General features: G+C 27.9%; 1 protein-coding gene across 1 annotated transcript; it reads left to right on the plus strand.

Moving 5' to 3' along the window:
* The first annotated feature begins 20,940 nt into the window (after positions 1 to 20,940).
* Positions 20,941 to 51,572, plus strand: LOC129959700 (monocarboxylate transporter 10-like). Its single transcript, XM_056072590.1, has 5 exons — positions 20,941 to 21,430; positions 38,120 to 38,453; positions 40,737 to 41,019; positions 45,420 to 45,801; positions 49,172 to 51,572. Exons 1-5 carry the CDS (start codon positions 20,941 to 20,943, stop codon positions 49,738 to 49,740), a joined length of 2,058 nt encoding a protein of 685 aa, XP_055928565.1. The 3' UTR covers positions 49,741 to 51,572.
* The last annotated feature ends 20,517 nt before the right edge of the window (positions 51,573 to 72,089 follow it).

Consider the following 72,089-nt stretch of genomic DNA (forward strand, 5'->3'; position numbering starts at 1 on the left):
GCAGCAATAGAAACCGACATTTATTTCATCGAAAATAAGACTAATTTTCATTTAGAACACGAAACGAGGTTTTAACAGTTTAATATCAGGAAACATATCATTATCGACCGTCTTCATAAGCCACTATACTAAGTAAAAGCTAATTTAATTTAGTACAAATGATATGAGCATCTTATTGTCTTAATTTTGTTATCAGTCTTTTTTCCGATTTCTGTCTTCAAATGGCTAGAAAAATGATTAAATTAGCCATTCTTTTCTAGTAATGGTATATTAATAAATCAATAGGAATGAGATTGATTTAAGAAAAAAAATTTAGGAAAATAGCTTATTAGATAAAATTAATATGTCCTATTAATTAAATTAGTTAATATTTAATTAGTATATTATAACACTTCATATGACTTGAGATAAGAAACTGATATACAAGATTTTTGTTTCATAAAAAATTTACCAAAAGCTTATAACAAATTTTTTTCAGCTTAAGATATTAACACTCTACTATCTTTAAATAAGTTTTTTTAACTTGTAAAGAGATAGCAGCTCTAACGAAAGGTATTAAAATAGTTTACAACGGATATTTACAAATTAATTTGTTGATAGGTATATTTCGTACTGCTTTAGAAAAGATAAACCCTAATTTTATCATGTTAGAAAAAGAGTATGTTTGTTAAATTCATGTATGGAATTCAATTATTTCTAATTACGCTTCATTCATTAACTTAATTTAATCGCTTGTGTTTCATATATTTGTTTAACAAAGCTTCTTTGCTTTCTTAAAATATAATGTTTCAAAATAAATTTTATTTGAACTACGATAACGGCAAAACATCCTCTTAAATTTCTAACTTTCCATACAAACTTTATTTAAGTTGTATTGTTATCAAAATTTATTTCACTTTTAGAAAGAATGTGAGAGTATCAGTGGTATGATTAATTTATTTCTCTCTTTTTTTTTCTTTCTTTTTCACACGAAAAAGGGAATTTTCAGAGTTCCCAACATCATAATGGAGAAAAGATATTTAAACCACGTTTATCCAAATTTATGAACTATCAAACAAAGAAATGACATTACGACTCGTTATCAATTAATTTGCCAATAAAAATTTTTTATATGAAGATCTCGTAAAGTAACATAAATATTTGACTAATAAAAAGGGAAACTCAATTTTAATTCGAACTTCAAAAATCAATTTTTACTTTCTTGTATACGAAATATGGAGTAATTTTTTTTAAAAAAAAGTCGAGATTTTGACGAATGTCCACATTTCAGATCTCCCTGAACCCGAAAAACACATTTTTGGAACATATTTGTCTATCTACTAACAAAATAACTCAAAAATGCCTTGAGCTAGAAGGATGAAATTTGGTATATGGAATTATGACTAAATTTATGGGTATCTATTGAATTTTGAAAGAAATACATTCACAGGAAGTTGTCTAACTTTCTGGCTGTTTGAGTACACGTGAACTTGATAATTACAAAACGCAAAGAGCTATATGTAGATATTTAACATGTAGATAATTTAACCAATTTACTAACATTTCTACAAATTTACTAACATTTACTAACATTTTTAAAAATTTATTAACATTTCTACAAATTTACTAACATTTCTACAAATTTACTAACATTTACTAACATTTTTAAAAATTTATTAACATTTCTACAAATTTACTAACATTTACTAACATTTTTAAAAATTTATTAACATTTCTACAAATTTACTAACATTTACTAACATTTTTAAAAATTTATTAACATCTCTACAAATTTACTAACATTTACTAACATTTTTAAAAATTTATTAACATTTCTACAAATTTACTAACAATTCTACTAACATGTAGATATTTAACAAATTTTGAACTATATCCGTCAAAGAATTTATCATCTGTCAATCTGCAATTTCGCATACATGTAAATGAAATGACTTAAATCAGTGAAATTCGACATGTAAACCTTGCGATTAAAATTGTAGTTTTGTGTCAAATTTTGACGTGAATCCCTAGAAAAAAAGCGTCTAAAACAAATTTTCTCACGATAGTTTCAGTAAAAATGCTAGCTTCAAGCCACATATCTATGTTTCTTAATTATCGTTCACAAATGCAATGCAAGGTATTTGTGAAGTCTTATCCAAGGTCCCCTGATTATTACTGAAAATGTAAAAAATATCATTAAAATCCAGAGTAAAATCATTAATATTTGGCTAATTTTTACATTAGACAGCAACACTGACATTAAAAGCCAAATCTCTTAACCTCAAACGCATTCTTAAAATAGACATGCCTTTTTACATATTTCTAATTTTGCACTAATTAATTATATTTTATAAATCCCATAGAGATAATAGTAATTTTTATCTTCCTTTATGAACTAAAAATATGCCTATTTTTTCTCTCGTTTCATTATATTTCACAGTTACACTTGTCAATTCATACACAAGAGTTGCTAATAGTTAAATACAGTTAAATAGAAATTTCTTCTATGAGTACAGTGCACATTCAAGAGAAATTTCTTGAGTTCTCATTTATTAACTCCTCGCCATTTCTATTAGTATTAAAGGCACGTACATGCAATATTCTTGAGCAGGGTCAGCCCTAAGTACGTGAAAATGCAACTTCCCAGAATGATATGAATAAAAAACGAATCTTTTGTTTAGGAGAATGTATCATCAGGATGTTTAGGAAAACAATTTTTGTGTTTCTGGTTAGTCACTGTCAGATCGCAAAAACGTGATTCCATATAATTTCATAATTAGTTCATAAAGAATTTCAATTATTTGTCATAAAATAGGAATTTGCAAAAATTCAATCACTAAACCAGGCTTTAAAATATTTAAAATTTATTACGATCTCCTTATGGAAGTGCTTTATTAATGTTTTCTGAATTATAAATGAGGAGTAAAGGATAAAATATTTACATTTATTGATTGTCTTAAATATTTTTTTTTCATCTTAACTTTCAATTAATTGATACGGTTAAAGTTTTGATTATTAAAATAAAAATCTTCAAACTAAATCATTGAAAATGTTTTCAACTGTTTGGCAGGTGGTCAATATTATTTAAAACAAAAATAATCCATCAATTTTTTTTTTATTACTGGGCTGGTTGAAAAGAAAGTATCATAGAAAAATAGTAATTGTGGAATGGAAAAAAAAGGAATTGATAAAAATTACCAATGATTTAAAAAAGATGAAAATAAATCAAATGATTTTGGAATGCAGCAGAAGCAGAATAAGACTCATAATAAACAGTTCAGACACTCCATTAACAATTCCGCAAAGAAGGACAGATAAAAACTGTAATTTTTCTTATTGTAATTAATAAGGATTGCAAGAAAAAACTTAGGAAACTGTAGGAAATTTAATCATGTCTACAGACTAATATATAATTATTTTTATGGAATTTTATATCGGTTAGGAATCTTAAATCAACTAGCATTTGAGTTAAATGTTCTAAAAAATAAATTTCGAAACATAATTTTAACTTTATATCCAAAGAATTCCAGCGAAGATATTTGCTGTACATTGTTACTAGCCAATGAATAATATTTTAGATTGCTAAAATTAAATGATTTACAGTACAGAATGAATACAGGATTTAGTACATAGACTCAAATTAAGAATTTTCTGTACTTATAAATTTGAAGAAGAAGAGACAGAATTTTTAGAAATGTTTTATAATATCATTCTCGATTGCTTCTGTCTAAATATTTGACAAGTTATTTTTCATTGGAAAATGAAAACACGATTAAGATTTTAAATTTTAAATAATAAATATTTAATTCTCCATACTGTGTTATTCATATAGATTCACAATAAACGAAAGTTTATCATTTTGACATTTGTAATAAATTTCGAGTGATAGGAAATTTTACGAGGGCAGCAAAGCAGTTCAGATAATTGACAAATTTATTTGTTGTCTTAAGCTTCTATTGTTAATATGTGCCCATAAATCGTACAACTTTGCATTCATAATTTTACTGTCAAGTATCTGATTTGTATTCAGACTGAATAAGGTTAAAATGAAATCTATTTAAATAACTTTTCATCTTCTCCTGTAGAAAGGTTTAGCACTCAAAACCATTAACATTTTATCCAGTGTTGGTAGGTTAAACTCATTAACATAAAATTAAGCGACTTACAAATGCCTATGATTTTCTCATTATGGTTCGGAAGTGCTATTTGATGTTTTCTTTAACCCTTTCTAGGGCCGTGGGAAGTATGCTTCCCACCAAACTTATCAATCTTTGTATGAAATTATGTATGTTGGCATAAGTTCTGACAATTTTTTTTACAAAGACAGAAACTTAGATGCTTCAGTTCTTTATCTTACACAAAATGATGTGTCTTAATTTTTTACTTAATTATTAATTAACCAAATTAATTAATTACTCAAATTAAATTTATATAATAAGCTAAATGAATCCCTTTTCTTATTCTAATTTCAAGCCTAAAAATATTTTAACATAATATGACTAGAAAAAATGGCCCTTTAAAGGGTTAAATAAAAATTTCCATAATTGTTATAGTAAAAATCCTACACATTTAATATTTTGCATAAGAGTTAAACTGTATTCTAATAACGATTTATGAATTTTTTAGGATTATATTTCTATTATTGCAAATTTTATGAGCCAAGAAAATTTGTGAGCACAAGAGATACGGGGAACTTAAACATTAGTCCCATAAAATGAAGTCTCAGATATAATTTCAAAAATATATTTTTATGCATATGATTAGTTCATGAAGAGTTATTCTTTGAAGATTTTGAATCATTGCATGAATATTTGGATAACAATGTCTGGATAGCAAAATCAATGAAAATTCTCCACCATAGATATTGCCATTTTTCACATACAACTTGACACAATGTTTTAAAAGGATGAAATGAACCGATATTAAAATAGGTGATGCAATCATTCTTTCTTATTGAAAAACAATCAAAAATTCCTTCTTTTCAACAATATTTTTCATCCAATTTAAATTTATAATGTCACATTTGTAAAAAAAATTATGTGGTGTATTTTCCTTAGCCACTGTTTTAGGTTCAAAAAATAAAAGAAAAACTTGAATTTTTAAAATTTTCGTGAAAGGCTACCACAAAGCTTGGTCGATTACACAAAATTAAATTAAATTAAATTTTTAATCTGAATTTTATTAAATTTAGAGCTTTAGACCTTTCTAAAATTAATTTATCATTAATTACTTGTATTTCTCGTAATCTTTGAATTAATTTGTATGGATTTTAGAGTTTTTCTATGAATCATAAAAACTACTTTTTTTCATGGATACCATTGATTTCATGCTTTATTATATAACTATAATACTAATTAAGAGAAATAATCGCTTTCCATTTTCCATTTCTGCAAGTTCTTTTGTTTATGGTCCTATGTGAGCTTAGTGTTTAGGAAATGCAAAGAAAAAAAACTACTACAAAATGCCATATCAGATATATCCTTTTGCAAAAAATTGCACGAATCTTTTTTTAATAGTACGTCATCCGTCTTACACATCAGACATATAGAAAGCGTGTCAATTTTCTGTCAACTACTTCTGTCGAGTAGGAAATGATTTTCTTCGAAACTAATAGACGGGGGAGGGTAGAGAGGATATTCTAAGCCATTTGAACTGTCTTTAGAAGAATAGATTTCTTGGAGTTCTGTACAGTATCCCAAAACATAGTTGAAATTGCCCAAAGGTTGAAATATCCCATTTCTGCTGCTAACAGGAATTTACAGCCTTAAAGGAACATAGATATTTTTTAACACATTATTTAAAGAACTGTAGGCTTTCTAAAATATTGTGGTAAAATTATTTTGAAACACGCTTGTGCAATACTTTGCATAATTCAACACGTTTTAAGAATTAAATTTATCTACACACACACACACACACACACACACACACACACACACACACACACACACACACACACACACACACACACACACACACACACACACACACACATCTTTCGAATGACACAAAAGACAGAATCAGTAATCAGTGTAGATTCATTTTTATACCTTAAACTTCAAAATTTTAAAACGTAAGAAATATTAAATTAATAAAAATTATTTGAGCTATTTTAATTATTTGTTTTACAATCATTAATAAAGCCTTTTTTTTTTCATCACAGATTGCCTCAATCGTGAATGGTAAATCAAATATCTTGACGAACATTTTTGTTTAAGTTTCTTTTATAGTATTTTTCTGAATGCTGAGATTTAAGTTGTAAGTTATAAAAGTAAAGACTTTGTATCATAGAACTTGATAATATCGAATTATGATGTTTACTATAGTTATTGTGATGATTGCTCTCTATAAATTGAAATTAAACTGCTCAAAAACTTTTGCATTTCAACTAAAGATTTTTTTAAAAATAAATTGTCTATTACAATCTTCTTTGAAATCCATTTTTCTTACATCTCTCTTAATCTGTTTTAGTATCAAAAGATTACTTATTCGATCTCAAAGCAGAAGTATATATGCAGTATATTAAATATGACGATAAAGCAAGCATCGTGTTGAAGTAATGCTGAAATGCCAAAAAAATTATGCTGCCAAAATTTGTCATATCAAAGTATAAAATGAAAATAGGAATCCCAACAATTTAAAATTCCCCTATATTATGTAATTTACCTTAACAAAACAGACATTTATTTAATGCTGTTTTGTTTGTACGGTATAATTAGGTAGTCTTCTATATATTTGCTTATCTTTGATTAATATCAAAGAAGATAAGAATGCGATGCCATTTAGATATTTAGTGTGTAGCTAATTATTCCATTCATGAGCAAAGCGAAAATAACCTTAACAAAACATATATATATTTACTGATGTTTTATTTGTACTGTATAAACAAATGTATGTTTACAGAGGTTTTATTTATACTGTATAAACATATGTATATTTACTGATGTTTTATTTGTATTGTATAATTAGGTGGTCTTCAAAAGATTTGCTTATCTTTGACTAATATCAAATAAAAGTTTAAATCAGAATGCGATACCATTTAGACATTTAGTGTGTAACTATTTATTCCATTCATGAACAAAGTGAAAAAAACCTTAATAAAACCAATATTTATTTATTGATGTTTTATTTGTACTGTATAATTAAGTGGGTTTACAAATGCTTGTTGTGTCTAACTAATATCAAATCAAATTTTAGATCAAAATGCGATGCTATTTAGATATTTAGTGTGTAATTATTTATTCCATTCATGAGCAAAGCGAAAATAAGCTTAACAAAATAGATATTTGTTTATTGCTGTTTTATTTGTACTGTATAATTAAGTGGTCTTCCAAATATTTGCTTATCTTTGACTGATATCAAATAAAATTTTAGACCAAAATGCGATGCCATTTAGATATTTAGTGTGTAACTATTTATTTCAATCATGAGAAAAGCGAAAATATCAGAAGGTGATTTTGATTAAAAGGTTGAAGGGAAGAAAAACTAAAATGCTCAGCCGAGACAACGATTTTTATTCGGTTGGATAATTGTTCTTACTAGGCGTAAATCATGCGACAGGACAGCCAGCAGATTGGGTTCAACATGAATTTGACCCTATGAAGGTCTTTGACCGACTTAGCTCTTCGGCCAGGAAATGAATCCGTTTTCATTACAGAAAGTGACCGGCGTGCGGAATTTCTCAGGAGAATGCCATCCTTCAGATCCTTAAACCACTCGGAAATCCCAGATGCTTCACACTCCCACTTTTCCTTTGCTCGACAATACTTTTCCTTTTAAAACCCTTTCTCCTTTTTTTCTTTCCCATTTATTTGTTTATCATTGTTTCCATCGTACTGTTGTTGATGTTCCTTTTCGCTCTGTCTCTTCCTGTCACTTGCAGGATAGATTACTTTTTATAGAGGGATGGGCATGAGAGTGAAATCAATTTTTCACTACAGCTGCCCAAGGTTTCAACTCTTCTTTGAATGAAAACGAATAAACGCGCCTTTTTTTCGAGGGACTCAATTTTTATAATTCATTTCAAAAACAAGGCACTGAAAGTTTTGCATAAGGAAAATAAGGTCTAGACTGTCTGATTACATTAAAAATAACGAAAAAACAACAACTCGTATTTTACTTGACCTTGCTTTTGTTTGTCGCTGAAATTGAAAGCTAATGAATGAATATAAAGGCATTTGCTATTTCTAAAATTAATACCATTTTGAGGTTTTTTTTTGTAAATGTTTCAACTCTTCTTTGAATGAAAACGAATAAACTCGCCTTTTTTTTCGAGAGACTCAATTTTTATAATTCATTTCAAAAACAGCGCACTGAAAGTTTTGCATAAGGCAAATAAGGTCTAGAATGTCTGATTACATCAAAAACAACAACTCGTATTTTACTTGACCTTGATTTTTTCTGTTGCTGAAATTGAAAGCTAATGAATGAATATAAAGGCATTTAATATTTCTAAAATTAATACCATTTTGATTTTTTTTTGTAAAATTGTGTTTTTTTGGGAGAAAATATTTAAATATGAATCACATTAATTACATATGAATATTTTTCAATATTAAGTACATATGAACTGGTCATTTAAATAAAAAAAATCATGAATGCACTTAGTTTAACCTGTTATTCGAAACAATCTGCTATGTTAATTAATTTTACAGTTTATCTATCATTGCTATTATTTTTGATCTTATATTAAGTTTTACCATGGTGAAATCGGGTCCGAGATGGCGTTATATGAAATTATCAGTATGAGAGAGGATAGAAAAAGGCTCTAATAGTTAGTTATAATTTTTTTTTTGTGTGTAAAATTGGGAAACTTAGCAAGAAAAATATTAAATATAAATTCATAAGTAAAAATAAATAAATAAAGCAAAACGCATGACTCGAACCGAGGACACGCAACACACACGTCATTCATGATGTATATACTACTAAATAACCACTGCCCACACTTCGAAGTGGGAGTCGAATCTACTTATTGACTTGAATATACTTACATACTTATTGAATATATAGATAAACTTAAAAAGTAAACATATTAAATATAAATACATAAGTAAAAAAGTAAAGCAAAAAGCTCGACTCGAAGCGAGAACCTGCAACACACGCGTCATTCGTGTTGTTCTGTCAATTACACTGCACTGCTCACACTTCGAAAGCGGAAGTTGAATATACTTACTCTAATAGTCAGTTATAAAAAAAAATTTTTTTTATGTGTAAAATCGCATTTTTTCAGAAAAGATACCTATATAGATAAACTTAAAAAACCAAAATCTTTCTAAGCATTTATCGAAATATAAAGTTTGATTCAAATGGTTACAGCCGTTTCCTAGATACGCGAAATAAATACATTTTTATATATATATATATATATATATATATCAAAATCATTTCGGAGCGAGTTTCGTATTTTTAAACGACATATCATTAATCAGGTGACAATTCAACCCACGTCCCTTTTCCAAGCTTCCCCCAAAAGACGATATTTGACTTTCGTAGTCAGAATCAGTGCTTTCCCATTCGTTCGGCAACACTTCGGTGGAATCGGGGTTCGAACCTGCAGCCTTCCAGTTCCGATCCTTACCATAAAGTTACACCGCCTCTGATGACTATGCTAGAGCACACAGGTCTTTTTCCATGTTCTGCCCTTTGCGTCTTATTCCTGATTTGTCAAATATGTACAAAACTGTGAAGTCTGATAAGGTATTTTAGCATTCATAATGTGCATTTATTTCATGCAGGGAATAAATCCTGTTAATAATTCCTATTAACATTTTTGAAACTGGTTTCGAAAATTTTAAATGGTAGTAAAGTATGTCGTTTTCTGCTTGAAAAATAATTTGTCCGTGGGAGTACAAATAAACTTTTTTTTATTGAAAGGGTGTGCGATGATTAAGAGGCCAATAATGTGATAGCGTATATTAAGGCATTCTTCTGCATGTTTTGAACCTTTATTTCATGAAGTAGTTTTCAACCTTTTTTCCATGACAGTGTTTATATACCAAATATAGCAACTATGTCTGGTTACTGTCGGCAACTTGCATCATACACGATGTGGAAATCTTTTCTTAAAAAAGGTATAAAGGCAAGAATCTGGTATTATAAATAGTTGCTCTTGCATAGACAAACAGATAGAGAAACAAACTCATTGAGAAAAAGGGAGACATATACTCCTTTATTTAATTGTGTTATATTAGTTTAGTTTAGGTATATTAATGTCCTGTTTTAAAGCAACACTAGGGCTATTTCGGGACGAACCTCGTATTCTTGAATCGAGGTCAGATGACGAGGATGACACCTGAGCTGGCACCTCCCTTTCCACACAGTGCCACACCAGTGGGAGGACGTTTAAAGTGCATCAGCCTGCTTACACGACGGTTCTTCGGTGGCATCGGGAACCTGAAACCCTCCGGTCCCGAAGACGAGACCTTACCACCACGGCCCAATTTGCGTTATATAAAAAAAGCACATAATGCTATGCTATTTTAAGTGCGTAATGCTATGGCTGACGCAATCAAACCAGACAAAGACTTAGAAACACGAATTAAGCATAAGAGATAATCATGCTACGTTGATTTGGTGTGGTGACTTTAAAAGTGGAAAATGAGTGGACATAATTTAAGTTAATTTGAGTCTTGGCATTTCAGTTTATGACCAATCTTAAAAAAAAAGAATAGAAAAGAAAAACGATATAAGAAGGTGGTAAACGAAAATTGATACTTTACATAAGCTTAGAAACTGCAGCTTTGAATTTGAAATATTCTTAACAAAAATTAATATGAATAAAATATGAACATTAGTAATGCTTGTCTAGGATTTTGGAAAGCTTCTATTAATTATCATAAATAATCCTTCCTTGCATATCCTTCCTGTTATAAATATTACATGCTACATGTTTACTAAATAATAATTTATGAACTGAAGTAATCTCTTATTAACATTTATGAGAGGCATGATATATATATATATATATATATATACTATGCCTCTTTCATAAATGTTAATAAGCTCAAGTTATTTACTTTAATATATATATACGTAGAAACTTCGAAATACTTAATTTTCAGGAATTATAATAAAAATATCTGTTTCTATATATTGTATAAAATTTCTATATATGGACAAAAAATTTCGAACAAAATGTTATGAATATCTATTGCATTCAAAAAGTAACCATTGATATTTTTAAAAAAAGAAATATAAATATAATGAGGAAAAATTGTCATCAGTTCCAGCTGCAGTAAAGAAAGGTGGGTGTCTGGAAATTATTTATGAAATTGTATTGAATCTTGGCTGGTGAGTCAGATGCTACTCTTAGATACTTAATGAATCCTTTTCGTATCACGGAGAGAGAGTTTTACTTTTCATTGATTTTGGATTCATTTTTTTTTCAGTTTTAGATTTCTTATAGTGAGTGCGGTCCCGAAATGAAAATCTTAAAGTGTGAAAGAGAAGTTCGGTTTAATAATAGATTTTAAAAATATGTTGGAAAAATAAATATGCAACAAAAATTGTGAAAATTTGACAAATAAACAATCAAAAATTATTTCTACAATTTTGAAATAATTTTTTTGCTAATTTAATCCTTTTAGATCTTTATTAGTCCTGAAAAATAACTATGCATCATTACTTTTTGGCAAGAAAATAATAAGAATTGGTATTACGTTTTTCTGTTTTGTAAAATTTCTGTATATTGGATTATATATATCAAATTTCTTTTTCAGGAATTTTCAAATTCTCTGTTTATAGAGGTTTGACCATATTTTCAGATTTTATTTATTTTTTAAGCTCGATTTTTTTAGCACACAATGTGGAGTGTATACATAACACCAGATATGTTGAACATAATTAGTTGTTAACTAGAAATTCCATTTGGAAAATTAATAAAAACCTTTGAAAGATGCTATGATGTTGAAACGACCGTGTATCTTTCAAAAATTTCAGTTTGTCTATATACGATTCTTTTTTCAAAAAATTGATTTCATTTATTGAAACATGTTTAAGTGAAAATTTATTCAGAGCTAACGAAATTAATATGCCATCTTTTATTTTATAAAGGCTGCTTTTTATATAACGAATTCTTTTAAAGGTTCACAATTTGATTTTTATATAAAATATATTAGAATTGTCATAAATTATTTGGTAACTGATCTTTATAGTATTCACTTTAAGAGACAGAGGGCGCGTCCGGCTCTTTGCTCGCACCAATTACGATAAAAATAATTTAGATAAAATATTTAAAGACCCATTTCTAGAAGACTGATGCACTTGTTAATATTTAAATTCTTTAAAAAAAACCTGCAGAGTAGACATACGCAACTAGCGTTTATTCTTTAAACCACTCTACATAGTGTATACTTAAATATTAAACAACGGCAATGAATTTTAAAGCAATTGCTATGCGAGGAAAAGAAACAACAACCCTTGAGAATATTTCTGAAATATCGCCTAAAATTCTGGAGAGCGATACATTTGAGAGTCATTTTATCAATATTTAACAACTTGCCACATATAAGTTGGCCTGAGTTTTTCAAGGAAGGAATTTAATCTCGGATACAATTTTGCAATAAGCCTTTATACCAGTATTTTATATTGTTTTTCGAAAAGCTTCTATACAATTCGTTTTCAAAATACGCTTTTATATTCAGAATGTTTTCTTCAGAAGAAATTTTGGTTTGACAGAAGATTGTATAAATTTGTAATAGAAAAGTTGTACAGTAATTATAAGAAATTTTTTAACCAGTTTTTTTCAAATTTATACTGTTTAATCTTTTTACTCCTAGATAAATGTTTCATATGAAACCTTTTACTCACTAATAAAATATTTTCTTTTCAAATTATCAATTTTTAGTAATTGTTATTGACTATCTTTATTTATTAGTTCTGTTTGAAATTAATGATTTTTAACGGATGTGAGTCTCAAATTTAATCATACTGTTTCGCTTTAAATGGTTTTAAAATAGTGAAATTTCGTTAATAATTACTATTTTAAGAATTAAAAATTAAAAAATTAAAATGAAATCTACGATCGCAAATTTCAAGTTATCATGTGAGAACATTATTATTTTTAAGTCATTATTTGTCTTAATTAATTTAAGTCATTAACAAGTTTAAACCGGTTTATACATGCATACATATATATATATATAATTTTTATAGCTGGCAAGCAAAGTTTTGGAGCTCGACCGATTTTGAGATGAAATAACAGCTGTGATGTCATAGTTCTACATCAACCTTTTAAAAACGTATCTGCTGTGAAAGAAGCATACGTAATAATAAAGCAATACTGGTAAAAGCACGTCAACCTTTTAAAAAAGCTTCTGCTTTCTAAGAAGTATACATAATAATAATGCAATACTGGTAAAAGCAGGTAAAAAAACATGTGATTAAAAGATGATTAAAGAGATGATGCCATTTATGCTTTATTCCTTACCTACGCGGTTTTGAGCTTCAATATTCATTGCCTACGTGATTTCGAGCTCCAATATTCATTGCCTACGCGATTTCGAGTTTCAAAAACCCCTAACCAAAACAACATCATGTTCTCACATAATAATAATAATAAAAAAAAAATGTAATTTTTCAGTCTCTTAGTAAGCAAAACATTAAGTCTGAACAAATTTAACCTATAAAATAAAGTTAAAATAATATAGATTTCATAGAATTAATTTTCTCACTAATAAACTTTTTCATTTTAAAATGGTCAATATTTATTAATTGTTATTAATTATCTTTATTTATTAGTTCTGTTTAAAATTAATGATTTTAAACTAATATCAGTTTCAAATTTAGGCATACTGTTTCGCTTTAAATGGTTTTAAAACAGAGAAATTTCGATAATGATTTCTATTTTTGAAATTAAAAATAAAAACAATCATTATTTTTCAGAGTCATTAGTAAGCAAAATAATAAATCTGTAACAGATTTAAGCTATATAACAAAGTTAAAATAATAATATCTGGAAAGCCGAAATTCGCTCTTTTTTCTTGTAAAATAGTGTTTTTTTTGAAGAAAATATTTAGATATGCATCACATATTGATTATGTATGAATGTCTTTCAATCTTACCTACATATGAACTGGTCATTTAAATGAAAAAAAAATCATGAATACACTTATTTTAACATGTTATTCGAAACAATCTGCTATATTACAGTATTCATTTTACAGTTTATCTATCATTACTTATATTTTTGAACTTACACTCAGCTTAACCATGGTGAAATCGGATCCGAGATGGAGTTATATGAAATTATCAGTATGAGAGAGGATAGAAAAAGGCTCTATTAGTTAGTTATTAAAAAAAATGTTGTTTTTTTACTGTGTAAAATTTGGAAACTTAGCAAGCAAAAATATTAAATATAAATACATAAGTAAAAAAAAAAAAAAATTAAGTAAGTAAATAAAGCAAAAAGCGTGACTCGAACCGAGGATACGCAACACACACGTCATTCATGTATTTACCAGTAAATAACCACTGCCCACACTTCGAAGCGGGAGTTGAATATAATTATTCTAATAGTTATAATTTTTTTTTTGTGTGTAAAATTGCGTTTTTTAAGAAAAGACACCTATATAGCAATTTAAAATAAAACTATAAAACACACACACACACACACACACACACACACACACACACACACACACACACACACACACATGTATATAAATTTATTTCATGTATTTATTCAGAGAAACAGGAACAAATTCCGAGATAAAATATGAAATGCTTATTCTTTTTGTTTGGATCTTAAATAATTAATTTGATATTAATATGTTTGATTTTACATCTACATTTACATTTTTGCTGATGAACTGAAGTGATCCGAACAAATCTATTCTTTGTTTATCATTATAATTTCATTTAGGTTTTTCTTTTAGTAAAAATTAATATTCAAATTAATCATAAGTTAATCAAATTTAACCAATTATTTTGTTATTAAGTTTCTTGTCAACAGGTTTGAATTAAAATTCGTGACTGGCCACAGACGACGTATCGAAGATTTTAGAAATGAAACCTTCCATAATACTGCAGTCCCATTTCATTTCCATGAAAGTCATACGTGAAGGCGAGTAATTAGTTTCCAAAATGATTTCTATTGGTGGATTGCGTCATGAAGTCATGAGAAAAGATTGTGCGATCGTCATTAGTGAAAGTTCGTTGTTTGTCCTGGGTCAACACTACCACATGCCCCATTTCTCATTTGCCTTTCGGCAATTTCTCTTGGAAAGATGTATTGAAATCGAAGGGAAAGCTCTTTTTTGTTTCTCTCAAACGTCTTCAATTACAAAGTAACTTTGTATTTAATTGGATTCTCTTTTTTATTCAGTTATATTTGAATTATTTGTAATAATTTAGAGGTTACATTAGCACATTTTATATTTTGAAAACGATTTTTATTTCAAACAACAAACCTTAAAATCATTTAGCATACGAACTAGAATTTTAATGTTAGTTTTACTCATTTCAACATTTTTCTTTCTTCTTTTTTTGCTTTATTTTGCCATACTTTCACTGAATTTTAAAATGTTGAAGGCTTGGCAACAAAATACTTCTTGTATTACTTTGGTATATTCATATATATTTAAAGGCATTTTATTTCTGTATTATCTGAATATTTTTTTGATTTTTATAATTTTTAAAATTGTTAATTTTCCAGAATTTTTTCCTCCACTGCCTGCTTTTTTATGAAAGTGGGATTTACTTGCTTTTAAGCGTCTATTTCTTATTCTTCTGTTTACGACTGGGTCACTCAACTCTTAAAGCTTTACGAATTCATTTCGAAAGCTATAATTTTTTTTTTTTAAGTATCCACCTTCTTTTTTGATTTTTTTTAGATTTTTAAAAGCTTGTCACTTTTCCCAAATTTCATAAAAATGGAAATGCACACGACTGGGATTGACATTTTTTTTCACTACATAGAAGGAAATGTATTTTGAGAAAAAATGAAGTCCCTGAAAGGTCGAAAGATATGAAAAGATATAAAAAATTGTATCTTGGAAATAAGGGAAAAAATAGCTCTTCCTTAGTTGGCTCAATAGTTATGAGTATTATTTTAAAATTTTAAAGGCTTGGTGACAAAATACATCTTGTTTTACTTATGTGTATTTGTATATATTTAAAGTCATCTATTTCTGTATTATCTGAATATATTTTTTTAAGTCTTATAATTTTTAAAATTGCCAATTTTCCAGAATTTTTTCCTCAAATGCCTGCTTTTTTATGAAAGTGGGAATTACTTGCTTTTAAGCATCTATTTCTCATTCTTCTGTTTACAACCGGATCACTGAACTCTTATAGCTTTGAGAATTTATTTCGAAAACGATAATTTTTTTTTTAAATATCTACCTTTTTTTTTGAATTTTTTTAGATTTTGAAAAACTTGTCACTCCTCCTGAACCTCATAAAACTGGAAATGCACAAGACTGGAATTGACATTTTCATTCACTACATAAAAGGGGGCTTTTTTTTTAGAAAATAAAGGAGTCCATGAAAGGTTGAAAGATGTAAAAAAACTGTTTTATGGAAATAAAAATAAATCGAAAACCTTCCTTAGTAACCTCAATAGCTATGAGTATTTGGAAAGAATTATTTTTGCTAAACGTTGCTTAAATATATTGACATAATTAACATAGTTTGTTTTCAGCATTAATATCTTATGATGTTATTATTAAACATTTCTTTTACTTTGAATCACAAAAGACGATTCCGATAAAATAACTGAAAAAAATGTCGATTAAAAAGTGAATTAATTTTAAAATAATTGAAAAAAAAACAAAAAAAAACTATAATTTTTTAGATTCCAAATCTTTATTTCGATTTCTATCTTTATTGAAATCTATATTCATTTATACATTTCAAATTTTTTAAGAGTCACATTTGTTAAAATATTTTATTGATTCGAATTAAAACAGTCCCTTGTAAGTTTGTTAAAAAAGCAGTTGTTGTCTTTTATTTATTCGCCTTTGTTTTTTGGAATTGTCAAAAATAAGTTATAGGGAAGAATTCTAAATAAATTAAATATTCTTCGACTTATTAAAAGTAAATTGAACTTCTGCGGTTTTAAATAAATTTTTCTTCCTTCTTACCAAACGAATATTATATAAATCATTATTATCTTTGCATGCAAAAAAATGAGGATTTATGTAATATTCGTTTCATAACATTTTAACAATTTGTAATAAGAGAATTAAAATTTTTCAAAGCGAATTGTCAAAGAGAATTAAAATTTTTCAGAATTCTTTCCTATAAAATGATTTTGGCAATTCCAAGAAACGAAAGTGAATTAATAAAAGACAATAACTGCTTTTTAAATAAACAGACAATTGAATGTTTTAATTCGAATCAATAAAATATTTTAACAAATGTGACTCTTAAAAATTTGAAATGTATAAGTAAATATAAATTTGAATAAAGATAGGAATTGAAATAAATATTTGTAATGTAAGAAATATAAACTGCAAAGTTCGTCAAGTTTTTTTTTTGATCATTTGATAGACATTGTCTATAGCGATTTAAAGTAAAATAAATATTTAATAATAACAACATTAAAAAATATGTTCGTTTTAAAAGAACGAGACAGAAATCGATGATGTTTTTACAAATTGTAAAGAATTTTAATTTTAATTACTTACTCTTAATCAAGATGTGACTTAACAATTTCTTAATGTAAAAGGCTATTATTTAGTAGGCAGATTTTAATTTCCCTTCTTGATAATTTCTCTATAAATGCATAATGCATGAAAGCAGCAACCGTTTTAACCTATTCTCACAGTGTGATTTCTAAATTTCGAAATAAGCTCTGATATACGAGCATCAATGTAAAGTATTAATGATAGTAATGCATAAAGAAAATTCCTCAAACATTTCAGATTAGCATATATCTTTGAATCTTTCGTTATCTATAAATCTTTCTTCATCTTTTCTCTTTGTTTCGCCCATAAATATTTCTTTATTTTTGCAATTAATTCTCTTACATTAAAAAGGACAAAAACCGTTTATTTATCTCAATGATAAAACTGCTAGACACACTCCAAACAATAATACATGCAGAAAATGTAAAATAAATCCTCATTAATCCTTTCAAAATGATTTTAAATTGGAATACCAAACAATTTAAGGATATGGAATACCAAACAATTTAAGGATATGAAATCATACAATTTAAGGATATGGAATACCAAACAATTTAAGGATATGAAATCATACAATTTAAGGATATGGAATACCAAACAATTTAAGGATATGGAATAACTTACAATTTAAGGATATGGAATAACTTACAATTTAAGGTTATGGAATACCAAACAATTTAAGGATATGGAATACCATACAATTTAAGGATAAGAAATACAAACAATTTAAGGATACGATCAATATTTCTCAACAAATTATTTCATTATTATATAAACAAAATAAATTTTATGCGCAAAAATTAAGAACGTAATTCTGATACTTCTGATTAAAACATAATTCTTTTTTAAATGTTAAAATTTTCGAATCCTGTGCACATTGTATCACATCCATTCATACGCCAAATACTAAGTGAAAAACCGCGAAGCCTGGGAGGCTTCGTCAATCGTTCGATCAAAACCTGATCTGGAACAACTTCCATTCTAGAGACAGGTTCGATTCAAGCTAAATAGGTCTCCGAATCAGTTCAAGAGCTTGTGATGTAATATTTCAAACGAGGGGTCATAATGATCAAACCGGTGAAAACTCTGTAGTAAGTAAAGCACTTTCTACGTTCTTTTCTTCGCTAATGTGAAAGTGGTGTTGATTCATCGTAACGTGTTTAGAAGCTTTCAAAGGATTTAATTGGCTGATTACCTTGGATTATTTCAAATTTTGTATGTTTTAATTCTTTTTAAGCTAGTGTAATGAACTGATGGATACTATTTCAAGAGTAATCAAGTTCCATGTTGTTATGTTTATTCTGTGGAATAAGACAGTAAATACTGGTCACATATCCGCGTGATTTTGAGTGATTTGCACCAACTTGTAGCATTTCCTGCTTTGTGGAGTGTGATATACCAGTTGAATGTTTGTGAAAATATTTTTGCATCAAAGAAACGGTGAATATTTTAAACCCATTTCCTATAAGTGAATTCTAATTGTAAATATTTCCGTATTTTAGTGAATGATAGTGAATACAGTAATTTCTACTGATGTTTTGAGCATTTTTGCAACAAGTTGGATTTTTTTTTTTTTTTTTTTTGCATTTCAGTACCTAATGATTTTTATATATGTGATAAATCTATTTTTGAATGAAAATTAAGAGAATTAATTTCAAACTTCACTGTACAAATATAATATATTCATGATTTTTAATCTAATTGTCTTTTTGACACAGATCAATCAACGATTTAGGAGCAATCAAATCAAAAATTTAAATTTCATTTATTTTCGGTATGTTAGAGCTAGTACTTTTTATTATTTAAAAGCTGTGGTAATTTTAGAGTACTGTTAAAATGTGAATTAATTTATTTCAGTAAAAGCAGTTTTTAATAAAGTATAAATAAGTCATATAGGTTTTTTTATATAATTTAGAATTCCAAATAGAAAAAAATTGTTCTTGAAAGTAGTTATAGAATCAAATATAACCATATAGTTGGAATTTTGTGAAGAAAATTCCCTTTTTTATGTATACTGAAAGGACAAATATTTTTGTTTAAAATGTAATTATATTATAATGTACCATGACATTAGTTGCTTATAAGTATTTAACCTTACCTTAATACCTCAAGTACCTTATTGAAACAATTTTTCTTAAGTTAACTATTGTATGAAATGCTTTCCAGTTTAAAATTTTATTATTAGGTTGATAAATGTAACTTATATTCGACTAGAATTTGAATATTACTGCCCAGTTTTCTGTAATTCATTCGATTATCTATTTATAATTCTAAAAGCCACGTAAATACTAAGAAACTCTTTTTTGAGTGAAAAAAAATAATGTAACTAATTTTGTTAAATTTTTCTCAAATAAAAAATTCTGTTAATAGGATTTTTCATATTTATATCATCGTACTGAAAAGTTTATAAAAATTTGTTTGAATTTAAAAATACACCCATGGAATTCTTTTCTTGAAAAATGACAAAAAGTAAAGGTTCAAAAATAATGTGTGTTAATTAATAAATAAGAACGTTAAAAAAACTAATAGATATTCTATTTTATAGGCTTTGCACTGTGCTATACAATTCTTAGGTACCTCGATAGACTCAACTGAGCAACAACTTCAAAGGATGTAAGGCGTTGTGTAAAATATTTCGGAAAAAAATATCATTTTGATATTTTCATGGATTGCTCTTACAAAATTATTCTGAAAATGAAAAAAAATGTTGATGTACAGAATTTATAAAGATAATTCTTGTTAGTGAACTATATAATAATAATAATTCAATGAAATATTTTTTGTGTGACATCAATATCTCATCATTACATTCAATGGCATCAATAAAGAGATGTAGTGAATTTTAAAACTGTGGTAGAGGATATCACATTTTCTGACCGAATCCTTAATAGAAGTTATTAAACTATTACTTGGATTTATAAAGACAATTCTTATTTGTGAACTACATAATCATAATTCAATGAAATGCTTTTGTGTGACAATATCTCTTTATAATATACAATGACATCAGCAAGAGCTATAGTGACTTTTAAAACCGTGGTAGATGATATCACATTTTCTGATTGAATCCTTAAAAGGAGTTATTAAACTATTATTTGGATATTAAAAAAAATCCATATTTGGATAATTTTCATCAATTACAGCTGCAGTTATAATGCATACTAGAATACTATGTTGGGGCGAAAGATGGTTTCTTCCTTGTCAGAAACAACAATAAGAACTTGCGTGAAATCAATCAACTTTTTGAGGGAAAAAATAAGAAGCGAAGCAGCCCAAAGATGCGCGCCCGACTCTTTCGTGAAAACTGTCTCTCCCACTCCACTTCATAAAGATGCCTCCTGTTGGACGTGGAGGACGATCAGACACTTCCCCCTGTGGTCACCGAGGGGAGGTGGGAATGACAGACCGCCCACGCCGTCACTATCGCTCGCATTCTTTGCCAACTACAGATCCGCGCAGTCCTTACTTCAGTCGCTACTGGCATCATTCGTCAAGAAGGCCAAGAGATTTTTTGCGGCAGTCCCCAAGCCTGACTTCCGTCCCCCAGTTCGACGGTGTAAGAAGTTCTCCAAAGAATACTGTAAGAGAAGATAAGAGAAAAAAGACCGACATTCCTGGATTGAATCTACTGTTATCACCAAATGACCCGAAAGCAGCTACTATTCATCAAAACTATTATCCAGAGGGAGGTTGGGGATGGGTAGTACTCGTCTGTGCTCTCATCTTTGACGTGATCCTTAGCACTTTGCATCTGTCGGCTGGTTTTTTGATTGTGGAAATCCGAAATCAGTTTCTGAAAGGTGAAGAGTCAATACAACCAGGTAAGTGAAATTCAAAATGAATAATTTTCAATTTTTTCAAACTTTTTAGCAGCTTCTAAAGCATTTGTTGATGCTTCTAATTACATTTTCAGTGATAATTATTTTATAAAATATGGTATTACTGGCATTTGAGTAAACTTATTATCGTAATTTTAATTAGAGAAGATAGTTTATAATTGAATATAATTTTTAATGTGTGACATAGAGGATTTGTATTATAAAAACGATTAAAATTTTCCAAAACAATTGAAAATAGTTAAAGTATTTTTGATATTTCGGGAAACTAATAATAAATTAATGAATTATTAAGATACATAATAGAAAATTATTCTCCTTTAGTGTATGTTTTTTTTATTAGACAGAACTTGATATTACAGATAAGCGATTTTGAAACTCCAAAACTCTATAAAGAATATTATCGATATCTTACAAAAATTAAGAGAAAAATATAAATTGTAGAAAGTTTAAACAATGACTCTTCTTTTACTGACTGACTTTTCTTATAGTAAATTTCATCGATTAAAATTGGTCTAATTTTAAGAAATTTAAGTTTATATATATATATATATATATATATATATTGAATTTAAAATTCCTCAAAAAACTTTCAACAAGAAATTGAACTAATGAATTGTATTTGTTATTTAATATTGGTATATATTGTATTTTGCATACACTATTTTGTATTTTTTAGCGTCTCTTATCAATACAAGAGAACTATCAGATCTAAATATTATTACAGATTTTGTGGGAAAAGTGCTTAAAAAAGAGTAAAACAATGAAAGAAGACTCTGAATTATTTTATTTTGGAAAATAATATTCTTTAATAAGAATTTTTTAATTATCATTAAATATATTCTTTCAATAAGAAAGGAAATAATTTTATTATTGTCTTGCTAAAAATGTTGCTACATTCTTTTCTGATCTAATTGATTATTTGTTTATACTTTTTGTTTATTTTTTACGGGCATACACAAATGCAACATATTAAAATAACTAAATTATTTATATTATTAAAATTATTAAAAAAGGGATTTTTGAAGAAATATTTTCTGTCAACCTTCAATAACTAAAATATAACTATGTAAATGTAACTTTAAAGAAGATAATTTTGGAAATGGATTTAACTGTTTTACTTTTACCTGTTATGAAATAAAGCATCAGAGCAGTTTTCTAATTAGAAAGATTTCTCTTCCCAGAAAATTAGAAAAAATATCGCAGTATATAATATAATTAATTTTTGATGTGATGTCAAAAGTGAAAGATGCTACAAATGCAATAATTTCTTATCTATATATTATATTTTTAGACATAATTCCAATAATATTACTCTGAAACTTTGAATATCTGAAAAATTCGAAGTATAAGTTTTAATATGATAAGATAAAATATAGATTGAATCCTTAAAAATCGAAGTAATTACGCGTGGTAGAACAGATAAAAAAAGCCATCATTTTTGTTCAACTAAAAATAAAGGGAGGGCTCTAAAAATAATTTTTCTGTATTAAATTTCTAATATTGCGATCCTTTAGCAGTAAAGCTTTGTATATATATTTGATTTAAAAAAAGTTTTAATAAATTTGTTGTCCATAAAAAAAAATTATCTTCTTCGATTAGCATCATTTATTCACTTTTGGCGGGGATGTTTTCAAAATAGGTTTTTTAAAATATAATTCAACTAATAACCTTAAGAGTGCAATTAATTTTGATTCTAGAAAAATGTATTTTTAAAATTTCTGATCACAAGTGAGATGGTTTGAGAGATTGCTTTTTTTTACTAATCTTATTGATTTTTTATATGTTATTTGCTTTATGCTGATTCTCTTTTTCAGTTATTTCCTCAAACGTTTAAAAATTATTCAGTGATTTAACAGTTTTAAATAATTTATTAAATTAAATTCTATTTATAACTTTACCTTCGATTCTTTCATATTTACTTATTTTTCCGAAACTTCTAAACTTTTCTTTGGGTTTTCGAAATACTGTACTAGATTTATTTTCATCTAAATTCTGACAAACTTATCAGTTTTCCAGAAAAAAAATTGAGCAATCTCAAATGGACTATTTTTTTAGCCATCATTCAACAACAGTTATGATTCAAAATGTGCAGCTTTCTTTTATTTGTAATATATGTTAATTCCAACACCCCCATACTACAAGAGCCATTTTATTCCCCCTGCTGGCAGTTTTTTCCTCATTTTGTATGCATATATCATCAATTGCAAAGCATTCAGAAGCCATAAAGTTCTACTGTGTGGTATTTTTTTTCAAATAAACGTTTTTTTACTGTCTTTTAAATCATTTCAAATGTAGGAACAACGTATCTCTTCTATTTATGGAGGAAATATCGTGAAACATCGCTACTTATAGCTGGAACGAGCAAAGTATTAGGGAATACTTAAATTCCCAATGCATGCTAAAGTTACGATAGAGTTATGATCAGAAATGCATTTTAAATTTATTGAGATAAATAATGTATAATTCTTTAATGCAAAAATGTTTTTTTTAAAAAAGAAGTTGGCTTGATTGGCTAAATGTCGCTTTTTTTTTTAGAAAATATGTTTTTTACAACGAAATGTGATGAATAAAATTTATTCTTACTTCTTGCAGGAACATTTGAAAAGTGACAAAAGCGAGAAACGGATTTTAAAAAAAAATCATTTATTAGAGAACTCGAAATTGTAGAATTTCTTTTTATTTTAATTATTATCTATAATGCAGCCATAATTTATAATGCCTTAATCTAAATCTTTTGAAATATTAGAAAAGATTTTCTCAAATATACTCCTAGATAGCGCCACGCTTATAATCGTTTCAAAATTTGATTAAGTTAAACAATAAATTGATGATTAAATACTGAAAGTCTTAAATTAGCATATTGTCATGAAGAAAGCAAAAGTGCAAAAATATTTAAGCTCTAGAAATCAGGAAGTTAGAGGGCAATCGATTACATAGCATCCATGCATCTTAATCGTTCACATAGTAAATCGATTACATCTTAAAAGCATGAAACAACTCAAGTTAAATAAAAGTGTTTAAAAAATAAGTACATTGACGGTTCAACGCGCGTTTTTTTCTCTTAAAAATGAAATAATTTATGTATTTAAAATTTTGAAAAAAATTATATCTAATAAGTTTTTTATTCCTAATATAAATTTTAAGATTATAAAAAGTAAGTAGTAAAAAAAAAAGACTACAAAATACTCATAATTCTATTTACAACAGATTACTCTCACCGGGACGAAACACAAATACAAAAAAAAGTATTAAATTAGAAAAAAATTAGAATTTCCTTTAAAAATAGTTATTTAGCACACTATGGTGAAATCTTTTAAGTCAAAATCCTTTTCTTAACTAGTTTTGTTTCCAATAGTTTAAGAATTTGAAAAAAAGTAGTACTGAGAGATTTTTCGTGACCCCTGTTTAGCTTCTAACATAACTCACTAAACTCACGGTTTTTCTGATTAAGAAGTCTTGCATTAAGAAAGTTAAAATGAAAAGAAAAGAAAGAAATTGACAATGTACAAAATAATGAACATCGATCTAAAAGTTAAAAAACTGAGTAATGTTTGTAAGAGCAATGTCCTAAGCTGTCTGATCTGAATTAAAAAAATTATTAAAGACAGTATAAATTTCGTTTGAAAACGAAAAAGTTATATTATCTGCATGTTTTATGTTACATATTGGTGTTATGATTACAGAAATTGTTGCGTTAAAAGTTACAAAAGAATATGGCTCAAAAATGCAGAAAAAGAACTTTATAGTTAAAATTGTTGAATTATTGTTTCAGTTGTAAACAGTTATGATCTTCAAATATAATAATTAATTTTCCAGGATTTTCTTATTAAGTTTAAATATGAAAAGCTGTTTTACAATTAAAATATTTCGAAATACCTTCTTCTTGAATTATATATATATATATATATATATATATATATATATATATATATATATATATATATACATTCAAAAATGTCAAATTTTCTTTAGTTAAAACAAGGGATTGCAATACCGGGATATCGAATAGCGGTATTTTGAGCCATTTGTACAATTTCGTAATACCGGTATTCACAAGTTTAAATACCGGTTTTTCGGTATTTACTAAAAATTTTAAAAATTGTCTCCACTATATGTTCATTGATCACGAACATAGAAAAATAGTATACGTTTTTACTTTTATATCTCCCAAATGGACGAAATTGATTAGCTAATAATTGGCTTAATTAATTGCTTAAATCTAAATTAGTGAAACATGGATTATCCCCGATAGAAGATATTGTATCCATAACGACTGATGGAGCAACAGTTATGAAAATAGTTGGAAAGTTGATTGGTGCAAATAAGCAATTGTGCCAAGCACATGGAATTCAGTTAGGAGTAATAGATGTATTATACTAAAAAAATAAAGAACAGAAGAATCCAAATACTGTGGATAGAGAAACTTTGGATTCCAACTTTGAAGAGAGTAAGAGTGAGAATGATATTGACAATGAAGATAATGACTATGTAATTGTTGAAGAAGATATTGCTAATGAGGATGAAATATTAACCATCAAGAATTGCTTCCTATAATTTATAAAGTTCGAAAAGTTGTTAAGATATTTAAACATTTCCCTATAAAAAATGATATATTACTCAAATATATACTAACTGAAAATAAAACAGAATATATGTTAATATTAGATTATAAAACACGTTGGAACGTGTTGGATTATAAATACGTTGGTTTACTCCTAATGATGGAATGATTTTTGAAACTGAGAAATCCAATCCAAAAAGCAATAATTGACTTAAACCTGTAAATTAATTTTTCAGATCGTGAATTCGACTTAATATCCAGAACTATAGCAGCACTACTTCTAATAAAACTGACAATTGAGGCATTATGTCGGAGAGATTCTTATTTATTAACAGCTAATGCAACAATAAATTTCATGTTGCAGTCACTGAAAGAACAGCACACATCACTATCTGAAGAATTATATATTACATTGAAAAATCGCACAGAAGAAAGGCATACCGAAATAGAAAATATCTTATGGTATTTACATAATTATAATGATTTTAAAAATGAAAATGAAAAAGAAGAAAAGAAAATAACCAATTCAAATCTGATTAAGTTTAGAGTAAATTTTCTTAAAATTGTTTACCCACAAACCTATCCACATTCAGAAGAATTCAGTTCAGTTATCGAAGATTATGATGACACTAATGTCGATAGTGAAAAGGAATTGTCTCTTGAACAAAAATTAGAATTAGCAATAAATAAAAAAAATTTCAACGAACCAAAATACAATACAGAAATCAGCTATATCCAAACCCATCCGACGAGGAATCGATTTATTTGAAGACGAGGGATTTAGAAGTAAATACTTGGAAAAAGTATATCACGCATTGCTAACAGTACTAGCAACTAGCGTTGATGCCAAAAGAGCGTTTTCGACAGCTGATAATTTTTACACAAAATTACTTTTCAGGCTTAATGACAGTACAATTGATGCGTTATGTTTTCTAAGATCACATTTCAAAAATTTGTAATTGTACCACAGACTGAATAGTGATATTTACACTTTTTTTGTGATTTAAATAAATAAGATGTTCCTTTCCTTTTTTATGATTCTTTATATATTGTTATAATTTATACGTTACAAATTATTTTTTGTGATATTTACACTCTCTAATAAAACTGGCAAATAAAAGAAAGAAACACCTGTGTTTTCTTTTTTGTTTTCTAAAATTTCTAATACCGGTATTAAAACCGATATCCTGGTATTAAGATCTAAAAAATACCGAATACTGGTATTGAAAGTTTGGTCCGATATTGCAATCCCTAGTTAACACAAATGCCATAAGACTATCATATACCAGTTTACAAAATAATGAAGAAACGCTGTCCTTTAACAGATAATTCAAATATCTTTTGTCTAAAATTTCTAAAAGGTATTAACATCTTTGATTATTGGATGCATAATTATGAAGAAGATATCTTGATTTACATCAAATACAATTTTTTGTTTTAGTAACGATTTGAAGAGCGTTAAAAAAATATTTCTCTTCGTAAAAAAGTCCAATAAACAGAAATTTCTTTTTTTGTGCTAAAAATAAGGCATATTTTATCGGAACGTTTATTAAAAAGAAAATCATTAGGTTATCTACAGAATTGTTTAATTTCTTGATTTCCTTTACTGAGATATTTCAATTCGCATTATTTCATGCTTCGAATATAATCATTATATTCCTCACGTCTAACTTAAAATTTATATAAATGAATTTAAAAATATATAAATATTATACCAAATTCTGAAATAAGAAATTCTTATTATTTACCAAGTTCTACATGACCATTTGAAAAAAGACCAAAAGCTTTATAAAGGTTCAAAAGTCTTGTTTCAAATTAAGAAAGCCAGTGAGCAAATAATAGCGATTTTTTTGTTTACATTTTTCTCAGCTGTTTTAATAATTCAGGAGGGAAACCGTCAAAACCAAAATAATGAGGCATGAGATCGATATATTTTTTGAAGACAGTAATTACTTTGACAGTCTGACAGGTAAACGCCCCCCGTGCAAACAATGATGAAGACTATTTTCCGAGCTTTCACTGGTCTGGCTCTCACGAGGGAAAATATACCCCTCATGTATTTGTCAGAAATATCTACCACGAGAAAACGTCTTTTCTGTAAAAGTTCCACAATTTTGTTCCATATGTATGAAACATTTTTATGTTAACAGTGTCCAAAATTTGTAACAGCTTTTACAAGAAAAAAAAAAGAAACCTGAAAGACTGAAATTATTGAAAAAATGTCAATTAAAAAAAATTACTTAGCTAGCTTTTAAAAGCTAATCCTCGCTTTATTGTTTGTATCGTATGAATATAATTATGAAACTTTTTTTTGGAATTTTCCATTTCAAATTTTAAAGGATTCTTTTAAGCGAACTGGAATATTGTCACAACAAAAATCGAAGAATTTATACTGTAAATAAAAAAAATATTTTTTCAAAGTAAATATTATGCAAAATTTTATATACAGAGAAATAATTATTTGTTTTCAATATAAAATAACACAAAAAATATTTATTTTTTGAAGTATTTACTTTTAATGACAAACAGAAAATATGTTGTGTTGCGATAATCTTCAAAATCGAATCTAATAGAGTTCAGAATAAAAGTTTTCCCAAATTCTGCTTAACACATTAGTAAGGATTCAAAGATTAAAGTGAGCTAATTTTCATTTAAATATATTTAAAGCAAAACTTTAAAAAAGTACTGAATACCATGCAACTTAAACATTTGAAAAACTATGATACTCTTCATTGTAAATTAGCTTCTGAAATATATATATATTACTTTTCAGAAATAAATAAAATTAATTTGAGATTTATGTTTGTAATACTTTGATTAAGAAATTTTGTAGTAAAGCTACAAAAAATTGTGTATGAGTTTCAGAGTTTAAAAAAAATATATATATTTTGAGAAAAATACTAAAAGCTGTATTTTAAAAATATTTTCTTTTTATCCTAGAAAATTATATTACGTATGTAGTCATTTTGAGCAGAAAAGTTTTACTTACAGTACTAGAGATATCGAAAATCTGGTTACTAAATATCTCGGATAGATCAAGCACAGTTCATATGCACCTAAATCTAAATTTGTAGTATGGAGACTGTGAAAGAGAATTAGGAGTAAATAGTTTGTTGTGATGAATAAAAAAAAGAAAAATATGTGTTTATGAAATATTGTGACAAAACTTAAAACTTGCTTGCCATGGGAAATCAAAAATTAGGTGAAAGGTAAGCATGAAATGAAAAACAAAGTAAGCATAATTATGGAAATTGTCTAACATTTAAACTGCCTATTTTGAAGGATTTTGGTTTATTTAATAGTACCATATGAAATTTAGAAATTAGAAATGAAATGAAATTAGAAATTTCATTCACTAAAATCTAAAAGGTCTTTGCATATGAAAATAACAAAATTCAATTAAAGAAAACACATCTGAAGCAAGAGCTTGAATGCGAAAAGACTAGCTCAGTAGACTTGTGAAGACTAGTACAAAATGCTCGCTTGCCTATTTTTTTAAATCAAGTATCTTAATGTGAAAAAGTAAAATAAAAATAAATGAAAAATATAAAAATTCATCTACATGATGCTTACGCCATACTGAATCAAGACTAGCAAAACAAAATTGTATGAAATGTTGGTGAATATCTATACTACAAATTAAAATAGCCTTAGAATTGTAAGCAGAATTATATTATAATAGTAAAAAATACATAACTAAAATTTTATTTAAGGTGAAAAATATCTGATGCAATTTATTCGCATAATGACTCATTTCTCTTTCAAGGGCTTGGAAGAGAAAAGCTCTTTTGATAGATTGTTGTATAGACTAGCTCAGTTTAAGATGTTCGCTTGCCTGTTTTTGTGAATCAAGTATCTTAATATGTAAAAATAATATAAACATAAATGAAAAATATAAAAATTCGTTGATATGATGAATACTCCATACTAAATCAAAACTAACAAAACTAAATAGTATGAAATGTTAGTAAATATCATTGTTGCAAATTAAAATATCCTTAGATATGTAAGCAATACAGAACTATATTGTAATAGTAAAAAAATATAGAACTAACTTTTATTTAAGGTGCAAAATGTCTCATATCTTTTATTTGCATAATGATGCATATACACATTTTTCATATCATATAATGTAAAGTTTCTTGAGAAAAACCTAGTTTTGAGTCTTCAAAAAACATTATTAAAAGCATTTTTTTTCTTTCATGACTTCTCATTTTTTCTATCGACAGTATTTCAAAAGGAAACATTTTCAGCTATAAACCTTTTTTCCATAATTGTTTTGCCGCTATCCGTATTCGGTAGACTTTATATTTTTGGCTTTAATATTTCTTTTAAATTATGGAAATAAGATGAACTAAAAACAATCTGATTTGAACCAAAACTACCAAAACACTAAATCACACAGAGCATTGTATATGCACTAATTGTTTAAGAGCTGCGAGAAATACAGGTCCGGGTAATACAATTTCAACCTGTATCTTCCAACGAGCGCTCCCTAAATTGGATTTTATGGCTGCATAGTATTGGAACATGTCTCAGGGCGCACACCGATGGGAAAAAGAGGATTGATTGGTACAGGGAGAAGTAGAAGGCTACTGGTACAATGTAATTTGACCCGATGCATTGCCACGAAATTGTCTATTTGTGGACCAAAACTACAACAACAAATTATCTGGACAATTTAATACCAAACATAAGCCTTTGTGACGGATGTTTTATAGCGTGACCCGCAATCTCAAAACCTAATTTTGGACCTTCATTCTTTATTTAAGGTGCTTTTTGGTCTTTTTTTCTTGGAGATTAACTTCGGGTAACTTTCTTCTGATATCGTAAACAATCTTTGCAGGATTGATTAAAGATTTTCACAGAGTTACTATGTTTTTAGGAAGATATGTTTTTCATTCGTTTATAAAATATTTCATTATTTATTAAAATATTTGAATTCTGATAATTTACTTTTGAATATGATATTATTCGGATTTTTCCGTCGATGCTTTATTCGTCTTGATTAAAAAAAAAGCTTAATGAATATACTTAGCCTCAATAAGGCAAAGAATTCGTCATTATTTGATTTTAATCTTACAGTGCCTTTCTGTTATCTTTATAAATGCAAAGTGAGAATAGAAGATATTATTTGGTAGAAATATTTTCTTATTTATATTATAACTGGACATGAATTTTTAGTTTTTATACTAGAATATTATCATCTCAAAGACTATAAAAATTCAATTGAGAATAAGATTAAAGTCTTTGACTAAACAAAAATAAGCACAAAATAAATTTTTAAATAAATGTGCCAGGAATTGCCGGACGCAGTAACTATTTCTGAAACAAGAACAAATTAAATTTCAATCTTTTGCTTTCAAATGCAGATTAAATATCAATATTTAAATTTAATATGCGATTTATAATAAAGGAAAATTCTTTGATAATCAAAACGAGCAAATTTTGAGAAGAAATTATATATATATATAAATGACATATCTAAAAAAAATTGTTGCACAGTGAAAGGAACGATGAGCAATACAACATGTACTTATTAATTAACTTATTATCTTGTTTTATCAATAAATTCAACATTTTAAAGGTTTTATTTGATGAATTTATGCGTTGAAGAATTTAAATGATTAAATTATTTTGAGAAAATCTATGAAAATGATATAAAAAATTTCTATTCAATGATCTAGGATTGTTTTATTTGAGCTGATAGAAGTGCGTAAAATTGAGGTTCACGTTGTCAATCATCAATATGTGTACTTTAAGCTAACGTATCAAAATCATCATGTTTCCGGAGGTTGCACTCATAGTAATTTGTGAAACAAAATCAATTGTTCTGCATGGGTTTGTAGGTAAAAAATTAAATTAATTCTATATAATCTGAATATATTCCGAAGATACATTTTTCATATTATCGGTGGATGAACATGTACTGATATATCATGAACAATGATATATCAGTATATGTTCTGATATATGATGAACATTTATTGATATATTAATTAAGTTAACCTTTTAAAATCATTTTCCGCAAACTAATTGCTTTAATTTTTTTTATTAGAAATGATTTTCCCAGTTTTTGCAAGCAAAACTTTTCCTACTCGAATTTTCAAATTTTTACTTGTGACACTGAACAATTCTGAAAAACGACATAAGAAATGTAAAAAATTTCAGCGAATTAATTCTAGGGCTGTGAGAAATTATACGTGGAAATATTTATATGTATTCGGACCTGACTTACAGAAAAATATTTTTAAATTGATGATGAAATCCCATAAAAAAATACGATTTTTCATATTCAGTAAAACGCTTGTAAAATTTCAAATTGCTGTGTGACGATCAAGATCTCTTTAATTTTAAGAGCAATATGCGGCAAATTTTGCCTTGATTTCGATCAATGTATTATTTCCAAGCGTTGACTTTAGTTATTTATAATAAATGAATAATTGAAAGTTGTAACTGTTTAAATTCAAACATCTCCAGAAAAAAGCAGATTTTTTAAATTAAAAAAAAATTATTATATTATTTACTATTATTGTGTTCAATCGTGCTTAGTATAAAATTAAAGGTATTCTATTTTATAGATATGAATTCACATAAATCTGATTTAAAGAGATATTGATCTTATGAAATAATATCTACAAAATGAGTTAAAAATTTTCTATGAGTACGAAATTCATGAATTCTGACAGTTATGCAGGAAGAAATAACTATCAGATAGTATTCTATGGTATTTATAAAATTTTTTCTTCTATATCATATGATTATAGGCATATTCCGAGAATTTAGAGAATGCATTGAAATGTTCAGTATAAATTCTATGAGCTTTCCCCTAAAATATATGCTATATCATTAGTTTTCTTAATATATCTACATGATATCCCTAGCTGAATTTTCATGTATATATGTATTAAGAATTACAAATAATTATTCAGAAAATGGAAAAATATCAATGAAAATATAAATAATTGAAGCGAATAAGCATCTCCCGGATTTAGCTGAAGTTAATATATCTTAGTTTATCATACAGCCAGCAAATGTTGAGAGGCTTTTAATCAAGTTTCACATCTTATTTCTTTTTTTCCATTGAGAAATGAAAAAAAGTAAATAAAATTTCGCGAAAACTATTCTGTTGCCTTCAGTTATATATCACTAGAAACTGAAATTTTCATAATAATTATTATTGTTTAAAGAGGCGTACAAATCCATATACCGATCGATAGCCATAAAAAGATTTGTTTTTCTAGGGTTTGGATGTTTATAAAAAAGGAAATTATTCTAATAATTCATTCTAAAATACTAAATAATTGTTCATTCTAAAACGCAAGAAAGTAATATCTCTAATGGTAAAGTCTATTGACGTTTTAAAGCTTTAAACAATTTTTTATCATTGCATTTTGGAGAATTAAAAAAAAAAAAAAGCAAATGTATGCAATTTATTAATACTCGAAAGTGCGATGACAAAAATTTTTTTAATGCCAAAATTCTATGTTTTTTTATGATGTTAATAAGCTATTCTGTATGAATAGATTATCATCTAAAAATAGAAAATTTAACATTTATGAAGACGAATTTTTTAGATAGAATTATTCATTGACAGACGATTTTTATTTTTAATCAAGAGTTTTCTTATTTAAACCTCAAAATTATTTTACTTACAAATAACTTAATTTTAGGATAAAGATTCCTTTCTCCTTTTGCTCACATTTTTGTATTCCAAGAATTAAATAACAATTATTCATAACTGTCTTCCTAAAGTCTACTTAACTAAAAAAATTTCAAACTTTATGCAACAGATTATTTGCAAAAAAACTCATCGACTCATATAGTAATAGATAATGTATAAATATATTTGATACAATATCAATGTATTTGACCAATTTCTGTCAACATATCTCCTGTTAACGACCATCCAAAGAGAAAGTTCCTCTCATGCTACATCCCTAATGTCAATCCTTATTTACTGAAACAATATCCGAGTGGAAGTATGGAAGTCCAGTGACATAATATCTAGGACCGCTGAGAGCCTAGATATTACATGATTTAGCAGTAGAAAGACTCAAGATATTACGTTAAATAGCAGCAAAAGGACAAAATGCTGAAGGCCAAAACCAGCAAATTCAAGAAGATGAACGATATTTTAGCTTCTGTGTTTTTTATATGTGGTTTTCATTATTTTTCCAATGATTGTTTCAATGTTAATGGAAAGATTCACCCATTTTGGTAAGAATGAATTTAAAAAAAAATGACATTGGCTTCCGAACATATTTGACATTTGTAATACACTGTTTCTAACTATCTTTTTCTTTAATAACAAATGTCTAGGAGGGGATAATCAGCAATAATGATAATAATCCATGTTCTCACTACAGCGACGTGGAAATTAAAATTGCAAAGTCTATTTAACTCACATATTTCTGAATTAGTTTATTTTTCATCGAGTAAAATCTGTTTTATTATCTCATTTTTTTTGTCAGACAATATATAGTGAAATAAACTATTTCCCCTACCCCAAGGGCCCACTATGTCATTAGTTAAATGATAACCAATTGCTTTATTACTTAACCCAGAGAAACCAGATTTCACAGCATGGATGGATAACTTCTATTATTTTAAAATTTAAAATTATATAAAATATTTAGCATGTAAATTTTTATTATGTAAACTTTTAGCATGTAAATTTTTATTATGTAAACTTTTAGCATGTAAATTTTTATTATGTAAAATTTTAGCATGTAAATTTTTATTATGTAAAATTTTAGCATGTAAAAATTTCGCTTATACTACATTCATTTCATCTACTCAATCATATGTAATATTACTCAACAGTTAATATTTATCCTAAATATTGAGTACAGAAGACAATAACTTTTTTTACCATCTGTCAAAGTTTGATTCATTTTTACTTACATTTTTTAAATTCTCAGTAATTTTTTCGGTTTCTCTTAATTTTGAACATCTTTGTTTTACCCACATAAAAAATGTCATTAAATAATTAAAACAGTTCCTAAAAATATCAAACAATTTGAATTTTTTTTGCAAGTTTAATGATTCAAATCATTGTATTTATTCGAAAAGTGTGAAATTAACTGCGATAATATCTATGGTGCTTAATATTTCAAATTCTTATTGAAATGCTATTTATGAAAATTAAACATTTTTGATTGAAAAAAGAAAACATAAAATTTTGTTAATACGAAAATATTATGAATTTAGAAGCGTTAATTATAATTTTTTATACATAATAAAGATAATTGTAAATATTTTTTAAAAAATGGTTACGATAACATGAAGTAACTCTAAAATTATAAGAGAACTAAATATATTGGAAACAGTTTTTCATTAAGTAGTCATTGATTTCCATATTTCATTGAATGCATACCATAAATTACTTTTTTCAGACTTCAGGCATTGAGTTTTACATTATAAATGTACAAAAATGCATTTGGCTTTTAGCAGACAATAATAGAAGATAAAAATTCTATTTTTAGCTTGAAAGCTGCTTCAGATTTTTGTACCACTCGTAAAAGATTGAAGTACTTTTAAGAAACTGTTTTAAAAAGAGAGAGAGCATTTTAATCAATAAAATTAGTGGAGTTTATGCTGAATGCCATGATTTCCATTTTCCTTATTTCCACTTTGCTTTCAAGAATGTTTTTAAAAATTGGATTTAATTTTTAAAAATATTTAAAATTTCACCTGAAATTTTTTTATAGATGGCCCTTTTGAAGAAATACATTTAGCAGATATATACAAAAACACAATATGAACCAAAATGTTTATGGGAGCTAATCTTTTGTTTGAAATCTATTAGTTATTTTATTTATTTTTAAAGATTTCAGCTACAAAAATTTGCTTGAGAAATCAAACATTAAAAATAATCAAAAATCAGGCTTTTTATCTAAAAATAACTAATAAATAGCACACATGAATTTTAATTTATCTTTAATGTGTATTAAAAAAAGCTTATTTCAAAATTATAACAAAATAGTTTTTGTTTTCTTGCACATTGAAACATAAGACTCACCACAATAATTATGAATTATATTGATTTTGAAGAAAAAAACTTATGAGTATGATTCTGAATTCTAAAGATGAATTTACTATATTGTAGATAAATTTCATTCAATAGGACATTAGCATAATAAAAGTAGTATAAACGTCCTTCTTGCTGCTAATGGAATTATTAGAATGTCTGTTGAAAAATAATATGACACATTAAATTCTTTTGTTTAAATTTATAAAATAACGCTTTTATTTATTATTATCATTTACGAAAATACACCCGGGAAATATTACCATAAAATTCGATATTTAATCATCTGCGTCATTTATAACTCCAATTAAAAACTTAAAAGTACCTACAGCCTAACATTTTGAAGTACATCAAATGATTCATAATTCGTAGAATTTAATATTTATCCCATACTTTTGTATTTCCAATAGAATTTTTATATTAAGTTTAGGAATAAACGATAAAACCTCCATACATTTAATTGGAGTCATTCCTAACTCCATTACAAAATAAAATAAAAATACCTACAACCTCGGAAAATTTTGAAACACTGCAAATTATACATAACTCTTAAAATTTAATATGTATCCCATAATTTTGTATATCCAGTGAAATTTCTTTGTTAAGTTTAGGAATAAACGATAAAACCTCCATACATTTAATTGGAGTCATTCCTAACTCCATTACAAAATAAAATAAAAATACCTACAACCTCGGAAAATTTTGAAACACTGCAAATTATACATAACTCTTAAAATTTAATATGTATCCCATAATTTTGTATATCCAGTGAAATTTCTTTGTTAAGTTTAGGAATAAACGATAAAACCTCCATACATTTAATTGGAGTCATTCCTAACTCCATTACAAAATAAAATAAAAATACCTACAACCTCGGAAAATTTTGAAACACTGCAAATTATACATAACTCTTAAAATTTAATATGTATCCCATAATTTTGTATATCCAGTGAAATTTCTTTGTTAAGTTTAGGAATAAACGATAAAACCTCCATACATTTAATTGGAGTCATTCCTAACTCCATTACGAAATAAAATAAAAATACCTACAACCTCGGAAAATTTTGAAACACGGCAAATTATTCATAACTCTTAAAATTTAATATGTATCCTATAATTTTGTATATCCAGTGGGATTTTTTTGTTAAGTTTAGGAATAAACGATAAAACCTCCATACATTTAAGTGGAGTCTTTCCTAACTCCAATTAAAAGAAAATACCTACAACCTCGGAACATTTTGAAATACGTCAAATGATTCATACTTCTTTGACTTTAATATGTATCATATAATTTTGTATTTCCAATAGAATTTATATATTAAGTTTAAGAATGAACTATGAAACCTCCGTGCAATTAATTGGAGTCATTCCTAATTCAAATTTAAAAAAATAAAAATTCCTACAACCTCGGAAAATTTTGAAATAACTCAAATGATTCATAATTCCTAGAATTTAAAACGTATCCCATAATTTAGTATATCCAGTGAAATTTCTATGTTAAGTTTAGGAATAAACGATGAAACCTCCATACATTTAAGTTGAGTCTTTCCTAACTCCAAAATTAAAATTTCTAACTAATAACAAGAAAATACCTACAACCTCAGAAAATTTTGAAATACGTCAAATGATTCAAACTTCTTAGACTTTAATATGTATCCCATAATTTTGTATTTCCAATAGAATTTATATATTAAGTTTAAGAATGAAGGATGAAACCTCCGTGCAATTAATTGGAGTCATTCCTATTTCCAATTTAAAAAAATCAAAATCAAAATTCCTACAACCTCGGAAAATTTTGAAATAACTCAAATGATTCATAATTCTTAGAATTTAATACGTATCCCATAATTTAGTATATCCAGTGAAATTTCTATGTTAAGTTTAGGAATGAACTATAAACCCTCCATACATTATTTTATGGAATAATAAGGCATCCACAAAAGAATACTTCACAGGAAAAGTTTCTACAATAGTTTGTCCAAATAGGGCGCCGTTAGGTGCTTCGAAAAGAAAAACCGTTTATACCAGCAGACATATTTTCCCTTTTAGTATGATATATTTTCTGTTTGTTTTGCAGTCGCTGTTGCCTCAGTGTTTCTAGGGGTGTCTCAGCTTTTATCGCCAATAGTGGTTGCTCTCTGCAAGAAAAAGAGCACTCGTTTGTTGGCTATATTTGGAGCAATCGTGACATCCTTAGGTTGTCTTTTCACATCTTTCGCCACCCAATTACATCAGGTTTACCTCAGCTACGGAATCTTTATTGGATCAGGGAACAGTTTAGCCCGTGAGACCTCGTCTATCATGATTGGGCAATACTTCAAAAAAAGACGACAGCAAGTGGAAATGCTTTCTCTGATTGGATATGGATTCGGTGTGGCTACCATGCCTTTACTTTTCAGCTATTGGGTCAGGTAAGTTTTTCTTTTTTTCATCAATTAATAAATTTTAAAAAGTAAAGAATAATGGAAACTATCTAATTTTGTAGCTTAGAACCAGGTTATTCGAATTTTACAAGTAGAATGTCTTTTTACATCAAGCCATAAAAACGAGTTTCACCCCTACCCCCTTTTATGATTTATTAAGGTTATACGAGCGTAGTTCTAGTAAGCAATTTTGTAGCTTAGAACAAGTTATTCCAATTTTACAAGTAGAATGTATTTTTGCATCAAGCCATAAAAACGTGTTTCACTCCCCCATCCTTTTATGATTTATTAAAGTTATACGAACATAGTCCTAATAGGCAACGCGATAATAGGCAGTTTTGTAGCTTAGAACCAGGTTGTTCCAATTTTACAAGTAGAATGCGTTTTTACATCAAGCCGTAAAAACCTGCTTCAAAAATCCGCCTTTTATGATTTATTAAGGTTATACGAGCGTAGTCCTAATAGGCAACGAGATCTGTCTTTTCAGCTTTTATAGTCTCCTGAATAGTTTATGAAATGTGACTTACGTTCGTCAGGTTCTCAGGTGTAAAAATGCTTCATTTAGTATTATATCAATGAATGTAAATTAATCCAGTGCTGTTTGATGCCTTCCAAACATAATTTATCTAATAAAATTTCAGAAAAATTTTCAATGAGTAAAAATTTATCTGGCGTTGGTTTAAATATTCAATTTATAACGTGCCTTCATGCAGCAGATAATTTTTTTTGTCTGATATCTTTATAAGCAAAGTATGTTGGTAGTTGTTACAAAATAACCTAATTATTTAACAGTTAAATCAACATAATTTTTTAGTATAAAAGTAACTTAACTGCACAATGGCAGTTAGCTTCTTATTGCATAGCTGCATCTATTTTGTAAATATTTATCATGACGACACACACACACACACGCACACACGCACGCACACACACACACACACACACGCACACGCACGCACGCACGCACACACGCACACACACACACGCACGCACACACACAGAGAGAGAGAGAGAGTAAAGGGGCTCGATTTAGTTTCCGAAAATCAAGATTCATTAATTCAGTCTGAAGACAAATTCACTCGTTTTGTACTTTCAAAAACCGTACACACATGCTATGCAGATCAGCAGTATATTTCAAAATGATCAGTGATATCTTCATTGAAGATTAAAAAAAAAGAATAAAAGAGTGAGAGTGAGAGAGAGAGAGAAATGGAAACTTTTTTCATATTTCACATCATTTTCCTCATGTCACTTCCAGTTGCAAAGATATGACTCAATCGATTAGGAGTAAGTAAAAAACAAGGAAAGTCTTGCTTTGATCGTCGTATTCTTAAATCGAACCTCTTCATACTTATTGATTTAGCTGTAAAACAGATATATACGTAACAACTCTAGTGGAAAGAATTCGGTGCTAAATCCATATGTCGTTTTTCCCGTTTTTATCAGAATTGGTTCTCTCTTTTTTATGCGTTTTGTCTGTTTTTCTACCACTTTTCACTTAAAAAAAACACATATATGAGATCTGGATAATTTTACTGTTGTAAATTTTAGATATTACCACTTTAGAGACTGAAACTTTATAAACGTTTTCTTTTCGAACAATCCAGCTTTAAAATTTTATTTCCAAAATTAGGCTTACAGAAATGTTTAGATCAATTAACTTCTTTACTCGTTATTAAACCTCTGTATTCATTATTAAAAGTGTTCAGAATATCTTCGCCTTTTTCATGTATAGTATATAAATTTCCTAAGACGAATACAGTAATTTGATATTTTTGAAGCATAATCTAATTAGTATGTTATACACAATGTGCTAATGTAAAAATCTCTGAAATTTTGGCTTCAAAGCCATCAAATTGTAGCTCGATTATTAGTAAGGATATTTAGGTTAAAAATCTACTTTAACATCAGATATATTTTAAAGCCTAACTATTTTATGATTGAAGGTTAAAAATGGTAAAAGCAGTAAGTATCAATAAAGAAAATATTGAGAAATCTCAGAAAATGTTGAAGAAAAAAAAATAATAGTCCCTCAGGGACATCACATTAGCAATATGTTTATTTTAACCAACTCAAAGGACTAGCATCCATTTTTCGTACTCAACACGTAATAAGGCATTACTCATTTAACACTTAAATGTTAAAAAATTTTGGGCACTTACATCATTTATCCCATTTTATCTTCAATTCAAAATTTATCAGATGTCTTTTTTCGCTTAGGTACTATAACTTTAAGCTGTTACCTTTTAATCGTGTAGTTCTCTTTTTTAGACTTGTCGGTTGGCGTCGTGGATTGCAAATTCTGGCTGGAATTCAATGTGTCGTCTCTTTGGTTGCTATCCTCTTCCGACCTGCATCACTGTACCATCCTCAAAGGAGGGCCATTTTGCACATAAAGAGTCTCCAAAAAAGGTCTAAGGCAAAGGACAAATCATACGTCGTAGAGAAGCGTCCTTTCATAGACTTTTCAGTTCTCAATTCGAGAACTGTGCAGATTCTTGTAATTGGATCAGGAATAACAGCTTTCGGAATTTCTGCACCATTTATATTTCTGGTAAATAATTATTTATACATTTATTCTTGCATCTAATGTCGAAATTTTTCGCAACATTTCTTCGTAAAGTTTTATAAGAAAATATAATGTATTTGCCGCTAAATGAATGTTTAGGTAGTAACTTAGAGCTACTTCTTCTTACCTGAATTGGCAAGCTATTTGATGCGTTTACTACTTGCTAACTACCATGTGGTTATTACTTTTTATTATTAATTTGTAATATTGTCTACTAAATTTCATTTATTACTTAATAATACTTGCTAACTAATATGCCGTTGTCACTTCTCATTATTAATTTGAAAATATTGCTAGCTAAATTTCATTTCTTACTTAATAATATATGCTAACTACTATGTGGTTATTACTTATTATTAATCTGCAATAGTGCTCGCGTAATTTCATTTCTTACTAAATAATGGTATTATATGATAGATCAAGCAATGTTTGATTCCGCTACAGATGCTTTTGTAACATATAAGAGAAAAGTTGATTGTTTCATTGCTTTTTAAACCGTTTAAATTGTATTTTTAATCGACAAAATACAAAGAAATTTTCGTTTAGAAAATATATTGATAAAAGTAGTAAGAATTTCTCAGTTTTAGTTTTGATACTTAATAATTTGTAGAACAGTGGAAAAGTAGTTTTTTTTTTTTTTTTTTTTTTTTTTTGTCACTGAACAAAGTTCTATATTTGCTTAAAAAAATATTGAGTCTTAGTGAAATATCCCAATAAATTATTAATTAATAAGAAAAATATTTATTTTACATGTTAATTAATTTTTAGATTATTTGATCTTTCTCAGTATGGGACCAACAAGCATAATTTTTTCCAAGTCTAAATTACTATATATATTTGCTAACTTTCGTCTAATCGAGATTATCGTAAACAGGCGTTTCCTCTTCAATTGTGTATGAAATAGAGGTTATCTGATTTTTTTTTCTTTTTCGAAAATGTTTGAATATGGTCAGCGCCTTTTTAGTTGTAGATGAATGGAGCCAATTCATTTGGCATCGTAAATACATAATAACAATACATAATAAAAACAGCGGGATTTAACATATAACTAGATGTTGGCTTAATCTGTCATAAATCATCTCTTTTATTATAGTCATCATGTTTATGTAAAGACCCTTAAAGAAAAAAAATATGGTGACAACTTTTTTTCCTAACTTACTAAACAGATGTGTTCTGAAAATAAGGTTACATGCCATAAAAATATTAACGATGAGACATAAAAAGAAATAAACAAAGTAAGTCTCGTGATTCCATACAGAAACTTTTGAATTCTATCCTAAACAGGATATAGTAAAGTGATTTCGAGATTCTTGGTATTACAAGAGTTTTAGTGAAATATTTTTATAGTGAATTTTTCATAGTTATAGTGAGATATTAAAGTAAAGACTTTATAATGCAACTCAGAATGCAAAAATCAATACAATAAAAAAATGAAGCATGAAATCTGTGCATACAATTAATTTTATCAAACTATTGAATTTGATAGAGAATAATTATGCTTCTTTAATAATGCAAATATAAAAACAGATTAAGCATTGTGTGTGATCAAATAAAGAAGATATTTCTATGGAAGTAGAAAAATTCACCAGATGGCGCCAAGATAAGGTATTTATTTATTTATTTTGTAAGTATTGGAAATTATTTGTGTTGATTTGAGTTATTGTAAGCCATCATAAGGTATTTATTTTGTAAGTATTGGAAATTATTTGTGTTGATTTGAGTTATTGTAAGCCATCATAAGGTATTTATTTTGTAAGTATTGGAAATTATTTGTGGTGATTTGAGTTATTGTAAGCCGTCATAAGGTATTTATTTATTTATTTTGTAAGTATTGGAGATTATTTGTGTTGATTTGAGTTATTGCAAGCCATCGAAATGATTTAATTTCAGTTAATCCTTATGTTTTTGCAGTAGTAAATGACAGGATATGTTTTACATATATGAGAGGATATCCTGATAGATCAAGTATGTTTAGACTTGAATAGAATTTTCTGTTTTATTTCATAGTTATTCATTTATTTAGGCTTTTATGCTTAGAGTTACTGTGCATTTCTCTTTTGACCAGTCACTTTAAAAATCAGAAAACCCCTTGACATCATGACCATTTATCAGACGCTCCTTACCAAACAAGGTCAGATTTCTGTCTATTTAGTGCTTCAAGTCATGTAACAAACGAAAATTGTTTTTCTTTTATCACTTTATGAGCCACTGTAATCTTTGACCTGACTAGACAATCACTAGACGAAGTAGGATAAGAAATAACTGTAAGAGCAATGTCATTCTGAATATTTCGTAAAAGAAGAAAACAGGTTTATCTATTCTTTTGAAGTTTAGATGAATGATTCTCCTAAATATTTAAATGCTAATCAGAAAAAAAGTTTATCAAAAAAAGTTGTATTATTTGATTCTAGGTAATGACCTGTAACTTCAAGAAAAATGTAAGCCGAGCGATATTGTATTCAATGCGTTTTAATTTACCTCTTTACTGTATGAAGGAGAAATTATTAAGGGTATGCATCCGAAATGCTAAAATCTTTTAAATTTTACTATGTATTTAAATACATATGAAAAATATGCTAAATAGAGTTAATTCATCATACTGATTGATAAATATTTTCATTTTAGAAAGAATTACTTTTTTTAGGTACATCTTAATTATCTGAACATTTAAAATAAAAATTTGGGTCATATTTGAAATGGATGGGATAAAAACAAGAAAAATAAATTTTCTTGATGAATGAAGATAAACGTTTTTCTTATTCTAAGCTAACTCCAAATTTGGTTGAATTGTTTCTCTTGTAAATTTATCATACAGATATTCACCATCATGGCATGTTATTTATTCAGGTAAGTTTTACTATAATCTCAGTTAAATTAGAATAAGCTGATCAACCTTGGTTTCAAGTTAAGTGATATCAATTTGTACCGAATAATGCAATTTTGAAACATGGTCAAATCTTGAGGACGATACTTGAGTGGTAATACCGCATTCCAAACTTCCTCGCTACATTTTTAGGTGGGTTTAATTAAAAGATTTAATGTGCACAGCCCTTCAAACGAAGGGTGTTCGATGCTGCTGGATTCTGATTCTTTGTTTTTGCTACTGGAGGACCCCGACTCACGTATAAACTTGTTGTTGTTGTTTCTAATGACACTTGTCATAGACAAGCCCACTGACTTTTAAAGTCAGTGATTTTAAGCCAAGGGTACGTCTCTTGTTTTTCAATAGCGCCATCTAGGGCCAAAAGTACGATTTAGCTACACACACGTCACAACACTGTTTAGGGGGTGGACTTCATTCATGCATTTCATTCACTCATCCACAGATCGTAATTTAGACCTGAATCAGAGAACGATCACCCCTGATCCCGTACCCTCAGTGGTATTGCTCTCGACATGGAGGACTGTGTGACCATGGCAGATTTATACGTGTGCCAGCCACCCACACACGAGGAGTCTTCGACCGGCGGAGTTTGAACTCGCAATCCAAGAGATGCGAATCAAACATCCTACGAACTATGTTATCCCGGCCCTACGTATAAATGTGAAGTAAACCATCATCAAAATTATGCAGATTTCTTTCAAACACATAAATAAATATTATTTATATTATCTAGTACGCATCGATAATATAAAAAAAGTATTTTCTTCTATAAAATACTTTCTTTTCTTAATTCTTTTGATTATAGCACATTCTATTACTGTAAGTTATTTGTATAGATTACAAGACGAAAAGAAAAAGTGAAGTTACAATCCGCAAAATTTAGAATACAAATGAACCCCGGATTTACGTTTTTAATAGCGCCCATGATATCATAGGGCTCGTAACCATTGAAAAAAGTTCTTGTATACAATGAACGGAATATGCGTAAGAACAAGCAAAAATCAGACAGATTTAATGTCTGGCAATTTGAAGAACATGAAGAGTATATCTAAGCGATTTAAATGAAATGAAATATAACCAATATTTCTATCAAATCACCCGGTTACCAAAGGTGATTAATTCAAAATATGATCACCAGCCTGTTATTTATGCCCCCCCCTCCCCAATCCAAGGTCAATGAAATCAGCATGAAGTGACTTGTTTTTCTTTTTTCACATTCCATTCATCATTTTGTAACAGTGGATTACTTCAGATTGGTAGCATGCAGGATTATGGAATGGTAAATTTACTCTAAGCGAAAGTTATTTGACTCTAGGCAGCTCTTTCTCTCCATTTAGAGCGCTTATAAAAGAGCTTCAATCTTCGGTGATTCAAAAGCTGGTAACTTTTGATGTACTATTAATTTTAGAAGTTACTAACTACATAAAGCCATATATTGCTGTGCATTTTTGCATGGCACTAAAAAAAGGTTAAATGTTAAAATGTTTTATATATTTTATAGGTCGAGGAAATGCTTAAAGACAAAATGAGTATCAAGAACATTTATCACGTGAACATCTATTTAGGCTTGGCATGCGCAGCTGGCTCGGCTATATTCGGTTTCATTGTTATCCAGAACAGTGCCCAATGTATGATAGCAAAGCAATATCTTTGCCAAAGTGCATTATTTGTACTTAGTGTCTGGTTGTTGGTTTACCCTACCCTCTCAGGATACTATGGATATGTCCTGTTTGCTGTCGTCTACGGAATATTCTACGGAGGTTACATCTACACTCTCCGACTGTGTGTTTTTGACAAAGTCAGAGCAAGAAACTTCTCCAGAGCGTGGAGTTTTCTGTTATGGACTCAAGCAATTCCGAACGTTATTGGTCTACCAATGATTTGTAAGTAAATGTTTTTTTAAAAATTCTATCATAATTGTAAAATTTTCCTTCCAGCCTTTAAAATTTTATTTCAAATAATTTTATATAAATCTTCTCTTTATTTTTTACTCATAGATATTTAAAAAAATAGAAAAATAATAATTTCCCCAGATTTTTTCATTTCTGTTCACAAATATCCCGAACTAATCAGGAGCTATCCATATTTTAGGAGTGGGTATGCGATTTGGTGCAATAGTAGTAGAGCTATTAATTAAGTCCTTATATATAACAATTATTATATAATAGCTTATTAAATAAATAAAATCTGTCATAAATTAATGTATTAGCTCACACAAATATACAAGTTCGCATAAAGTGCGATACTCAACACCGTGATATTACGTAAGCTGATAAAATATTTCAGTCATAGATATATCAAAATTACAGATGTAAGCTTGAAGTGAATTTAGATCACTTATAAATAAGCACAATTCATAAGCATAATTCAATTCATTTTGAAGCGCAAGAAGTAAATCTTCAAAACAATAAGAATTATAGATTTTTTTTTATTTAAAAGCATTTGAAATGGAATTTTTTAGTATTTAAAGTTTTAAATTTGAAATTAATTTCGAATTTTTTTTAGTAATAGGAATTTTATTAATATCATTTCCAACAAAATTTAATCATATTTGAATTCAATTGCTTATGAAAGAGCTGTGATTTTAATAATATTTTCCGCTTATGATCAGTCAATATTTTTGAAATATCTGAGACTTTAAGAATAAAGTTTGGGTAAAGAATGTTTTTTTTCCTGACAATTCAAATAAATAATTATTTGTAATTTACGAGCTGAATTCTATGATTTATTGTATAAATTTAATTCATTCCAAGGTGTGTTTGCGACAAATAAGATCAATTATTGTTATTTATCAAGAATGTACAAGAAAAAAAAATACAAAGGCTTATATTATCAAAGGATTCTGTAAATTTTAAATTTATAGAAAGAGGTTAATACCATGAAGATATAATATATCTGAATTCATACAGCATTTACAATAGATCTTAACATTTTTACCTCAGCCATGAAACTATTACTGTGACGACATACGTTTACTGTTGTGTTTCAAATTTTTTTCGTGCCTTTTCATCCTTTAAATTATCCTCTTCCTCAAACCGAAAAAATACAACTATCTTTAATATGCAAAAGCAATTTTGATCAATTCTCTAATTTGAATGCTTTTATAACGCGAGTTATATTTTAAATTTTAGATATTCCATTATAAAAATCTCAATTTGACAAATAATTAATTTTACTGCATTGTGGGGCAGTTTTCTAACATAATCAAAATCTAAAAAATAAGGAAACATCTGTCTTATTTTTTTTATTATTATATCATCTTAGATTGAAATAAATAAAAATTATTTTCTTCAAATTTTCTTCGCCTGCTGCATAAAGTAAGGTCAGCAGAATACTGAGGTCACTCCTACACTTGACACCTCCGCAAATATGACCTTCTTTTGCAAAACGAAATGATATTATGTTGTCCTTAATAACAATCGGTTACCTACTTACTGAATTACAGATCTCCATTGATCTTATCAGATAAGTTCGTTTATAATAATAAATAGCTGAGTAAGTTTAGATCTCATTTGGATAAATAGTCCATAGATAAATTTTGCTGAATTCCGTTTAGGCTATTCTTACATTAAAGGCAATGCAATCCATAGAGGTATAAGTCATCTCATATTTCTTGTTTTCTTAAACAAACAGCCATTGTACGATCCCCGCGTTTTCCCTTATATGTATATAGCCATTGAGATCATTTTAGCAAATCATCCATGAATACAAAGTAATCTAGAGATACTTGTAGGGATATGTTTCATTTCAGAAATGCGTTTCTTTTTTCTTTTTTTATTTGAAGTGAATAGCAAGCATATAACTCCTACGAAAGCAATCATTGTGCACGCATGAGTTAGTGTTTGGTCTTTGACCCCATACGACATATTTTTCCTTATCCATCAATAAAAAGTTATACTTATTCTTATTAATCGATCATTCATATTATGCCCATTGGTATCGATTACTCTATTCGTTCAATCTAAAGAGACAACCTTAAGATTAGAATAATAAATCAATGAACTTCCTTGTTTTTATGACCTTTAGTAACCTTGTGCAACAATATTTTCAAAGCTGAGCTGAAGTTTTAGATTTATATTTCAAATTATCCTTTTTTTATATTAGAAATTGCTTGGTTCTCATGGTAGTTAGTTATGACAGTCATGAAAAAGAACAACCTTTTTATTAATTGGCAAGACGACGTAAGCATAAATTAGTCTACTCAGAAATATTTCCAACTGCTTTTTCAAGGCCACATAACGCCAATAATAACGATATAATCAACTGTACTATACTGCATCATGGAATAACAGAGTTACACCATCATGGATAATTAGCAGATGAATACTGTACTAATAATATTATCGTTTTATATCTGACGTAGGATAAGTACAAGAAATATAGATTACGATCATATTGGAATCAAAACTATGAGCAAACTTGTAATCAGATTTATATCGAAACAATGCTAAATCCCATTTTAATCTTACTATGTACTGTGCTCTTTTGCTGAATTTGTTTTAGATGCAAAATAGTTGTAAGTCCAATAATTAACAAAGAAGAGGCTTCACTAAATATTCTAAAGTATTTTAAGTAAATTTTGTAATTTTCTAGCTTTTCATAAAATGAAATAAATTATCTTTAGAAAAATTCATACGAGGCATGAAGAAGTAATATAAAAGCATACTACTCCCCAAAAAAATATAATTAGTAAAGTGTCTAAATCATAAATATAATTTATAGGATTTAGCAGAGAGTCAAAAACATAACCTAATATTTATTATCTTTAAAATATATTTAAAAAATTCGAAGCAAAATTAAATTTTTATATAGCATTCCTGAAAAGAAAATTTTTGAACTTAGTTTTGATATAGGCCTATGGCTCAGAATTAAGATGTCCCTTACATCAAACATGCTAAAATTTCAGAATTAATTTACAAAAATTTTAATCGGATTCCTTCGTGAAATTCCATTTTCAAAAGTATCTGTTTTGTAAAAATCATTCTAGGAGGACTTTTCGATTAGAAGACATTCAAAACAAATGTGTTAATCCAAATTAATTCATTGGCTGTTTATAATCGCAAAATAGTAAAATTTTTGAACATATGCTATTTCGAAATAAAAAATTGACTGGGCCTTCAGCAAAAGATCTAACTTCCGTTTCGTTTGAAAAATGCCTTGAATCCGTAAACAAGAGCTTAAATCTCATGCATTATAAATACATATTTGTCACTTTATGAGTGTTATACATTATGATTCTTTTTCTTTTTATAGACTACTTGAATGAGGTCTTGGGAAACAAAAGAGGCTATTATTTTTCTGCTGCAGTGGTATTCTTGGGAAGTCTGTTTCTGTTCTTGATAGACGTCCACAAATACCAAGCGCAAAAGAAGAAACAGAGAGACATAGAAGCAAATGCAGTAGTTCTTGAGGATCCTGTCCAAAGACCGGAATCTTCCCATGAAACCTTATTTAACGGAGCTATTCCGAAGAACTACGGCGATTTGCGAAAGGCCCAAGAATTGACGTGCATCTCCGAGGAAATTCTTGTTGAGAACTACTTGGAGGACTACATCGATGATTGTATAACATCTTGCAACAAGGAAGAGAAGTACGTCATGCTTAGCGAATTTGAAAACAATCTTTACAAAACGGATGAGTCAGTGGAGAGAGATGGTGCATCATGTTCCCAAGTTGAAATCGTTATTCCACCAGAAGTGCAATGTTGCAATAAGTGCGCCCGTGAGCTCGCTACTTCTGAGAATACCACTAATTCCCCCCTAAAAGGGTCGAATTCCGATGTCAAAATCGATATTATTGAAGAACCTACAATACCTCTATAAAATTGGGGTCATTTTTGGAACTTTGGCTAGTCTCTTGGAAACGGACTTTGATTGTGGTTATATGGAAGTCAGTGTTAGAATATCATTATTGCATGATTTGATGTTGTGTTTGTAACGATTTGCCTGCTAAAGATATTCTCACCATTGAATTATAGGTTTGCACTTTTAAAATGAATGTTTCAAGTTGCACAAGTATGTGAATGGGTAGATGAGGACGTTTATTTGGCAATATTTTTAAGGAAAATGTAAAATTTCTTTCGAATTATTATCAATGCTGATGAGATAAAATAATGGTTATTTAAATCTAATCTTAAATGTAATGATATTATAATTTTATCCTTTTTTATTCATAATTTTTTGCCATTTATTAATTTTCCCCCCTTTTCTTTCTTATGATCTTTTCTACATGGATCAAGCTGGCTCTCGAATTATTTATTAAAAAAAGACAGGAAAACGAAATGTCCTTTTTTCTTTTTCAGTTGTTACTCATTTTTTAGATACTTAAAGTACAAATAGGACTTAAGCCTAATTTAAAATTTGATTTGAATAAACAACAATCAGAGCATTTTTTTTAATCTTTAAAAATTTGTCCATACCGTTATTGCTATTTTTCTGATACATAATATATTCACATCATCCGTATCAATATATTTATAAGGATGGGTTAAAATTTCTGGCAAGATCTGATACCATTCCGCCCTGACAATCTGATGTTTTTACTATTGTTATTAAAACAATTTTTTCTAAAATTTTTCTTAAAAGTTAAGAGATTTTATCGCTATGTTTTAATTAATTAAAATTATCAAGTAACACAGAACCGTTTTGATACTGAAAGGTTATATATAATTATTACCGATGGTTTCGGAGAAAAAATTAAATTTTTCAAAACTATTTTGTGAATTTCGTGCGAAAAACATCGATAAAACCCATTCACCCATTTTTTTTCGATTAAAGATAATTTCATATAATTTTTCTTTTCCTAGATCTAGCCGAAACGTAGGTTTATCCTCAACTTTCTAGGAATTCAAGCCACTCGAATTAAGTAGTATCGTGTTGTGAAAGTGTCGTCTTGTGAACATGTAATGATCGTGTCGTGCATTGCAGTGAAATAAACATTGCTTCTGAATATTTCTTGAAAATATTGATGATTCCCCGGTGATTCCTGTTGCGCAGATTAGTAGTATTGTGAAGGTGTCGTGATCGTGTCGTGTTTTGCTGTAAAGTAGACGTTGCTTCTGAATGTTTCCTGAAAACATTTCGACTCTGGTGATTCGTTGTTGCGCTGATTAGTAGTATTGTGAAGGTGTCTCGTGACTGTGTCGTGTTTTGCAGTGAAATAGACGTTGCTTTTGAATGTTTCTTGAAAATATTTCAACTTTCGGTGATTGATTCGTGCTGCTCAAACTGTTAGTGTTGTGAAAGTGTCGTGTTTTGCTGTGAAGTAGAAGTTGCTTCTGAATGTTGCAGGCAAATAAATAAATGGGTAAATGTGTTGTTCGTTAATTAGGAAATCGTGCTGTTTGTTTTCTTGACGAATTCCTCTCCTAGTGGTATTGGCTTAGCAAGAAATGAAGTCTAAAATGACCATAATGGTAGCATTAACCAAAGGACAAAACATGTCATTGCATTTATGGAACTAATTGAAATATTTTACACCACTTTTTTTCATAAAAAATAGACCAAAGATAAGGGCGAAAGAAAAGCTCTACAATTAAACATTCAGGACTCATTTATGTTTCAATAAGACATATTTGTATCGATTTTTGTATATGTTTAATAAATGTAGCTCTGTTGCAATAAGACATATTTGTACCGATTTTTGTATATGTTTAATAAATGTGGCTCTGTTGTAATAAGACATATTTGTATCGATTTTTGTATATGTTTAATAAATGTGGCTCAAGCAACAGTTGTCATTCATTTCTTCAGTTTTAAGCACTTTTAATAATCTAAATAAGGGTAAAATGTGTTGAAAACGCCTTATAAAACCTAACATAAAAACATAATTCATTTAACAGAAAATTGTTTTAAAATATTGCCATGTCTGTAAGCAAAGAAATATAGGTTTAAGTAATTAGGTTGATAAAGCGAATAGATTTATAAAGTTATAGAATAAATCTGAAAAGATTTCGGAAAAAAAAGTAGGTACATAATCACTAGGTTTAAATAAGGATTTGAATTCTTATAAATGTTTCGACGAAAATTTTAATATTAAGAAAAAAAGCTAAATTAAAAAAAAACGAAAACTAAACAATTTTATTCCTTTTAAACATTTCCAGATTTATTAAGAATATCAAAAATTTGCTAAAATTATTTCACTTAGTAGTGAAAACAAAACTAGCATTCAAAACTTTGAATAATTTATTATTTCTAAAATTATTTTCTGTTATACAAAACTAAATGAAAAAACTGATAGCAGGAAGGTGCCTAAAAATTTCCGATTTTATATATTTTTTTAGAGTGTGTGACAAATGAGTAAAAAATTTCATGCACATATAGCTCAATATTGTCTCGCTTTAAAAAAGTACGCTGAATAACTCACTTTCAAAAGAGTTAAATATAAAATGCATTATTTTCTAATTATATTAAAGCTTCCAATGTTATATATCAAATATTCTTACATTTAATTTTAATGATTCTTTTTTTTTCTTATGGCTTTAAGATTTCTTAAGTAAATTTTGTTTTTGCAACACAATTTAACTTGTGATCGCCTGCAAAAGAATGCCATTTATTTCTCAGTATTGGAGTAAATATTTAAAAAATCCGTGAATTTCATAATTAGCATTATTCAAACGAATTATAATTAAAATTGGGTTTTTAAAACGTTGAAGATTATGAGCCGTTGATCAGAATGATTTGTTATTTGACATGAATACTATTGAAACAATGGAATTTTGTTTAGTGAGCTGAAAAAATTGCTTATAAAATAATGGAAAGTATATTGAACATTTCTTGGGAAAACTGTAGGGTATTTGCTTTAGAATTTCTTTTCGCGATGTTAATGAAGAATATTATAATTAAATGTAATTGAATATAATATAATTATAATATAAATGCATATTTGAATGTATATAATAAAATATAATTGAAGAATATTGCCCCTGTCCTCATATACAATTGTTTCTTACAACTAAATAGTCATTTTACAATTTCAGGCTGTTGTTTCCCTGTGGTTAATATCATTCCAGTGTTTGAAGAGTTTGAAGTTTCTATAAGAGTGTTAAGATCTTTCATTTTAATGATTCTCACAGACCTGATTATTGGTAAAAATTTGGAGAAAATTACAATTTCGCAAGCATATCTAGTCATTCTGACTGGTAATTCTTACTTTAAGGGGTGTGGAAAAAGCAAATTTTATAATCAATTTGTTAACATATAAATGTATTACGTGATATCAAGAACCACTTTTTTCATACATGCCGTGCAATTCTTTTCAATGTCATTAATTTCTTCATGTGTTTTTATTAGTTTATTTTTTTAATTTGGCTATTGTAATCTGTTTTTATTGTGGTATTAACACCTTAAAACAGAGTTGAAAAAACTGTTTTATTTATTATTAGTCATTGCTGGCTGAATCTTTTAGCAATTATAAGGTCTTGCGGGATATTATCCATTTTTGAGCAAATGCTTTTTTTGAACAATTTGAGTTTGAAAACATGTCTTTATCGAAGCAAGCTACTTTTAATTCAGGGCCTCCATGTTACTGCATATATTGAAACGTTAATCAATTTACCTTCACTACTTTGTCATTTCACAAAAGTTTTTTCTATGTTTCGTTATATATAAGTCTTAAGATACCTAATTTAGGGACCTTCAAATATCATTCCCAAAAAGATTTTTGTAAAATTTGTTTACTCACATGAAAATGCCAGTTTTAAAATATCCAACTCTATTGCAAACAGAGTATCATTTCAATCTGTTGTTTTCTCAGGATTAAAAAAAAAAAAAAAAAATTGAAGCTTCAATAGTTTCATGCTCTGTCATCTAAAATAACCACAAATAAGTTTGTTTTTGATATACAGGCCTTTTGTTTAGAAGTTATATTATCAAGAAGGCTAAGACTGTACTTAAAGAACAACATTTCATGTTTAAAAAAATAGATCAGACACAACCATTCAATGTTGACAATATACGATATGATACTGCTAAGTATCCTCAAGAGGAGAACCACCTTCTACAACATTATTTTCCCATTTCATCACTGTCATAATATATCTTGCTGTAGTCTCCATTAAACTTTTAGCAGCATTCAAGCGCTTCCTTTCCCTCAACAAGAATGCCTGTAAAAAAATCCTGTAAAAAATCCTCTTAGACACAAGGAAAGATAAGTAAGCTCATGGCAAAAGAAAATTTTCTGCATGTAAAAAAATTCTCTTTTTATAAAACTATAAAAGGAAAAAAATCGAATATGTCATTCTTCTTGTGCGAGTACAAAACAGCCATGTGGATATCGCAAAAGATAACTGAACACAACGCAAGGGAAACTGATTGATGATAATCTTTCAAGTTCTTGTATTATACAAGGCTACATTTCAAATTAAAAATTACCTTATAAAAGAGAAAAAAACAGTGAAATTTTGATTAAAAATAAATATATCAGGGGATAAAGACAGTTTTTAAGCTAAAGATGGAAATAACTTATTTCAAATATTTACCAGTTTTTATAAATAATACATGATGAGTAAATAGTAAATATATATAAAAACTTAATTTTATTAATAATCATTTCAATAGAATAAAAGCATAAAGTGCATTGAATATAAAATGTTGAAAGTTATTAAATTTCAAAATAAATCGTATAATTCGAGTTAAATGTGTTATAAGTTTCTCAAAAAGAAGGTTTTTACTTTTCTCATTAAATGCATTGTCTTTCAACGTTCCTTTTTTGGACACAAAGAACGAACGATTTTAAATAATAATGAAAAAAATTGGAAATAAAAACAATTTTTTATTTAAACTTTGAGTCAACCAAAAATTCGAATTAGTTAAGATATGAGACTAAGCTCTGGATGAAGTTTTCGAAAAACGCTCTGAAATAGTTATATTTTTGAATTTTTGCCTAAAAATGATTAATAAAACATATATGAAAAAACCAAAATATGCCAATTAAATGACAAAATTATTTTTATAAATTGGGAAAAGGGCTCTTGTTTGGCTAAAAAGAATAGAAAGAAAAAAATGTTTTAGTTAAATGCTTATAAAATTATTTGCTTAAAATTTTGCAGATTGCTTGAAAAAATATATTACCTAGCTCCTGAACTAAAAAAATAAGTTGTATTTTCTAGATACTATTCAAATGTTGATAGCAAATTGATAAATAACATGAAATTTTCTATTTTTTTCTTTTGGCATCGTAAAACATTAAAACAACTATAATATATTTCTAAATGAATAGATTACTAATTCTTTAATTTAGGAACTGCAGAACATATTGAGATAAAATTCTACTAAATTTAAACAAGCTTTTCAAGCGTTTTACGATATAAGCGATATATACAAAATAATACCTTAGATACCTAATAATAAAAGTTGAAGAATAATACATGGGAGACAAAAGGGAAAAAACATGAAATGATCGCTGGGTCTAATGTAGGGGGTAAAAAAATAAATAAAAAATAAGTGAGATGTTCAAACTATATATTGAATATTTTTAATTACATTAGTGTTAGTACAATTTTTCAAAGTACATTTAGTGTTTCCAAATGATTCTACTATTTTTCATAAGATATAGCCTTGTTAAAATAATTAATATCATGTTTTAGGAAACAAATACGATATCCTAAGCTCATTTTACATTATATATATTAACTGCCTCAAATGCCAAATGTTATAAAATTCTATTTTTGTAAAAATGAAATGAAAGTTATATAAAAATTCTTAAAAAGACACATAAGTTATTAGAAGGAAAAAGAAAAATAAGTTAATTCAGTGCTGAACAAAATACCCAACAGTATTCTGACAGTATTTTCACGATATTTTACGGCATTATCGTGGAGAAATCATACAATATCTTGTACAAATAGGGTTTTTTGAGTTTCCTAAGCAAGATAGGTTTAGAAAAAAAAAGTTATGTCGAGTTTCACTACAAATAATTCAATCATTTTATTTCAATACAGTTAAAATTCGTACCGCGATGATTTCTTATTAAAAAAATAAGGCTTTTCATTCCTTTTAACGATCTGATTCAGGCAAAACAGCAGCAACAACAACAAATTAAATGATTCTAAAATGAAAGGTTCCTAACAAGTTTTTGACAGCGAACTATGCTGTACAATTCATTCAAATGAGCAACAAGGTTGATAAATAGTGCTGCCATCTGTACGAAACATACGAAACACATCTGTGATTCTCAACGACATTTGGTGTGCATAGAAATTTTATTCGAACACAAGGTGGACTCCCACACTGCCCTCTAGTTTTAAAAAAATAACAGCATCAAACCAAGGAATAATTTACAGTGAAACGTTATTGGGTTATAAAAATTTTTTAATCTGTCAGTAATCTAATTTATTTTTTATTTTATGATATTTTTCTCCTTTCACATTAGTGAAATTTCACATTCATCAATGAGCAGTTTAAATGATTTTTGAAAGAATTAAACCTCCTTTTTGCGTTATTTCTTTGCCAATTTTAAAATTACATGAATTTAAAATGACATGATTTGGCACATCCAGCATTTAAATGAGGCATTCATTTAAAATATATATATATATATATATATATATATATATATATATATATATATATATATATATATATATATATATATATATATATATATATTTACAATATTTTTATTCTTGGTCTTTATTTTCAGTAAAATAATTTTTAAAAATGCTTTGTGCAGTACAAAAAAGTACCAATAAAATAATGGCCAGTACTAAGAGGTAAAAATCGAAATAAGTGCGGATTTTTCTATAAAAATTAGTTTCACAGTATCAATGCAAAAGGAAATGACGCATAAAAACGCGGCCTATTTGACTATTTCATTGCTCTAAGAACTCTTTAGTCACATCAGGCATGATAATTGAGATTCTGTTTAGTTTCATATGATTCCACAAATTGTACAAAAATCCATCAGAATGAGTTGAAATTTTAATTGATGTTTCGTTTAAAGAGTATGAATGAATTTGTTATGTATGAGATAAAAGAAAGATGGCAATCATTAATCCTGTTTTTTTTTTTGTTTTTGTTTTTTTCGTTATTGAGACATAATAGTGAATATATATTCTGTATATTTCTGGCTGTTTCTTTTCTTTTTTCATATCCTTCTCTCTTTTTTAAATTTGCTATTAAAAATACATTGAAATATCTTAGCGAAGTTTTACGAAATTCTTTTCGTTACTTATAAATCTTATTTGTTTTCACTCATAGATGGCGCCACAATTTTTCTGCGAATTGATTTCCTTTGCGTTGCTTCCCCGTACAAAAATATGCATCAGTGCTGAGGCAAAAGCTGATGCTATACTCTATATCCCTTATATAACTCTCATATTTCTAGCTAGGGAATAAACAAGGCTCTAAAAACTTCTTTAAAAGGAAAGAAGACATAGAAAAGTGATCCATCATCTTAAAATATGGTATTCTGATGTAAAGGCTCATCAAGTTTTGACAGGTTGAATGATTTAAATTGCAAAACAGTCTATTAATTTATTTAACTTAAGAAACTTACTTTCAGAGAAAGAAAGGAGAATTTTAATGCTTTATTTATGAGATGAAGACAGGTGCAGTAAAAAAAACTGATTTTCGTTAAAATTTGATAGCAAAATGAGAAAATTATTTCGATCTGCTGTATTTAAATAACATGGGGGGAAAAAGTTTTTTTGCCCATCTTCATATTATAGTTTCTTAAAAAAAATTTTTGGGAGAAAAAATATGCACTTTTTAAGTGAGATGTTGGAAAAGAAACTTCAAGAAGTAATGTAATAAAGCGTTCCATTTTCCTAATGCAATTTCCAGATGACCTAAAAGATTGTTTTTAAGAAAAAAAAAGTTTTTTGTAAAAATTGGTACAAGTTTTGTTGAAGCTTACTTAATAGAAATTTATTGAACTCATGTTTGACTTTAATAATACGTATGTAACGGGTTATCAATTGACACGAAATGAAATGAGCTTTGGCCAAGAGTTTATTCTCAAATTTTTCACATTAATTCTGTGTATCCTAAAAGAATGAGAAAGACTTCTTGGAATTTATCACTTCATTCAAGGTCAATATTAGTCCAACAGCATTGTTATAATATCTTCAAAATATTATCTGGCATTTAGAATATCGAAGAGCATCGTGGAGGAACTGTACAATACCTTTCGCTATTGGGAATGTATAGAAAAATCGTCTGAGTACTTGAATAAAGATTTGGAAAAGGAATAAAAACAAAGAGAAAAAATTCTTTATTGTGCTGATACATATGTTTTGCAGAAAACTGTTTTTATGAACATTATTGTTAAAAATGTTCTTTGAGATTGACAGAGGAAATTAAACATTTGTATTGCATTCGATTGATTTAACCTGTGGTTAAACTTCTATACTACCAAAAATAATATAGTTTATATTGTTTAAATTCCTAAAAAGCTAGGCTGCTAGAATTGTCAGCAAAATTGAAAATCAGAGATTTGGTTCGGTGTTTTAAAAGTGAGCATTTTCAAATCATGTAATATTGCATGCTTGAAAAATGCATGCATGTTAATAATGTAGAGTAGATTAAGTGTAAGTAATTCTCAGTCTTTTCTATGATAATCGCATTAAGCCATGAAATCTCTATCACGTATGGATCGGAAGTTTTTTCCGTATCTTCTGTCGTAAGGAGGGTAATCATGAACTTTTTCTTGCTTTTTTTTGTGTGACCATTTTACACTGTACTTGTGAATGAGTCCTATAATAGATCCAAGGAAATCGTAAACAGTTACAAGAGAGATGCCCAGCCACATTCCTAAATATCCACCAATCACACTAAATAATTCCAGGCTCTGAAAAGAAAACAGACACAGTTAAATAATTTGTAATTGATACGACTATATTAATTATGAAGGAAATAATAAAAATAATTCTATATATCATTACGAAATTCCTTTGAATTTTGATATCTTAAACATTAAAATTTACTGAAAATATAATTATACGTTGTTTCTATCGATTTACCCAATGCGATGAGGAATTAGATACCTATATTTACATGTTTACAATTTTTTATTTATTTAGTGTAATAATTATTAATTACTTTCCATAAATTTTATGTCCCTTTTAAAGGGCTAAGTCTACTGAATAATTTGATGTATTACAATGGTATTTAAAAGTGAAATTGCAACTAATAAAAACATTGAGAATAAATTTGTGATATTTTAAAATCTAAACTGTTCTTATACAGAAATGTAAAAATAGAGGTTTACTGAATGGATGAAGTACAAACTTATAATAACAATAAATAAATAAAATATTAAAAATATTTTTATCAGTAAATATAAATAAAATATTAAAATATAATCAAAAGTTATTAAGTTTTATAAATATTTAAAATTTGATGATTAATTTTCCATTAAAAGTTTTACTTGTGTTATGAGAATTTTACCTTCCTAGTTATAAAACCAAAATAATCGTGTTAGTTAATAATAATAATAATAGTTTTACAATTAGTGTTATGCATGTATATATATATATTAAGGCTAAGAAAATTTACAACATAAATTTTGTGATTAAATTACAAATTAATCGCGATAGTAAAAGTTAAAGAACTAAATTAATATTTTTGAGAGACTAAATGGTATTCATTCATTTAGCTGTTGTAATAAACCAGAATAGAATGGAATTTCTATCAGCCTCATCATATCAGTAAGTTAATTGACCTGGGTAGCAAAGTAGCTCAAAATGTTCTCCTAATACTTCGCTGCCCAAGCACAGGTATCTTTTAAGGCAGGTATGTCCTATTATTTACGATGGACCAGTTAATAAGGAAATAATATTATTTTGTTCTCCCGAAAAGCGAAAGCCTACTTACTATTTCGTGCGACTTCTAATTCTCACTGAACATTATATGTGTTGTGTGACCAATTCAAATACTATCTCACTACATGGAAATAGCATGGGTTAAAATATTTAAATCTATTAAAAGTTTTGACAAGCCTAAGATGTCCCCTACCGCCTACCAAAAAATGTTTTCATAGCATAGTGAAGTCGACCAAAATTTCATTCTTTCTTTTACTAATATGTGTTTCTCTTACTTCATTTGCTTGTGTTTTTATCAATTCCATTCTCTCTTTCCAACTCTATCTATGATGTATCTGTCTTTGCTGATAAAATCTCTGCTTATATTATATTTTATGCTCGGTTACAAATCTCTGTTATCTTTTACGCTCGGTTAAAACTCCCTGATGGCCCTTCCGATAATTAGATTTTTTATTCAAACTCATTAAGTATCTAGAATCTCTAATATCTTTTCAGTCATCTATTAACTTTTAATATTCTTAAATTAAACGATAATCTTACATGTAAAGGTTTTTCACTTCTCTTATGCTAGCTTCCCTTCCTCTCACATTGATACACCTGGGAATAGATTGGTTAGAATAGCAACAAAAATTTCCATAATTATTTTAAATTACTCTGTTCTTTTTAACGACGCCATTCTTAATTCAGAATGGCAAACAGAGTGGAATTTTAAAGAGGCAAAGAAACTTCCACTCCATCAAATATTCCATTTACCTTTGGACTAGTTTATCTGACTGAAAATTGGATACAATTATTATCTGTTTAAGAATCGATCACATTCAACTCACATGTAGGCAGGCATTCGTTGTTGGGGGAACCCGTCTGTAAATGTACTGTATGCCAATGCCTACTGTAAGTTCAGCGCATTCTAATGGAATGTCCTCATTTTAATTCTCGACGGATCCACTATTCCATTCCCTTTGCATTATTTTAAAAGAAATTCTTCATAAAGTGCTTTAATCTCATTTTTACCTTTTCTAAAAATGATTGGTTTTCTATATTTTATCTGAATATTATTTTTTAAATATTTCAAAAACTCTATTTAGTGTTTTTTTATATAGATAAAACAAATTGTCTATTTTTAACTTAGAACAGGGGTTTTAATCAAACTTTTAAGATACGATCAAGCGTTTGTTTTGGATCGTATGCTACCATATACCATATGATTGGTGCAACATAATAGTAATAAATAATTTTGAGCCAATAAGCCTCATCGCATCAGATCAAATCTGAACCCGTAGGACATACCTACCGTTGAGAGTACTGATTTTAATTCTGCTTAGTTTTGTATTTAAATACATATTTTAAGAGATAAAATTTTTCAAGTTAAAATACTTAACTATTTTTTATAAGGGAGGTTAAGAGGAGAGGGTTAATATACAATAGATATTTTATTTCTTATTACCTCGAACTTTGGATTGTATGTTAGAGTAGTGATCTCAAATCTGTCAAAGAGGACGTCTATATCTATGATAGAACATCTGTAAAAAGGAAATAAATAACATTTTTCAAAACAAAGAAATATTTATATACTTTTGAGAAAGTGCAGTTAGAATATTAAACAAAATATTTGAAGATATTTTTTTATTTTACTGAAACCGTCGAAGCAATATAAACATTAAAATGAATAGAATTTTCATTAAGCAAACCTTGTTCTCTCTGTAAAGCATAAGACAATTAAATATATTTTTTAATTTGTTCAAGTTGAACGTACTGCCGTTCATCATAGATTTTTTTTTCATTTTTTTACATCGTTTCCAGTTAAAATTATCAGATAAATATGTAAAACTATAAAAAATAAAAAGGTAAAATCTTTATAAAAATTAGTTATTTTTATAAATTTATAAAAAATCAGAAACTTTAAAAATTATTAAGTCAAATATGTAAATTTACAGTTTTGAACATGTAAGTTAAAATACGAGTTTTAATCCGATTGTTGGATTTCATAAACACATTAATTAAACTAATCATAATTTTAAAAAGATAGCATTTTATCTTTATATTTTAGATTACACCAAATTATCTTTAATCATACTTACTCTAATTTCCAAAAATTATGGCCTTCACAATCATACTAAAAATAAATAAAAGAATGAAAATCAACATTTCATAAATTTTACTTGCTGAACATTGGAATTTTGAATTAAGATTCCAAATTCCTTTTAGCAAAGAAGAAAAAAATAATAAAAAGGATATTAAATGATCAAATTATACCATAAAATGTGAATAAAGCATATATGTGAATATAATAGTCGTAATGAAACTAGCAATGTTAAAGATGAGAGGTTAGATTCTGATTTATTATTTTTATACAAGTTGCCTTTGGCGACCAGTTGGTTTGCCAAGACTAAAGGTGGTTAAAAATTTTAATTAAACATTTTCTTAACTTGATTTTAATGGCTTCCTCAACAAAATATTTTTGAATTTCAGGTTTCGACAGATGTATACTATTTTAGGAGCCTTACGTCATTTTGTTCTTTGTGTTGTGAGTTTCCATATTTTCTATCTTTATCGTTATAGATCCAATTATATCACAGAAAAGGATAGTAATTTTGAAAAAAGAACGCGCTTTAAAATTGTTTCTCCATTGCTTATTTCTGTAGTTAAACCTTAATGTAAATATGAAACAATTTTTTAAAAAAATATTAAAAGTACACTTTATAATGAAATCTACTATACATTGTAAATTTAAACCGAATATTTATACGTTGATCATCAACAGTGGAATAAAAGCCAGGATGGAATATTAGTAGCAACAATGAAAACACTTTGAAAGTCATTTTAGCGATGAAATATTAGAAAATACGTTTAAAATATCTTAAAAAAATAAAATATAAATATAAAAATAATTAAATGTAGTAAAATACCAGGATAATTTTTTGTATTTTAAGGCAAGTAAAATATCATTTTATGCTGTTATATTTTGAAGAGTCATTGGGAAAAAAAATGCTAGACTTTGAAGAAAAAATTGTACCGAGGTGCAATTTTATTCCCTCTTCCAACATATACTTGGGGTAAGTAGGTAGCTTTAGATTAACTAGCTGGATTCTTGAGCTCCTACATAACCTTTAATAGAAGAGGCGTATCAATTTGATCATAGTAATATCAATGAGGTTTCACTATTGATTTATTATTGATGTTACAATGGTTAATAAATGAAATGTTTGCCTTATATCTTGGCTGCATTGGGCGGAAATCTAAAAGAAAGTTAACTGCTAATACAGCTGGTTGGCTTTGAATTACTATAACATTCCAAAAAGGAATACATTTTAAAATAGTTTGATGAAACAGTTTATCTCTGTGCTTCGATGATTGCCATATTTAAATGATAATATTTAAATAACTTTTTGTAAAAGCAAAAAAAAAAAAAAAAAAAAAAAAAAACCTTCTAATTATTTTAAAGTTGGAAGCTAAAAGGTTAATGATTAGAGTTCTTTTATCGTAGATTTTCTGCAGGTAAGATCTTTTAGAAGTTAGTATTCATTTTAATAGGATATTTATCTATAGAACTATAGATAAATTATTGGATCATAATAAATGTAAAGATCAACATTAGTTGTGTTGCCCAAGTTCAACTCGAACAAAAATGTTCTTCATAATACTTTGCGAAAAATACAATGAAAACCAAAGCGTTTTAAAAATAAAATGGTTCTAGAACAGATGTTGTATATTTATGCATGTAATCATAAATGGAGATTTGTATTTTTTTTTCTGATATAAAAAGAAATTTTCAAGTTTTCCTGCTTGATAGAGAATAACAAAACCTACAAAGATGAAAATAATATGAATCAAAACGTTAGTAAAATATTTATCTGAGAAATAATTTCTGACGAGAGGCTACTTTTCACTAATTATTATTATGTAATCCTAAAAAGGGTGTCATATTTTCAGTATGGTTGGAAAATACACCTGAAAAATTCTAAACAGTTAAACGTATTCAGAATGTAATAGAAATCGAGTTATGTTTTAGGCTGCGGTGACAAAAAAATGAAACATTGCCTCTGAAATTCGTTTATAAAGAATTTTAAAATCAATGTAGACTATCTCAAACAAAATATACAAACTATATACTGTCACATGCTGGTAGATTGTAATAAAAAAAAGGAATAGGATATTTCAACAAGATCCTATACAATTTCACCAATCCAAATTCACGAAGAGGTGACTCCATGTCAATTGTCAGAATTTTATCTAGCAAGAAAATTGGAATTTTTTTTCACTGTATCTAAATCTTTTCGGCTATTGGATTTAGAAGATTTTCGACATTAAAGCAAATGATGAGCAGCACAGTTTTGAATTTGTTAATGGCTCTAATTTGCATAAATGCGAAAAATAACCTCTTAAAATGATTTGTGCTGCAATCGGATAGTGAAGCAAGAGTTATGTCTTTGTCGATAATTATCTCTTTATCGATCATGGTAGCTATCGATTTAAAAACAATTATTTCAAAATGAACATCCATTTGTGTGATTCCTCAAGCCGTGGCATTTATCATTTTCTTTATTGTATCTTTTAAATAAAACGACTGTATGCTTGTAGTAGCATTTAGTAGCCATCCTGTAATTAATGAAACGTTTGTGCAGTCAAAATTGTCTTTACACACGTGTAATTGCTTAATTTACAGTTCACGTGATATGAAGTAAATTTTCTGTGATATTCTGACTGGTAAATAAGAGAGAGTAAAAGAGAGTAAATCTGACTGGTAAATAAGAGAGAAATAAAGAGAGTAAATAAGAGTACTTCCATATTATTGATAATTGAACATAAAACAATATTGAAGTTAGAAAACGACCAAAAAAAGTTTTCTACGAAATTAAAAAAAAATGTATACATAATTAATAATAACTTAAAATGGTTGAAACATCTTTAATGAGTTCATTTCAGACAAATTATTAGATAAATTATGTTAATAAAATAATCTTACACTTTAGCAGGTAATTTCACACGTAACAAATCAGAAAATTTGCAACTGTTTATATCTCAAATACCCATGGAATACATTATTATTTCAAAGAGTCTGAGACCACAAAATACATAATCTTATTAGTGTTCATCATGCTCGTTAAAAATTTGTCCTATTCAGTTCAATTATATAGGATTCGTAAAATATTACAACTCAATTTATCACAAGGTACAAAATAATTTATTTTATTTAGCGAATGAAGATATGAGGAGCCCTATTTTACCTGCATTTTAATTTTAAAAGTATACTAAAATTTTATATTAATTTTGTTACTTACTTGAGCTATTCTCCATCTGACACCCTGAAAAAAATTCAATGGATTATTAAAAAGTCAGAGAATAATAATAAAAATGTTTTGAAATATTCTGAAAATATAAATTAAAATTTTATTCATATTCTTGTACATTATTTTTATTTAATTAAATATGATTTTAATTTTCTATTTACTCATTATATACAAGTGAATGCTCATTTATTTTATCCCGACACAAAATGTCCTAGAATCCCCGATGTCAACCGGTTCGGTTGACTCAAATTCAGTTATTGACGCTGAATATTTTCGCTTCATCGGTTAGCTTAAAAATAATTTATCATTTTAAAATAATAATTACTCATCACTCATAAACGTATATACAGGATGATCAAGAAATAACAGGAGGTGTTCGAAGCCCGGTAGCGTGTTATGTACTGGACGAAATATAACAAAATTTGGCCACCGTACACATTAAATATGCGGTTTCGATTTGTTGAAAAAAAATAATAACAAACAACACTGATAGGGGAAATCCTGACACTGAAAGTGCATAATGTGTGAAGAAAGAATACATAACTGCCAATGGAAACAGTAAATAACAACACACCGAATATCAGTAAAAAACGTTTATTCTATCAACTTACAAATTTGGCTCAAGGTAACCATCAGCCTGATGTTCCAATAATTGCATGCGGTACACGAGGTTTTCGACGGTGGCTCGCAGCATATCGGCATTTATTCGTCTGACATGTAACGTTATTTAATCCTTTAAAGTAGGAATGTCAAGAACATGTCCTTAATACACAACGCCTTTCAAGTAGTCCCATATCCAGAAATCGTCCTCGGCCTTGTTGCACACCAAGAATTCCAGTTGTTTCAAATCTTTCAACTATACTTCGTAAGTTACTTAAGGTCATCGGTCCTCTACGTAACTTTTTTAACCGCCGGTATTCACGAAGAGCATCACTGGCATTTCCAACCCACTGATAAAACAGCTTGACTAATAAGGCATGTTCACGTAGTGACAACGCCATCTGCTGGTGAATTCTTACAGAATGACTTGAATTTACGCAACTCTTCCTTTTATCCTCAATATTGTGTCACAAAGCACACGTATATGCAAATTACATGATGAAATTTTCGATCGCAGCTCCAGAATTTCACTATCGGCGTTTCTTGGTATTAATTCTTTTTTTCTAAAATCGAAACCGTATACTTTAAAGTGTATAGTGGCCAAATGATGTTATATTTCATCCAGTACATAACACGCTCGGGGCTCCGAACACCTCCTGTAATTTTTGATCACCCTGTATATGAGAGTGAAAGAATTCTGTTTTAAACTACTTACCTCCTTTTTCTTCGACCTAGTCACAAACGGCATTTTCTGTAAAAATACGAAAAGATAAATAAATGAAAATCATGCTAATACATTACGAACATCACAATAGATAAATCTATGAACAGTTTAATTCAGCAACAAAATTGTAATTAGCATCCCAGAAAAATCATTGAAAAATCTTGCTAGTTCTTAGGCCCCAAACATCCAACAAATATCATAGGATTCTGTAATCTCAAATACCTTTTTTTCTCAGAACATTGTAAAAAACAAGTCTAGTAACGTTGTGTTACATTTTCTCTTCTAACGCCATTTGACAGAATAAAAGCCTTTAATTGAATTATTCAGACTATCAGAGCCAAACGAATGCTTCAGTTTCCGGCAGCATAAAAAACTGCGCTGTTTCATCGGTATCTCCTTGAAATCGCTTCTTTTATTTCGTCACCGGTTTATCATATTTTGTTGCTGAATTAAAACTGTAATTTTTTAATTGTATAATCATCAGTAATCTTAATTGTACCACATTAAATTCTTTATTAATTTTAAACACGAATAAATCCATACTTAAGATGAATTCAGAATCTCTTTTATGATTCGGTTGGAAAAGATTCGATTGGAAGAAATCTGCAACTGAATCTTTTGGGAAAAATGTTCTATAATCAATTGTTGAAAAAGATTCTATAATTGGTGTTTTTTAAAGTATGCTAAAGTTTATATTGAATATTTAAAAGAATAAAAGGAAGATTTTTTTGAAAAATATTTGTAAAAAATTCAAAATCTGAAACAAGAAATCGTCGCTTTTAGAATCATGACTTATGAAGGAAATCTGAAAGCTGTCAATAGATAGAAAAAGAAGGATGTATAAATTTATTACAAATAGTTAATACAGCTTTTATATCGTAAATTTTTTTATGAAATGTAAAAGCGGCTCGTTGAATGCGTTACATGTCGAAATTCAAAAAAATATTGTGAGGATATAAATAAAGTATATTTCATTTATATAATAATTTTAGCGCTTTTGAAACTGTAAAGTGAAGATTGCAGTATCTTAGATATAAAGAGTCCCCGAAATTAACACAAGATTTGACTTTGCCACCAATCATGCAGTAGTGTTGACAACAATATTAAAAAACCCCCATTTTGCAGCTGATAGTTTAGAGTTAGTAAAAATGGACCGTGGCACGATAGAACAATGTGTTGGCGCAAAATTTGAATTAAATAAAAAAAACAGTTTTTTCTTTAAATTAAATTAAATTTCTTTACATTTCTTAAATTTTTATTGAATCATAAAGTACACAGGTGAAGGGTATGTATAGAATAATATATAGGGCAAATGGTTTCCACTGCTTTGCTGGCACATCTCTTGTCGAAATGTTCCATGACCATTTTGTATACGGGTGGCTGAATTTCTTTGACGTAGCGTTGAATTTCCTCTTTCAATGCACGCGTACTTGTGAACTTGTTGTCATAAACCTTTGACTTCAAATAATCCCATAAAAAGAAATCCAATGGTGTTAAATCACACGATCTAGAGGGCCAATTCTCGAATTTTTGAACAGTATCTACCAGACTTTCATTATTTGTGAAATATTGTTCAACAATGAAAACACGTTGTTCTATCTTGTAACGCCTCATTTTTACTAACCCTAAACTATCAGCTGTCAACTGATTTTTTTTAATAGGGCTGCCAACAATTTAATACGTGAAGAGTGGTGAATTTAAATATTACGTTAATTTTGGAGCACCCTTTAGAAGATGGTAATATACCAGGACTTCAGTGTCCACGAATGCTGCATAAAAGACCGTCACGCGTCGAAACGTAGGTTTCTGTATTTCCAACAAGTCTCTATTATGGTGCGTGAAATGGAACGATCCCACTCATTAACTGTAAATAAACTATTATTCTAGAGTGAATGTACCATCCAGAAAATGCCATCCATCAGCCATTCATCATCCGCCAGACATCCATCGGCCCCTAAAAATTCGATATTGGACATTTCTTGATTAAATAATAATTTGTTAAGCGCAATTTCTTTTCTTTAAGGATATCATTTACAAATTTTAAGAGTATCGATAGTTGCGTGGAATATCATAACTAGAATAGACTCAATATTTTCTTGCAAAATAATATCACTCTTTTCTCTCTCATCACTTTTGATCAAAATGATTACTTTAACCTGATTTAATACTATTATACGGAGTTAAGGAAATCGTATGCATACTTGGAATAACTGCTGCATAATTAATGTCATCCACTACAGCCTTATCCATTTATACATATGCAGATTTTGTTTTAGTTATTGGAACTATTTGAATTCTTGACTTATTGCCAAGGCGCTGCTGACAAAACCGATCGATAAAGCAGTAGATAAAGCTAAACATGTCATTAGCATATGAGTATATTATCTTTCAAGAAGTATTTTCAACTCTTTACTTTATTTATTTTCAACTCTTTACTCATAGCTCAAAGTCATATAGACTTTGAGCTATGAGCATCATATGCCACGCATTTTAACAAAAAGAAGTTCATGTCCGTGACATAAAGCGGGTATGTGGGAGTTAATGCAATCACAATATCCAGAGCAGTTGTTTACCTGAATTCCGTTCAAACATGCCTTCAAGTTACACAGCAAAGATACTTCATTCCTCATATATTAATAAGTAATTATAAAACTTTCACATCTCATAAAATTCTACACTTCTATTTATTTATTTGAGTTGCAGTACTCAGATATATTTTATAAATGCAGTAGTTGCTCGAAGTATGTATATATTTTCAGTATGGTTTATATACAAAAATAACATCAGAACATTTTAAACTCCTTTTTTATTTTTAAGCTTAATTTGAAAATTTTTCTTATTAAAAAATTAGCATTTTCTCCTCTTTAATACCTGGCACAAATATTTCAAGTTGGTAAAATATTGTCAAAAAAGTTTATAAAAGAAAAAAAACATTATATGGATTGTTATACTAACAACTTCTTAATCTGATATGTTTTTGGCATTTAAATGCACCTGAATTTAATATTTTTTGATATTTATTATGATATATAGTTTATATCCAACACAGTCACACTTACCACTTCTTCTAAGAAGGATATTACTTTCTGCTCTTTAGTTACAGAGTATGATATTGAACTAAAATTAGAGAATGTATTAAAGTGAATGCAAAAATACATTTATATAAATGAATATATAGTAAATGAATAAGAAGAAAATTTCTAATTTGTGAAAAAATGAAAATGGACATGGTTTTAAGAAACATATGCATAATAATGATTTTTATGGTTAGAAGTTTCCTCTAAAAAAATTGTGTCGTTTTTTCCTTAGAATTATCTGCTTTGTTAGTTCCTATTATTGTCAAAATTGTACAACAAAATGAAACAAAAAATTGCATCGTGAAAATTTTCCCATAAAGTAATTCAAACTTCAATGACTTTTTTAACGAAATGATAAGTTTTTTTTCAATTTTATAAACTTAAATCATCTTGTGTATGATAGTGAGTGTTATCCTATATCAGATTAAAGAATTGAAAACTAGAAAAAAACATTCTAATTCTCTGAATTAGAAAACTACTTTCTTATCATTCTTAATAATTAATTATATGTAAAAGGGGAGAAAGGAGTATGAATTTCTTCAAACATCGAAAGTTTAAGAGAATTGTATAATGGTTACAACAGAAATTACAGTTAAATAATGAAGTGGGAAGAATTTTCAGAATACAAGTTTTTCTGAAATAGCTCACTGGAATTCTTTACAATAAGGGATTTATTTTTCCAATATATTTTTGTCTGAAGATAAAAAAAAAGTTATTATTTGGGGCATATTTTTAAATTTAGTTCCGGAGCAGTAATACAGACATCACCCTACTTTTTATATCACCATTTTGCAATAATAGTCTTGAAAAATAATCAGATTTAATAAAGAAACTCGCATGTAGCAACTACTTGCAGTGGAAAGGATATATAAGCTCTTATCCAGATCTTAACTTTCAAAATCCATGTAGCTCGTTCTTAAAATGGCTAGATATACTCTACAGTTTTTCAAGACTAAAAGAAACAGGCGAAAAGAGTTTTGGAAATACATAGGTATCTTGTTTGAGTTTGGAAACATACGGTAGACGTTTTATTTTAATTTTGTTTACAGAGTTACTAAATAAGCATTTTTAATGGATTTCTTCTGAATATTACTGATAGTAAATTTATTGTTTCTGCAAACACGACAGATGGTTTTTTTTTGAAAAAAAATTCAAGATTGTTTTCATGACAGCCATGTTATAATTATTTAAGAGCTGATGACAATTTTCATATAAAGGAATGATGGAAATAAATTATTCAAGAAAGATTATAACTGTCTAAATTAGTGTAATAATTTCAAAAATAACTGACTCTTTTGCCTTTGCGTTACATAACTGCTGTCAGAATATATAAAAAATTAAATATTTGGAAAAGCCAATTTATTTTGAATACAACTGTCATAGAACATCTTACAAACATGACATGAAAACTATTTATAGTAGATGTGCGGTAATTCTTAACAATGGTTTATTATTCCCTTTTGCATTTTTTCAATGATTGTACAGTTCTTTTGATCAAAATAATCAGCATTGCGTGGGCTTATTCTTATTCTATCAAGGACACTATTGATACGCTTCGTAGATCATAATTTAAAACCAATTCTGCTAGTTTTATTTTTTTTTAACGTTTTTAGTTAATTCAATTAGAATTTCCTGTTTTTGGAAGCTTTGAAGTACTTGTTATTAAAAACATTGTAGAGGTATTTAATTTTGAATCACATATAAACACCATGCAACCAAATCTAAGAGTTGTAATTAAACAAATTTGAACATTTTGAAATAGGCTCAAGAGGTCGCCTCATTGTCTTTGTCAATCAACATGCCATTTACGCACACACTTATTTTTCCTTTTTTACAATTATTAAAAAAATATCCTGTGCAACTATAAACATATCTTCTTAACCTAACTATTGTGATTAAAGTTATTATTATTTTTCTGAGAATAATTACTATCAATTCCCAATATTTGCAACGTTATCAATCATATATGTTCCAATTTATATTTTAGGATTTCATAAATTTCACTGCATGTCATAAATATGTAATGATAGGCTTATATTACGCTCTGACATAAAAGTTCTTGCAATATACAATAAATGCTTTAATTTTGTGAACAATATTTTAACATACTCGCATGGTTGATTATATTGTCCCCCAAGATCTTGGCAGCTGTCCACTGTAGACTTGACTTCTGCTGAATCTGTCAAAAAAGAAAAAGGAAGGGGGGGGGATATTCTATTATGAAAATGCTATAAAATGCAATGCTTTTTTTAAAAAACTAAAATACTTATAAAATGAGCTTAGTTGTTTTCCAAAAACACGAATAAAAGATATATTTAAAATATACAAAGAATAAAAACATTTTAAAAAAATCCATGTTAGCTCTAAATGAGAGGCTTAATAATTAAATATGGCATCTATATAATCAGGCATCTTAATAGTCATCTGCATAAGTATTCTCTGTTGAACATACTGTTTCATTATCACATTGAAAATGTTTCTATTTGTCAATTCACAGGCATTTAGAATACGCATCACCAAAATGTTATATTCTTTTTTCATTACTTATCGGTATACCAGATGATTTTAATGAATAAAGATGCTTGTAAAACTTCCACACAATAATCTTCAGATTAAAATATCATACCAATTCGTTTAAAAATTAATCATGCAATATATTTTTATATAAAAATAATTTGAATGTATCAAATTTCTTGTTTACTTACAAAATGATCCCCTCTTA

This window comes from Argiope bruennichi, chromosome X2 (assembly GCF_947563725.1).
Source record: "Argiope bruennichi chromosome X2, qqArgBrue1.1, whole genome shotgun sequence".
In the NCBI taxonomy this organism is placed as follows: domain Eukaryota; kingdom Metazoa; phylum Arthropoda; class Arachnida; order Araneae; family Araneidae; genus Argiope; species Argiope bruennichi.

What these genes read in the sequence shown, in the direction of transcription:
- LOC129959700 (XM_056072590.1), top strand. Translation starts at nt 20,941, where the DNA reads ATGCCTCCTGTTGGACGTGGAGGACGATCAGACACTTCCCCCTGTGGT. An exon ending in TGAAGAGTCAATACAACCAG is followed by an intron (nt 21,431 to 38,119) that starts GTAAGTGAAATT and finishes TTTGTTTTGCAG; the next exon opens with TCGCTGTTGCCTCAGTGTTT. An exon ending in CTGCACCATTTATATTTCTG is followed by an intron (nt 41,020 to 45,419) that starts GTAAATAATTAT and finishes TATATTTTATAG; the next exon opens with GTCGAGGAAATGCTTAAAGA.